This window comes from Silurus aristotelis (genome assembly GCF_946808225.1).
Source record: "Silurus aristotelis genome assembly, chromosome: 6".
In the NCBI taxonomy this organism is placed as follows: Eukaryota; Metazoa; Chordata; class Actinopteri; order Siluriformes; family Siluridae; genus Silurus; species Silurus aristotelis.
This window is the reverse complement of record NC_139579.1, coordinates 29,585,084-29,657,172: the sequence shown is the minus strand read 5'-3', so window position 1 is coordinate 29,657,172 and position 72,089 is coordinate 29,585,084. Positions and strand designations below refer to the sequence as shown.

At 37.6% G+C, this 72,089-nt stretch overlaps 1 protein-coding gene and 1 long non-coding RNA gene across 3 annotated transcripts; one reads left to right on the top strand and one right to left on the bottom strand.

Annotated features, from left to right (window-relative positions):
- The first annotated feature begins 28,575 nt into the window (after positions 1-28,575).
- b3gnt2b (UDP-GlcNAc:betaGal beta-1,3-N-acetylglucosaminyltransferase 2b) lies at positions 28,576-58,351 on the top strand. Of its 2 annotated transcripts, XM_083544811.1 has the most exons (4): positions 28,576-28,692; positions 37,505-37,582; positions 52,747-52,865; positions 55,173-58,351. In XM_083544811.1, the coding sequence occupies exon 4, from the start codon at positions 55,191-55,193 to the stop codon at positions 56,382-56,384; it is 1,194 nt and encodes a 397-aa protein (XP_083400937.1). In that variant the 5' UTR covers positions 28,576-28,692; positions 37,505-37,582; positions 52,747-52,865; positions 55,173-55,190; the 3' UTR covers positions 56,385-58,351. The 2 variants fall into 2 exon arrangements, with proteins under 2 accessions (XP_083400937.1, XP_083400936.1); XM_083544810.1 differs by lacking the exon at positions 37,505-37,582 and having other exon boundaries at positions 28,585-28,692.
- On the bottom strand, positions 53,490-56,972 carry LOC310727966. Its single transcript, XR_014534140.1, has 2 exons — positions 54,083-56,972; positions 53,490-54,037 (listed from the first exon to the last, which is right to left on the bottom strand). It is a non-coding gene; the product is annotated as an uncharacterized lncRNA (long non-coding RNA).
- Positions 58,352-72,089: the final 13,738 nt, after the last annotated feature.

The window sequence follows — 72,089 nt, the reverse complement described above, 5'->3', positions numbered from 1 at the left end:
CAGAGTTCAACAGCTGTCTCCTGAAGTATACAGTACAAGATAAACATTTATACAGCTACTGATTGCTGTTGCCTTTGTCCCTGTCATTTCTTACTATCTTATTCAATTATTTATCCATGTGGAAGCTACTGACTAATTTCCTCCCATTTGCAACTCCTAGGAAATACTAAAGGGAATACAATCTTAGCTCTGTCAGCACACACAGCAGGATCATGAGGAGATAGCAGGCGGAAAATGATGGCAGTTTGGCCAGTGGAACAAAGTGGACAATTTTAGACAAACGGTCCACCATGGTAAGATTGCCGGTACATCCGGCAGAGGAAGGAAGTAATCCCAAAGGGCAGCCTTTCGGGTTCTTATGTTTTATGAGTCCAGGAAAAGCAAAAGTCTGAAAAAACTAAGAATCAAAAGATGAAAGTAAAGAATTCCTGAGGGGAAAAAGGGATGAAAGGTCTCTAACAATTGTAGAGCCGAAGAGACCATCTGGCAAGGGACTAAAAAAGCTGGCGTACATTTATACTTTAGCAAGATGGCCGCCATGCCGATAGCTGACAACATCATTATCTTGTGGCTGAATGGATTTTCACAAATCTCCACTACAGAATCTAGTACAACATCTTCTCAGGAGAGTGGAGGTTATTATAACAGGGGGATGTTCAATAGATGGGATGTTCAAAAAAGCAGTTACTAGTCTTATGGACAGGTGTCACATTTTGTACACGTGTACATTTTGTCCATATAACGTATTTTCCCTTCAAGACGCAGACATGTTGGTTTCCATGTTAGAAGCCATGGGAACCGAGATCTGTGTATATATGGTGTGTTTGAGTGTGTTTGTTTGTAGAGCTCATGTCAGCTGTGCTGTGGTTACGAGATTCACTCGTAATAAGCATTCCTAATGTCCTATTATCGGTTTTATATTACATTAGACAATGTTTCCTCTATCTGCTGTGTGTGTGTGTGTGTGTGTGTGTGTGTGTGTGTGTGTGTGTGTGTGTGTGTGTGTGTGTGTGAGAGAGAGGGAAAGAGAGAGCAAGAGTTATAAAGCTTTCCACCAGAAAGGCTTTTTTTTTTTACCTCCCGAGTGTCTGTTTATCTGCTTGTTTGTCATTTTCCTGTATTTATTTTTTGCATGACTGGACTGGAGTGATTTCCCAAGAGCTTTTGGAATAACTGAGTCTGCCAAATTGTTTATATTATTTTTCCACAGTATAAGCAGTATATTCAATTTCAAAAATAAAACAACTGGTCTTTGTTTGGAACTAGGGGAATATTTGGGCGTAACCATGGATCACAAAGCATCGTACACACATATAAAATGGATGATAAAATGAACTTCAAAAGTTATATGAAAGCAGAGCATGTAGAGGCAGAGAACAAACTTTCAAAGCAAACACATGGATCCACTTTTAACATTAACAGCATCAAACAGCTTTAGTTATCCAGAATGGCTTACAGAGGAATTGCTTTTTAATTATTCATCAAAAAAACTTTGCTTTATGCTGTAATAGAGCTAAATCAAAACCAAAACTTTGTATTGTTAAAGTAATTTCAAATATGTGCTTATTCTAGTGGTGTACAACTACATACTATATGAACAAAAGTATTAAAACAATTCACTTCACTCCAGCAATGTGAGGTTCTTTCCCAAACCACAACGTTGGAGGCACACAATTGCATAGGAGGCCGTTGGATTAGATCCCTTCACTTCACAACTAAGAAACCCAAACCAGTTTTAGCATGACAATGGCCCTGTGCACAAAGCCAGCTAAGTGAGAAGCAAATTTCCTTGTTTTTAGCTTTCCCCTTAAGCATTGCAGCAAAAATAAATTAATAAATATTGGAACAGGAGAGTCGCATAAATGTTTTTTTGTAACTCAAATTAATATCATAACCAGTTATTTGTGGTTAATACCATTTAATGCTTTATATTTTGCCATTTTGGACTGTTTTTTATTACTTTTTTTCTATGAGTGGGGATAAATATCATTAATTTCGTTTAAATTTTTTTGACATATAAAAAAAAAATACATTAATAAAATTTTTTATTCAAGACAAGTGTTTATTATCATATGTGCAGGAAACACATTTTGGTCTGGGGGAAAAGACATAAAAAGGCATAAGTAACAAACATACACAATTGTAATAGTGAAAATGCAAGAAAAGAGAAAAATGTATGTGCATTTATAAAGTATGCATTGTGACTAAAGTCTGGGCTAAAAACTGCTGAAAACATTTAGAACATCATGAAATGAAAAATAGAACAAAGAAGACCCTGGACTGTTGAGCAGCTTAAATCCTGTTTAAGAAATAAATGGGACAACATTCCTCTCACAAATTTACAGTAAATGGTTTTCTCAGTTTCCTGAAGCATTATGTTATTATAATATAAAGAAGGGATGCTACACTGTGATGAACATGATCCCAGCCCTGTTGCAGCCATCAATTTCAAATTACCTTTAAGTGGTACTTTTCCCCAGTTTAAACATTTGATATTTTTTCTGTTTTATTGTCAATAAAATATGGATTTATGAGATTGCAATTTTTTGCATTCTGTTTTTATATACATTTTACACAGTGTCCCAACATTTTTGGAATTGGGGTTGGATATAAAGTGTTCAGCATGTGATGTAAAGATGTAAGTCATACATGTGCAAAGTCTTAGATTTGGTTGTTGTTGGCATGTTGTTATTTACATTGTTAATGGGTGTACATGTGTATCCAGAGGTAGCCTCAATAATCCATAATATTATTTGCTTGTATTTGTGTGTATTTGTATATGTATACAGTATCTCACAAATGTAAATACACTGCTCACATTTTAGCAAACATTTTAGTATCTTCTCAAGGGACAATACTATAGAAATGAAACTTGGAAATATTTCAGTGTAGTCAGTGTGCAGTTTGTATAGCACTCCGAAAATAACTCAACATACAGCCATTATTGTCTAAATAGCTGGCAACAAAAGTGACTACCCCTAATAAATAACAGCTGTACATTATGTAACCATGCAAGCCACATGTTTTATTCATCATGTTCATGTTTTGTCTGCTTGACAGGACCATACAAATTTGTGCATCTTGTATTAGAGTAGTTATAATATTTTACTTTGAGTACAATTCTCTCATACTGACCACTGTTTAACATGGCACCTCATGGCAAAAAACTCTCAGAGGATTTGAGAATGGTTGCTCTCCACAAAGATGCCTAGGCTGTAAAAAGTTCAGAAACACCCTGAAACTGATTTACAGTACTGTGGCCAGGGTCATACAGAGCTTTTCTAAGACGAGTTTCCTTCAGAACAGTATACACAAGGGTCGATCAAAGTTGAGTCCTCGTGCTGTGCGTCAGGTGCAGAGGCTGCTTCAAAAAACAGACGCATGAGGGTTGCAGCATTGCTTTAGAGGTTACAGAAGCAGAAGGTCCACTTGTCAATGCTCAGATGGTACGCCACACTGCAACAAGTCGGTCTGCATGGCCGTCATCCCAGAAGGAAGACTCTTGTGAAGCTGGCTCACAAATAAAGCCTGCAAAAAGTTTGCTGAAGACGACCTTATCCAAGATCATGAATTACTGGAACCATGTTCAGTGGTCTGTTGTGACTAAGCTAAACTTGTTTTACTCAGATGGTGTCCAGCATGTGTGGTGACACCCTGGTAAGGAGATTTGTGATGTCATTATGGAGGACTGGAAGATGATCCCAGCAACAATCTGTGCAGCTCTGGTGGATTCCATGCCCAGGAAGATTAAGGCAGTGTTAGATAGCAATGGTGCTCACACAAAGCTGCTATATAAGCTTCACATTGACTACTTTAAAATATATCCAAGTTTCCTTTCTATAGTACTGTCCATTGAGATAATATAATAAATAGGTTGCTGAAATGTAAGATACTGTATGTGTGTGTGTGTGTGTGTGTGTGTGTGTGTGTGTGTGTGTGTGTGTGTGTGTGTGTGTGTGAATGGTATAGTACAGTATAGTACAGTATAGTATAGTATAGTATAGTATCATATAGTATAGTATAGTATGGTATTGTATGTTATAGTGTAGAATAGTATAGTGTGGTAGGGTATGGTGTAGTATGGTATAGTATAGTATAGTATAGTATAGTATCGTATAGTATAGTATAGTATCGTATAGTATAGTATCGTATAGTATCGTATAGTATAGTATAGTATAGTATAGTATAGTATAGTATGGTATGGTATGGTCAAGTTTTTTTGTATAGCGCTTTTCACAACAGACATTGTCTCAAAGCAGCTTTACAGAAAACAACAGTGAAGGTGAATGGTGTGCGTTTGTCCCTGATGAGCAGCCGTGGCGACAGTGGCAAGGAAAAACTCCCTTAGATGATATGAGGAAGAAACCTTGAGAGGAACCAGACTCAAAGGGGAACCCATCCTCATATGGGTGACATCAAAAGTTTGGTCATAAATCTTTCAACAATACAGAACAATTTGTGATCATCATAGATCCAGCATCAGCTTCTCCATGCCAGGGCCTTTAAACACTCGGCATCTACTTCTCCATGATCATCCATAGGTCCATAATCTTCACGAGGTGGGACGTGACTGGAGCTGGCCAAACCTCAGGATGCCTCGGGATAGGGAGAGAAAGAGAAGCAGTGGAGAGGAATTAGCGTAGCTGCTGTTCATGATATTAACAGCACAAGTTGATAATGTGCATGTGATCAGATGTTCTGGAGCACAAGGTTGTGATGTGATGTGTGTGATGTGTGTTATGTGTAGGCTTTGCTAAAAAGATATGTTTTTAATCTGCACTTAAACTGGGAGAGTGTATCTGAACCCCGAACACTGTCAGGAAGACTATTCCAGAGTTTAGGAGCTAAATGTGAAAATGCTCTACCGCCTTTAGTGGACTTTGCTATTCTAGGAACTACTAGAAGCCCAGAGTTTTGAGATCTCAGGGAGCGTGACGGATTGTAGCGTGTTAAGAGACTGGATAGATACATGGGAGCCAAACCATTTAGTGCTTTATAAGTGAGTAGCAGTAGTTTGTAGTCTATTCGAAACTTAATAGGAAGCCAATGTAGGGACGATAAGATTGGGGTTATATGATCGTATTTTCTTGACCTAGTAAGAACTCTTGCTGCTGCATTCTGAACTAACTGAAGCTTGTTTATTAATGATGCAGGACATCCACCTAGTAATGCATTACAGTAGTCTATTCTAGAGGTCATAAACGCATGGACGAGCTTCTCTGCATCAGATATAGATAACTATAATGGTATGGTATAGTATGGTACGGTATGGTATGGTATGGTATGGTATAGTATATTATAGTATGATATGGTATAGTATAGTATAGTATAGTATAGTATAGTATAGTATAGTATAGTATAGTATAGTATAGTATGGTAAAGTATGGTATAGTATAGTATAGTATAGTATAGTATGGTATTGTATAGTATAGTATAGTATAGTATAGTATAGTATAGTATAGTATAGTATGGTATGGTATAGTATAGTATAGTATAGTATAGTATAGTATAGTATAGTATAGTATAGTATAGTATAGAATTGTATGGTATAGTATTGTTTTATATAGTATAGTATGGTATGGTATGGTATAGTATAGTATGGTATGGTATGGTATGGTATAGTACAGTATAGTACAGTATAGTATAGTATTGTATAGTATAGTATAGTATGGTATTGTATGGTATAGTGTAGTATAGTATAGTGTGGTAGGGTATGGTGTGGTATGGTGTGGTATGGTATAGTATAGTATAGTATAGTATGGTATAGTATAGTATAGTATAGTATGGTATAGTATAGTATAGTATAGTATAGTATGGTATAGTATAGTATAGTATAGTATAGTATAGTATAGTATAGTATAGTATAGTATCGTATCGTATCGTATCGTATCGTATGGTATGGTATAGTATAGTATAGTATAGTATAGTATAGTATAGTATAGTATCGTATGGTATGGTATAGTATAGTATCGTATCGTATCGTATCGTATCGTTTGGTATAGTATAGTATAGTATAGTATAGTATAGTATAGTATAGTATCGTATCGTATCGTATGGTATAGTATAGTATAGTATAGTATAGTATAGTATAGTATAGTATAGTATTTTATGGTATGGTATAGTATGGTACGGTATGGTATGGTATGGTATGGTATGGTATGGTATGGTATAGTATATTATAGTATGATATGGTATGGTATGGTATGGTATAGTATAGTATAGTATAGTATGGTATGGTATGATATAGTATAGTATAGTATAGTATAGTATAGTATAGTATAGTATAGTATAGTATAGTATAGTATAGTATGGTATGGTATAGTATGGTATGGTATTGTATAGTATTGTATGGTATAGTATAGTATAGTATAGTATAGTATGGTATGGTATGGTATGGTATGGTATGGTATGGTATAGTATAGTATAGTATAGTATAGTATAGTATAGTATAGTATAGTATAGTATGGTATGGTATAGTATAGTATAGTATAGTATAGTATAGTATAGTATAGTATAGTATAGTGTAGTATAGTATGGTATAGTATGGTATGATATAGTATAGTATAGTATAGTATAGTATGGTATAGTATAGTATGGTATAGTATAGTATAGTATAGTATAGTATAGTGTAGTATAGTATGGTATAGTATGGTATGATATAGTATAGTATAGTATAGTATAGTATGGTATAGTATAGTATGGTATGATATAGTATAGTATAGTATAGTATAGTATAGTATAGTATAGTATAGTATAGTATAGTATAGTATAGTATAGTATGTATGGTATGGTATGGTATGGTATGGTATGGTATGGTATAGTATAGTATATTATAGTATAGTATAGTATAGTATAGTATAGTATAGTATGGTATGGTATGGTATGGTATAGTATAGTATAGTATAGTATAGTATAGTATAGTATAGTATAGTATGTATGGTATAGTATGGTATGGTATAGTATAGTATAGTATAGTATAGTATAGTATAGTATAGTATAGTATAGTATAGTATAGTATAGTATAGAATAGCGTTAACATTTATTACATTTTGAACACAAGAAACTAACCAAATGTGTCTCCTAATAATGTTTCTGTTGTTCTGCCCTTCACCAAATAATTACCCTCTTTTGTTTCTATGGTTACTCACCACATTTAAAATTTTGTTGTATTCAAAGGCTCTCATACACAAAGCACTCTAGTCAAACAGATACAAAGGCTCAATGTTTGCTCTGCAGCAGGGATAGATGATGGACAAACACAGAGCACAATTGATTTTATTTTATATGCCAGTTTGACTGAAATACAGTAATCAGATTCTTTTTTTGCTTCAACACTGTCTTAATCATAGTCTGGTTTCTGTAACATGGAGACAGCGGGAGGTAATTGTGTCTTATTATTCAGGCGGACCTACGAATCATGATCTAAATCACATGCAGATGTAATTATCTTCACAGGAAAATCCATAATCATTTCTGTAATACATTAGTGAGGAAAAACAAAAGCAGTAAACCTTGACATGACTAGAGACCACTGAGAAACTGAGTAAATCTCACAGAACATGTCTCTTTGTCGCATTACTAATAAAAAAAAAAAGTCTATTTATCTCCAATACAGATTTTGCACATTTGTTGTTCTGTATTTCTATTAAAAAGAGATGTGCAGAAGTTTATGAAGGTATACTTCCTCTTTTCTTTCGCCTCTATTCTTTTCTTCTATCCAGCCGCTGATACGTTATCTACTCCTCATACCTGCTCTTTTATTCCTTATTAGTCACTGGGACATCTGGCTTGTGTAACTGGTTCTTGCTCATGAGCAACTTAGGGGGTTGGTGCAACTGCCTTTTCCCCCTGCTTTACTTCCCATTTATATGGCAGAGCCTTAGAATCAAATAGCCTAGATAGTTTTCATTTCAATTTTAGCAGACTAGCTAGCTAATGTTTCTTAATAAATTGCTCTTGTTTTCTTTAATTATGTATTAAAATACTATTTTCGAAGCCGGATCTGCTGCAGGTGGAAAATATACTTAAACTGAATTGAGGGTTTTCTTTTAGCTATGTTAGCTAGCTATGGTGCTTTTTGATTTAGCGCCAGAATGTTTCTCTTTGCTAACATTTAACTTTCATTTTACATAGACAGAGATATGCAGTGGTGGTCAATCACAAAGTAAATGTAATTCGTTACTGTACACAAGAAGCTTTTTCATGTATCTGTACATTACTGGAGTACAGTAATCCCCCGTTTATTGCGGTGGTTACGTTCCAAAACCGCCTGCGCTAAACGAAAAACCGCCGCCACTCCACACTTTATTGTTTAAGCCGTAAATTATCCTCCCACACACTTTAAACACACAGAAAACATTTGCAATAATACGGTTATTCTATTTTCATTAATAAATTTCATTATTTCAACATAAAACTCCATAAAAACAAATCGTTTTTTGGCGAGATTCGAACTCAGGTAAAGCTGGGATTACTGTATTTCTATTTGGGGAGACTTTTCCTTTAACTTTACTACATTTCAAAGTCAAATATCTCACTACACCTTACTACATTTTGTCAAATCAGACTTTTTTAATTTATGAGTGGATGAAAATGTAACTGGTCTAGCACGCAGCACGCCACCAATCAAGATTGAGCATGCACACTGTTTTGAGCTGGTTTTGATTGCCACTTGGTGTATCTACTTATCACCAACATACAGTTCACCATCAGTTCAACAGCAAGCAGAACATTGTGAGAGGAATAAATGATATAATATGATATGAATAAACTCACCACAACACCCATAGTTTTTACTTGTGTTTTTTTTTTTTTTTTAAGTTTAGGTTTTTTGGCTCATAATAATTTTAATAGATATCACTCGTTAATATAATTCTATTAATAGATTAAAAATAACATGAGTCTTGTGACAAAAATGATAATAGGAACAGCCATAATAACAGGAACAGCCATAATAAATCATAGTATTTTGGATACTTAAGTACATTTAAAGGGAAACACTTTTGTACTTTTACTCAAGTGAAAATCTAAAGGGAGCACATTTACTTTTATTTACTTTTAGTAATATTTTACAGAGCGTATCTCTACTTTAACTCAACTACATGTTTTGTGTACCTTTGTCCACCGCTGTAGATATGACACAATGAGATATCAAGAGTATAAGAAAAATGTTTACAGAAGGTTGAGAAAAAGAATGCGGCTAAGCCTTCTCCAATCATTTATCCTACAAGGCTGAGAAAAATCCCTTTAATTCATGTTATATACTGCATAAATTTCGCAATGCACTTGCATATAATATATAACCTGTGAGAACTCTGCTACTGTAAAATGATCTGTGACAGTGTAAAAATAGAGCTGGAATGTAAACAGCATGTATAAATAGAGATATTTCCGACGTCTCACAAAGACAGTTGTGTTTCTGTTAACAGAAAACACGATGTGACTGTTTAGTACTGTTTATGTTCACAAGCATTCATATTTAGTGCTCTGTGTGTCAGTGACAAAAATATCTGACTCTCACATTGTGCATTTAACTGTAGGCTACATTGTCTGGTGTTTATTGTGTTTTCACTGAACAGCTATTGAAAAGTTTAAGGTGAGATAAAGAACAGGTGCAGAAACATTTTTACACATGCCCCCAAATGTTATATTATTTTAGAAAATTGTAAAGTATTTAAAAATATTTTTGAATTAAATATGGTATTAAATAATGTATTCGTATTTATTTTTAAAATTGTGAATTACATTTTAGTTCATTATTGTTATTTTAATTTAGAGTAAAATATATATTTATATATATAAATATTATAAATAAAACGGCACTCATTTTACTAATGCCAGATTAATGCAGCAAACATTTCTGTTTGACTATTTTTATTACAAATATAAATAAATTCATGACGTCCTTTCTTTACTCAGATATAAAAAAAAAAAGATAAACTCCACGAAAAATAATTTTGAATCACTAGACGTTTGTTTAACTGATGTGCCGTGTCCTAAATCAAGCACCAAAATCCGCCATGATGCACACATCCGGCAATTAAAACCATCCGTGTGGAAACATAGCAAAAGATCAGTTTGGATTTCTGATGATTTACGTCATTTAAAACACTTTTAAGTTTCTTAATTTTACAAGAATATTTTGTCTTCATGCTTTATGTGGAGTTTGGTTTTACTAATAATAAACATACATTTGCATAAAACATCTATATTTGTCCCTGCCAATGTCGATTAGAGTATTTAAAACATGAAAAGTATTAATTTAAGGTGCATTAAGAACAGATAAAAATGTGAGATTAAGCTGCAATTAGTTAAATCATGACAATCATGCGATTAATCACAAATAAATATTATAATCGATCGACAGCCCTAGTGTAGATAGATAGATAGATAGATAGATAGATAGATAGATAGATAGATAGATAGATAGATAGATAGATAGATAGATAGATAGATAGATAGATAGATAGATAGATAGCGGGATAGAGAGAGAGAGACAGAGAGAGACAGAGAGAGACAGAGAAAGAGAGAGAGAGAGAGAGAGAGAGAGAGAGAGAGAGAGAGAGAGAGAGAGAGAGAGAGAGAGAGAGAAGAGAGAGAGAGAGAGAGACAGAGAGAGTCACACACAGACTTTCAGCAACATTTTCAACAAGAACCGGTAACTTTCTAGATGTAGACATGTAGACTGATGCCACAAAGTTGAGAACAGTTTAATTTTAGGCAACTATAGACCAACTCCCAATCGGAGTGAAGACAGAAGAGCTCGCGGGATAAACATCCTGATTTTGTGGAATGCTAGTTGCATCATAAACTGAAAAAGAGATGAGCATTTTCATTCTAAACTCTTACGCACTTTATATTTATTATGGGGTGTAGTCATACTCAAAACAAGAAGTTAACTTTAAGCTCTGATGGCACACACACCAAGAAGATAATGATTGTAAATTTCTCCTGGACATTATGATTTCCAGAGAACAGACTAATTTTTTATAAGTGATGACTGGCATGTACCCAAGTGCAGATTGTATTATAGCCACTGATTGGCCTTTTATGATAATTTGACCTTCCTCAGAATGATTTTTTCTGGAGGGATGGCATGGCTACGTGACAGAGCTACATTCCACTTATTATCTTGTAAGACCTCTGTGCCTTTCTGCTTTGGTTCTTATCGAATTTAATACTTACATTATTGAGGGTTTTTTCTTTTTAAACATAGGTGTTCCACTTCATTCTGTGAGTAACAGTGAATTTTATTTTCATTAGCTCCAGCACTTTCCTTTAATGAAATGTTCTTTCAACTTGTAACATTTTGAAGAGAAAAGATAAAATGTTGAGTACTTCCCAAATATATGATACTGATATAAAAGATATTGATATAAAATTAAAAAAAAAAATACAGGCAAAACAATAAGACTAGGAGACATTATTAAAAATATAACAATTTAAATATCAATAGAGGCCCATGACCAGAGATCTTGATGGGACAGAATATAAATTTTGACAAAGCTTTATACAAAATGAAGTTAAGAATACTACACTTGACATGTGAAGCCAAAATCTGGTTATTTGAAGATCTAAATCTAAATTGTAAGTTTTATAACTCACTTTGTCATCCAGTGTGCAATCAGCTATGCAGCTGGGTTTGAGCATTAAGCAGGGTTGCCAGGTCTCAGTCACATTTTGGCATTAATTATCTCATTTATACACTTAGCAGTTGAGTGTTAAGGGCCTTGCTCAAGGGTCCAGCAGTGGCAGCTTGATTGTACTGTAACTTCAACTTATGATCCTCCAATCAAAAGTTCAGTGTTTTAACCCCTGATCTATCTCTTCCCTATCTAGCAACCCAGCATTATGAATAAAGGCAGGTCTTAATGATCTCATATAGAAATATTCAGGCCAACCGCAATAATATTTATTGAGGATCAGAATGCTTCAGCCAGGGTGTGCTCGAGGGCTCTATGTAGAGGTGCTGCATTACTTGTCATTCATCAAATAGAAAGAAAGAAATTGTTCTCTTTAGATTTGTTTACACTTTTTTTTATATCTCCATCTTGTCACTTCAATGATCTAAAAGAAACTGTCACTTTGTGAACATGGTTTTTACGCATAGCTGAAAGTGGAATGTTTCAGGAAGATATGTTCCCAGCCTCTGTGGTGCTGTTCAGGTTTATAAACACTATGTTAAACATTTTCTGACTATGCAGCTTTGCTGATGCCTGGATATTTTGGGCCACTGTTGAGTGAAGCAGTGGCGGCTGACAAACAAAAAAGAACTACATGAGCTACAATCTGTTAATGCAGACCTTCAGTGCAGTGCAACCTATGATACGTGTTAAACTGTAAACGCAAAGCGTTATAGAGAGTGTGTTGTAAATATACTATACTATTTACATATATACATATATACACACACACACACACACACACACACACACACACACACATATATATATATATATATATGTCCATATATATATATATATGTCCATTACACACATATATATATATGTCCATTACTTCATATTTTCTGTTGAGTATGCGTCCAGAAGGAACCAACTTACAGGCATAATGTCTGAATGAATTCATTAGGGTAGCATAGGGGTTGCGGAGCTGAGTCAAAAATTTGCAGATTTTCGGAAATAAATTTTATTTATCACTTAAAATGAATAACACAATGTGTTTTAAAATTTGTAATGAAATTTGTTAGTGAAAACATAGTTTGAAATGTTATTCTTAATGTTCCTGAATATTCTGTCCCATTGTGGATTCCCGCGGATTTTAAGATAATCTTCCCACTGTGTGTGTGTGTATATATATATATATATATATATATATATATATATATATATATATATATATATATATATACACACAGTGGGAAGAAGGGATTCCATCAAAATTGGTCTGGCTCATTGTTATTTACAATAATGGCTTTCATTATCATTAAACACTCACAATATACATGATAATATTAATAAATCGATTATCAAAACAACACTTTCTGCCATTATTTTTTATTGAAAATGTTCTTTCTCTAGCCCTAAATTTGTAAAAATGTATATAAACTTTAAACGTTCACTTAGAAGGAAGTAAATAGGTAAGAAACAAACTACCCAAACTGTGAAACAACAAACGTAACTATAAACACTGAATCTAAAACTGTGAAGAAGGTTGTAGAACTAGAGAAGACACAGACATAAGACAAAAGCTTAGCAACAAAACACACAAAAACAAGAACTTAACTTGAGGTTAATGAATAGTGATAACACAGATGTGTTACAGATGTGACATGCAATGAGACATGCATGGGGATTGAAGTCATTGTGCTGATTTAAGCGTAATCATGACAGAATTGTTGTATGTTGTATTGCGAGGTATATTTTTTTCTAATCAAATAATAGTTTTAATTGATAATTTTTTTATTTTAACTATTCGATTTCGTTTTATATACAATTTTCTCATGATATAGTAAAAAAATTTAATAAAAGATCTAATCCATAAAATGAAACAAATGTGTATAATGATTTACTTAAAATGTCAACCTTCAAGATGATTTAGTTCAAGGAAATATATAATAAAATAAATAATTTACAACCTTTTTATTTACATTTTTATTATTTAAGAACATCTTTAAGAACATCTGACACAAACTATGATTATCATTGTTCCTCACAAGGATCTAAACACACACACACACACACACACACACACACACACACACACACACACACACACACACACACACAAACAAACATGCCACACACACACACACACACCTTTAAAGTTATTTTCAGTGTTAATAATCAAAGCTGTTTGCTAAAAATGCATTAACTGTCTGTCACTTGTTGTGTAACAGAAAACTGTTAAGATGCTCTCCTTTTTTCTGTGACTAAACATTTCATAAAGAGCTGCTGCTGAAACTGAATCTGGTAATGATTTACTGTGATTTAATCAAACAGACAAAAGAGATGTTTTGATAAGATTAGATTAAGCTGCAGCAAGAAAAGCATTTATACGGTTTAATGGATTTACTAAAATGCTTTGGAGAATCTTTCAGGTCCTACTTCAAAATGATTGCTTTGATATTAGTAAAAATGTGTTATATAAGTACTAGCATGTTCAAAAGATCACTTACTGTGGTGTTTTATTATTCAAATATATGTATGGAGCTTCAGCAACAGTAAAGAGATATACATACTGTATATTGGATATATAAAAACAAAATGTTGCTTATTTTACATTTAAAAAATGCAAATTAATTCTTTTTACCTCATACGCTATAGCAACTATAGAAATCATTACCTCAATTTTTCTTGAGAAAAGTGTTGCATTTGATTGAGAAAATTTTACCTCAAAACTTTGACTCTTGGTTACACCTTCTAAAAATGTAAACATCTTATGGAAATTACATTTCTTATATTACAGTATTTGGAGTATCCATTTTACAGTTCCCCACCATACTCAATACCATACTATAGAAACAATAACCAGAATTTGTTTCCAAAGCTATTATTGTAGAACATGTGGTAGTATGAGACCCAAACCGGTACCAACGTGACCATGCCCATGTGCACAAAGACAGCTCCAAGCAGATCTGGTTCACATTGGTTAGAGTGAAAGATCTTGAGAGGCATGCTATAGAGCTCTGACCTTAAACCCTACTGAACACCTTTGGGATGAATTAGAACACTGACTCACCCCAACCTTCTCACCTCAACTACATCACTAGACAAGTCGGCTTATATGTATAAGAATTTTAAGAATAGACTTTGTTAGTGGAAAATGTGGCAAGGAAAAGCTCCCTGAGACTTTATGAGGAAGAAAACCTGAGAGGAACCAGATTCAAAAGGGATCCTCATCCTTATCTGGGATCCCCATCCTCAACTGGGTGGCCCTAAATGACCATTTACTACAGTTCCATCAGTGTTGAGGTGTACTGTTCAATGATGGGCACTTAAATGCAGGACTGTACATGCAAATCTATGCCATTGTAGTAGAGTGTTAATATTAATTACAATCCAAATCCATCCTCAAGTTTAGGAGTTGTTTAGGAACTTAATGGATCTTTAGGCTGTTGATGTGGAGCCGTCCCCAGATGCACAGCTTGGTGTAGAATTGAAAAGAACTCCACCCAGAGGTTGGTTTTTCGGGATAAATCAAATTGAACAATATCTTTAATAACAGTCTTTGTGATTGAATGATCACAAATTTTCACAAACACACTTCAAAATCTAGTGAAACATCTTGAGAGTATTATAACAGCAAAAAGGCGACTAAATGTGGAACAGGATGTTCAAATAGTTAATGCATATAGGAGCTTTATGTAGCTTTTACCAAATGCAACTATTTACTGGAGGTACTAACTCTATCCTTAGATTCATAATTATATGAATAATTAATTGATCATTTGAATTTGAGTCCAGGGTAGGAAAATTGCCCATGCTGTCTGGGAGGACTTCCATTCTCTTTCTGAAGTCACCAGAAGAAGAGGATAGATAGATTGCTCTTCTGAGTGATTGAGTGTGTTTCACTGCCCACTGAAACACATGATCAGCAGTTCAAAAGGATATAGTGGCTTCACATGTCTCAGAGGAAGCAAGAGTTATTGCTTACTCTCCACACTCATGTGATAAAAGAGAAGTAGCTAGTGGGTGGACACCAGTAGAAATGCCCACTGGCACTATGGATTTGCAGATGACCAAATAAAATGATTGGAAAAGCTGCAAGTATACAGAAAGAACAATTGTTACGAAGCAGTTTTACCCCTGTGATGTGCCAATGTGCCCAGTTTAGTGTTAATAATTAATGTGCAATACATAAAGAGTTTTTACAGAAGTTTATCTGTGATTACTGATATTATTGTTATCCTTGCATGGTAACGCTTAAGTACTCAAAAGTAAAGAATAGTCATGTGAAAAAGAATTCAGTTTCTCATAATATTTGGAAAAGAAAAACTCTTCATCTCTTCCTCTTCCTCGACTTTACAATAGAACAAAAAACAGAAGTAGGTCACATTTCCCTTCCATGTGACGCTTTTGTCCTAATAACACAGATATGAAAGGCCTAATTTGTTACATCATGATTATATCTGGATGTTTCTCTTATTAAATGTAACTTTAATCTTTATCCTTTGTTCCAGAACAGTGTACCTCCAAATTAAAGTAGCTCCAAGGCAGGGGATTTAAGCATACAGAGAACAGATAAACTATAAAGACTACAAGACAGAAGATGCTTGATGTTCTGAAAGGGGTTTTTTTTGCAACTTGAAAAATTTGTTACTTAAGAACTATATTTTCTCATCCAGAATGATATACTGTACATATATATATATATATATATATATATATATATATATATATATATATATATATATAAGCAATCAGAGGTGGAAAGTAACAGTTATGGAATTGAGTAGTTTTTCTGTGTACTTCTACTTTTTAAAGTAGTTTTTAAAATCTGTCATTTTACTTTTACTTAAGTAACTATATTTTAAATAATATCCGTTACTGAGTAAAAAAAAAAAAAAAATGTAAAAATATTATTGCACTGATTGATTGATGGGCAGAAAACAAACATGTTAAACTCAAAATAAAGAAAGATGGAACGTTGTTCAATGTGTCCGCTCACTGTATGAATTCGGAATCCGCATTTGCGATTTCTCTTATTACCATAAACAACTTTTTTTTTCTTCTGCAAAAGAACATAACTCACATTAGACTCAAGTCATGGATTGTATTTTTTTTTATTATTTACTTTTTTGTTATTGCCCTTTAATTTGTAAATGTGTTCCTTCTATTAAATGCAACTACTTTGAGATTTATATCCTCTCGTCCTTTTTGAGTAAAAAAAAAGGTATGTAAATTTTACTTTGAATACATTTTAAATGAGCTACTCTTTACTTGAGTAGATTTTTTTTTACTTGTACTTGAGTAAAAGTTCATTGAAGTAACTCCTTTTAGTTGAGTAGAATATTTTAATACTCTTTACACCTCTGTAAGTAATAAAGTGATACAGTAAAACCCAATGTCTAGACAAAAAAAAAATTATTAATCAGTACCCAGTAAAACATAAAAGAATGTTAGCATAATTTGCTTGAACAAAATAAATAAAAAAAACCCCAGCTTTAAACCTTACATCAAAAGATATTTTCCCGGTTTCCTGTATTTCTTTTTCCTTTTAGTTCACTGCCAATTCCCAGCACTGCGATTCCCTAGAAATGAAAAAAATCTTCTGGTATTTCCTGGAATTCTTTTAGCTCCTGTTTAGAGCTGTGCTGCTGGCTGTTGTATGTGATTTGCTAAATGTGGGAATACTCCAGGTGTTGGAAAATGCAGACCAATCAGGGTTTGAGAATGTGAAAAGATAGTGTGGTTTTCTCCACAGCATTATCAGAGAGAAAACCTAGCATGACGGTTGATAAACTTTACTCTCAGCCGTTTCCAAAAAGTACACTAATAATGTCTCGCAATGATCTAAGTATTTAGTTGACTCTACATTTCTAACTGCCTCAGGCGATTTTCTATGAAACTCACTAAAACTCCTTTTTGAATCTGCCTAGGGTGTTTTTTGCCAGAAATCCAGTTGACAATAGACATGTGCATCTGGTTTCCCAAGTATCTAAACAACCAGTCCTGCTTTAACAAGCCCTGCTGGCACCATTAACACAATTTCTCACACATGTCTATCAAACACAACCAAAACTGAGCATGCAATCTCTCAATTCACCAGTGAACATCAGAATTAGAATCATCTTTATTGCCAAGTATCATGGGGTGCATGTACGAGGAATTTGTCATGATGTGCTTATGCTATAAAAATATTAAAAACATAAAAAATAGGCAAATATAATAATAAAATAATAATTAAAAATAAGGACACTAACTATACAGTTTGTGCAAGGGATGTAAAGTGAGGCAGTGCAAATCCAAGTCCAATATAACTACAGTCTCAAATGCGATTATCATGTTCAGCTCTCTTTGTATGTAATGCACATGTTGTATCATTGTGCTTAATCAACCATTTAGATGCCTTTTCTGCAGAGTGTTGTGATGACTTTTGCTTGCTTTGATAGCATTCCATAAATCGCCATGTTTTCAATGTTTTATTTGTGACTGCGGCTTCTCTCCTGCCCTGACTAAATGAGATGGGCTGTGTCTCTCTGCATGTTGTCTTTTACTGTAAATAATCCAGATGGCATCAATTGTAACCATTAGAAACTGGTCATGGTGCCAGCGATAACATCTCTCTCCCAGGGATTTCAAGCAACAGGTTATTTGCTATTTTGTGTTTTGTGTATTTGTCCTACACTGTCTTGTGTTGTCTTTGCACTGTCTGTCTTGCACTGTTTTCTGTTATGTAGCTTTATGTTGTTAAATGTAGCACCAGGGTTCAGCAGGAACGTTGTCTCATTTCGCTGTGTACTGTGTCAACTATGTATGTTTGAAATGACAATAAAAGCTTCTTGACTTGACTTGATTAAGATTAATATATATGGTTATTCAATGTCTAACAAACTGGCAGGAAAGGAATGTAGAAGCCTTGACCCGCTGATGGCTCCAGGGACTATTAAAGGGTCGAGGATAAAGTCCAAAATGAGAGTATATCATTACATATTACATTACATGTGTAGATCAATGAATAAATATGCCATATGTGGTTCTTCTCCAAACTGTCTATAGGATTTTGACTTCACTTGAACTTGGAAACCCAAACCTGTTCCAGCATGGCAATGCCTTTGTGCACAAACCTAACTTCATGAAGATATGCTTTATATAAGTTGGAGTGGAAGATCTTGAGCATCCTGCTATAGAGCTCTGACCTCAATCTTATTAAACACCCTTGGGGTGAATGTGAACGCTGCCTGCATCCCAGGTGCTGACTCACCTCACCTACATCACTACCTCACTTTACTCAACACCGTAGTGGCTGATGAACACAAATTTCCACAAGTACACTCCAAAATGTAATAGAACACCTTCCAAGAAGAGTGGAGGAAATCATAAGAGCAAATTTGGACTAAATGTGAAATGCAATGCTCATACTTATACTTATTACATACGATATTATGACCAGGTGTCCACAATCTTTTTGCAATATTGTGAATCGTGTTTCGTTGTAGGTGGAAATAAACCTTTGGTAAATTGTCCTAGGTGAATAGATGATATCATTTGACATGCAAAGGCCAAACTGATCAGGTCAGATTTCCTTTGCTGTGCTTTAGGTTCAAATGGCTGTAACTCTTTGCAAGATTTCTGCGAGTAATAACCAGACAAACTATAATAATACAAATGCATACTAGTGATGAAAATGAGTAAAAGTGCAGTATTTAGAATGAAGAAATTTACCACTACAAGCTGATGGACAAACATTTGTGGACACTTGACCATAAGAGTCGTATGTGCTTGTTGAACATCCCATTCCACATTTAGTTCCTATTAAATGTTAGAACAACCTTCACTCTCCTGGGAAGGTGTTCCACTAGATTTTGGAATGTATTGGTCAAGACTTAGCAGGGGATTTTCCACTCCAACCCATGTAAAGCATATCTTCATGGTGCAGGCTTTGTGCACAGGGGCGCCGTCATGCTGGAACAGGTTTGGGTGTCCTAGTTTAAGAGAAGGGGAAAGTTTATTGTACTACATCCAAAGACATCCTATACAATTGTGTGCCTCCAACTTTGTGGGAACAGTTAGAAGATTAGCCACATATGGCTGGAAAATTCAGGTGTCCCACTCAAATATGGGAAGTAACGAAGTACAAATACTTCGTTACTGTACTTAAGATAAGATAAGATAAGATAAGATAAGATAAGATAAGATAAGATAAGATAAGATAAGATAAGAAAAGATAAAATAAGATAAGATAAGATAAGATAAGATAAGATAAGATAAGATAAGATAAGATAAGATAAGATAAGATATGCCTTTATTCGTCCCACAGTGGGGAAATTTCTTTGTTACAGCAGCAAAGAAAAAATAAATAAATAAATGCAAATATATAAAAGAATAGACACATACTATAGTATACAAGCATATACACAACACAATGTATAAATGCAAATAAGGAAAAAGTACATATTGCAGGTAATATTGCACATAGATTAAGTAGATTTTTCTGGTATCAGTACATTACTTGACTATTTATTTTTTTAACAACTTATTACTTTTACTTATTACATTTTTGACACAAATATCTGTACTTTCTACTTCTCACATTAGTGATTCAGGCTGGTTACTTTAGTTTTAATCTATTTGGCGATATATTTTTTCTTCTCATTGCGTTTTCCATTTTCCGTTTTCAGCCCATCAACCTTTTTCTTTTCATTGCGCGGCTTTTTTAATCTACCACTGGTGTATCACTTCCTGGCTTCCACACCCCACAGATGTAGACTAGTTCATGAAACCCACAACGAGCAGTGCAAAAGGCAACAAGAAGTCTGGGGTTAACATGGATGATACAGAGAGTCAGAGAACATGACTGAGAACAGAGACTTACCTGATCACCTGATCATCATCATTTCTCTGCTTGTGTTCTACATGGTCGATGTTCAGCCTGGATACATTCATTAGGTAACAAAATTTGAAATGTATTTATATTAATATATTAATATGATGTGAGGTCCAGTTACCAGCATGACACTAAAACAGGTAGTAATAATAATTACGTTTTACTTAAGTACATGTCAGAGCCCAAACTCTTTACTTTAACTTGAGTGAAAAAGTGTAGTCAGAACTTCAAATTTTACCAGAATCTTTCGATCCCCGGTCAGGGAACCATCCCCAGCCACTCTCAGTGCCGGTCCCAAGCCCGGATAAATTGGGGAGGGTTGCGTTAGGAAGGGCATCCAGCGTAAAACATGTGCCAAATCAAACGTGCGGAGGATCAGCTGTGGCGACCCCTAACGGGAGAAGCCGAAAGAAAGTTTTTAAAACATGAGTTTCTGAACTTCTATTCAAGTGAAGGATGTGTGTACGTTTGCCACCCCAGTACCATTTAAGGGGGCCATGTAGTGTACCAAAACAAAAGTGAATCTAAGGAGCACTATATATTGTAGTAGTTTTTTGTACTGTCCACTAAACTGTACATTTTGGTGTCTCTGCAGATTTGCATGGTAAGTAGTTATAACATGAACCGTATTAAATTAGAGACATCACCAATTAGCAGGAATGAGACACAAAAGAGAAAAGCAGCAAGGAGAAACCCACTTTGACTTCATCTAATTAATCTAATCACACAAATGATCCTCTTCCACAACGACTAATTAATCTAATCACAGTAACGAGCTGCTCATCATACTGCTGCCTGTTATTGTTTCAGCCATCAGTCACTAAATATCTACACCTTCTTACTTCTTCTCTCTTGGTGAAAACACAGAATGTTGCAGTTCTGCAACATGATAAGATAAACCTTTATTCGTCCCACAGTGGGGAAATTTCTAAACACATGTATGTAATTACATGGCTTTTTTTTAACAAAGAATGACAAATAAATTATTCTAATGTTTTTTATTACTTCTTTCGGCTGCTTCCTTTAGGGGGCGCCACAGTGGATCATCCGTCTTCATACCCTCCTGTCCTCTACATCTGCCTCTTTCAAACCAACTACCTGCATGTCTTCCCTCACCACATCCATAAACCTCCTCCTTGGTCTTCCGCTTTTCCTCCTTCCTGGTGGCTTCATCCTCAGCATTCTCCTACTGATATACCCCATGTCCCTCCTGTGCACATGTCCAAACCATCTCAATCTCACCTCCCTCACTTTGTCCCTTAAATGTCCTACATGCGCTGTCCCTCTAATAAACTCATTTCTGATCCTGTCCATCGTCGTCACTCCCAACAGAAACCTCAACATCTTCAGCTCTGCTACCTCCAGCTCCACCTCCTGTCTTTTACTCAATGCCACAGTCTCTAAACCATACAACATCTCAGGTCTCACCACTGTCCAATAAACTTTCCCTTTCACTCTCACAGATACTCTTCTATCACAAATCACTCCTGCTATCACTCTTCTCCACCCACTCCACCCTGCCTGCACACTTTTCTTCACTTCTCTAACACACTCTCCATTACTTTACACTGTTGACCCCATGTACCTGAACTAATCCACCTTCTCCACCTCTTTTCCAGCTGCTCAAAATACTTCTCAACACACTCTCCTCACTAGTCAACACATTTCCATCTCCATCCTTTATTGCTCTAATTTACTTGCAGCACATCCTTCCCAGCTCGGTCCCTCTGCCTGGCCAATCGGTACAAATCCTTTTCTCCTTCCTTAGTGTCCAACTCCTCATACAGCTCCTCATATGCCTTTTCCTTAGCTTTTGCCTTATCCCTCTTGACCTGCTGCCACATCTCCTTGTACTTCTGTCTACTTTTCTCATCACTCTGTCGATCCCATATATATATATATATATATATATATATATATATATATATATATATATATATATATATATATATATATATATATATATATATATATATGATGGCATCAAATAAAAATATTCCCTTTTATGTGATAGGGTCATAGTGGCATATCCCTTGCAATAATTTTGTCCAAACCGGTTCTTACCGGTCACACTCGTTTTGTCTCTGTATATGTATTTGGTAAATAGTACATATAAACAGGGCCACTGTGTCTATGTGTCCTAGTGATAACCTTGACTGAGAGCAGTTTGAGCTTTTGGTGTTTACTGTTTGCTTTTTACTTCAGCTGTTACATTGACACACATGATTGTTATTTCTTCGCATATCCCAGGGATGTTAGTAAGCTAGCATTAGAGCACAGAGTCGGCCATGTTACAGCGCCCCTGTAGCACAGTGGGGTTAAGAATCTTGTTTAAAAGCTCACGAGTGGCAGCCTGAAGATACAAGGGCTTGAACCCCCAACCTTCTGATCAGTAACCCAGAGCCTTTAATTTTGTCTCAGATCTGTCTGCCAGTTCATTTTCAATAAATAGTCGCAGAAAGGCTGCATTTCACTTTGCTTAAATCCTTACGCTTTCCATTCTTCCTGCTTCTAACACGTCAACTTTGAGGAAAAAATTTTTCACTTGCTCCTAATAAATCCCACCTCACCAACAGGTACCATGATGAAGAAATAATCAGTGTTAATCACTTTACTGGTCATAATGTTATCATGACAATGTTATGCCTGATCGGTGTATATTACTGAATTAATAATATATTACTGTACTGTGTATTTGTGCTTTATAAAGGTTTAATTTCCATTTATTTCCAAATTTATAAGCATTCATACAATTCATTTATCTTCAGAATACACCCTGGATGAGGTATACATGTTGACACTTTCATTTACACCTAGGAGAATCTCTCATAGTTAATCCACATGTTGTAGGAAACCAGAGAACTGAGAGAAACCCCTTAGAAACAGAAAGGAAGAGAGGCGGGGGTTGGGTTTAGGTTGGGTTGGGGGTTCACGTTTAACTCGACAAAGACAGTAAGCCGAGCTCAGTGTGAAAAGGAGCCATCATGCAGCACATTTTCCTCATAATTCGGCTTTTTCATTTTCCTGCTCTGAAAGTGTAAATCCATTGCCTAGAAACAGCTTACACAGTAAATGTGCCATGGATCTCAATGTTTATCGACTGCTTTGGTTAATAATTATCTCAGGTGCTTTATTAACCCTATGTTTGATTGAGAACAATTATTATTTGGATAGCGCATTAGCTAATGTTCCATATAGTCTCCTGGTGTCATGCTACTGATTTTTCAGTGTAGCAGTGCAATATATTAAATACGGTTTATTTCCGATTGAGTAACACTGGGACAGGTGTAATAAACCATACACATACTATTTGCTATTTGAATTTAGCTCCAAAATGCCTTCGCGGAGGTTTTCTTCAGCTCTTTACACAGTTTTTGTTTTTAATAATTACATTTGTCACAGAGTTTGTGGAAACATGGTTCTGACTCCAGTGGATCATGGCTGAATAATAATTGGGTGTTCTTTCCGATCCTTGCCTAAAGCAATGTGTACATTCGGTGTATTTCCATTGTGTTGTGTTTCCCGCCATTATAAAGATGTAGATTCTCTGTTGTTTCCGTGAAATGCTGAGGCTGTGATAATGAAAGGTGTGGCAGACCAGTGAGCACAAAAGATTCGTTTGATAATGTTCTTCTACTAAGCTTTTTATAAATTATAATTGGACTGGTGGAGATAAAGGATTTTGTTTAGGAAGTGGCAGAATTTCTAAAAAAACGCAAGCCCTAGAGAGAGTGAGAGAAAGAATGTGGGTTGGTTTCTTCTCACCTGCACAGTGTGAAAAGGAGAAGCAAAAGAGCAGGTGTGTGTGTGTGTGTGTGTGTGTGTGTGTGTGTGTGTGTGTGTGTGTGAGTGTGTGTGTGTGTGTGTGTGTGTGTGTGTTTGTCTTATTCACACTTCATCAGTCTATATAGGAATACATCCTCCATATACACATCATTCTTTATTTGTGTCTGTATATTATTGCATGAGGTTCTGTTTCAAAGTATAGCCTGATATTTTTACCAGATCAACAAGTTGGAAAAACGTTCGTAATTACTGTCTCTACAAAACCATCAGTGAGCCCAGTGGGGGTTTCCATCTACTCGAGTATCATCTACTCAAGTGTTTTAGCCAAACAAAAACTACGTGTGTGTTGGGTTTCTCTCTGAAAGACTGCTAAATCACAACCCCTGTGATACGGTGTTTACTCTTTGAGATACAACAAAGCACCCAAACAAGTCTCATCTGACCCTGCCTGAGTGATACCCTATAATCTAAAGCACATCAGGGCTTTTTTAAACAAACTTTATGTACACATTTACAATAAGCAGTGTAAAATTATTTTCTTCACATATCCCAGCTTGGTAGGAAGTTTGTGTCAGAGCATAGGGTCAGTCACATTACTGCACCCCGGAAACACAGAGGGTTAAAGGGCCTTGCTTAAGGGCTATACAGTGGCAGAGTGGAGGTGCAGGGGCTGGAACCTTCATCCTTCTGATCTGTAACCCAGAGCATTAGCTGTTGATCTACCACTGCTATATATAATGTGAAAAAGCGACGATCAACATTCAAGTGATTAACAAACAAAATGGTTTAGGGGAAGAAAAAACATAGGCATCTACCAAATTGAATCAATAAAATGAAAAGCATATTTATAATGAGCCGTTAACAAATTGCTTTACGATTAAAAAGTACAAATTGAAACAAAATAGAGCATTTACAACCACGTATCAGTCAGGAAACACAAAAGAAAACAACTGAAACACAACATCCTTCAGGAATTAAAAGCCAAAGGGGAAAAAAATGAGTTTTTAATAAAGATTTATAAGTAGCACATTTGAGGCTGACCTTATATTGTATATATATATATATATATATATATATATATATATATATATATATATATATATATATATATATATATATATATATATATATATATACTTATTTTTATTTTTACTTTAATCTGCAACCAAACAATTTCCCAAAGGGATCAATAAAGCATTCTGATTGTGATTCTGATTAAATTGTTCCACAGATTACGAGCAGCCACAGCGAATGCTTGATCACCTCTGATTTTGTACTTATTCCTTGGTACATGTAAAAGTAGCTGATAGGAGGATCTACGTGAGTGTGATGAAGAATGGAGCTTTAAAATCAACTCTGAAACAAACTGGAAATGAATTATATATATACAGTGAGGAAAATAAGTATTTGAACACCCTGCTATTTTGCAAGTTCTCCCACTTAGAAATCATGGAGGGTCTGAAATTGTCATCGTAGGTGCATGTCCACTGTGAGAGACATAATCTAAAAAAAAAATCCAGAAATCACAATATATGATTTTTTTAACTATTTATTTGTATGATACAGCTGCAAATAAGTATTTGAACACCTGAGAAAGTCAATGTTAATATTCGGTACAGTAGCCTTTGTTTGCAATTACAGAGGTCAAACGTTTCCTGTAGTTTTTCACCAGGTTTGCACACATTGCAGGAGGGATTTTGGCCCACTCCTCCACACAGATCTTCTCTAGATCAGTCAGGTTTCTGGCCTGTCGCTGAGAAACACGGAGTTTGAGCTCACTCCAAAGATTCTCTATTGGGTTTAGGTCTGGAGACTGGCTAGGCCACGCCAGAACCTTGATATGCTTCTTACAGAGCCATTCCTTGGTTATCCTGGCTGTGTGCTTCAGGTCATTGTCATGTTGGAAGACCCAGCCTCGACCCATCTTCAATGCTCTAACTGAGGGAAGGAGGTTGTTCCCCAAAATCTCGCAATACATGGCCGTCATCCTCTCCTTAATACAGTGCAGTTGAACCCTGCAGAAAAACACCCCCAAAGCATGATGCTACCACCCCCATGCTTCACAGTAGGGATGGTGTTCTTGGGATGGTACTCATCATTCTTCTTCCTCCAAACACGTTTAGTGGAATAATGACCCAAAAGTTCTATTTTGGTCTCATCTGACCACATGACTTTCTCCCATGACTCCTCTGGATCATCCAAATGGTCATTGGCAAACTTAAGACGTGCCTGGACATGTGCTGGTTTAAGCCGGGGAACCTTTCGTGCCATGCATGATTTCAAACCATGATGTCTTAGTGTATTACCAACAGTAACCTTGGAAACGGTGGTCCCAGCTCTTTTCAGGTCATTGACCAGCTCCTCCCTTGTAGTTCTGGGCTGATTTCTCACCTTCCTTAGGATCATTGAGACCCCACGAGGTGAGATCTTGCATGGAGCCCCAGTCTGAGGGAGATTGACAGTCATGTTTAGCTTCTTCCATTTTCTAATGATTGCTCCAACAGTGGACCTTTTTTCACCAAGCTGCTTGGCAATTTCCCCGTAGCCCTTTCCAGCCTTGTGGAGGTATACAATTTTGTCTCTAGTGTCTTTGGACAGCTCTTTGGTCTTGGCCATGTTAGTAGTTGGATTCTTACTGATTGTATGGGGTGGACAGGTGTCTTCATGCAGCTAACGACCTCAAACAGGTGCATCTAATTTAGGATAATAAATGTAGTGGAGGTGGACATTTTAAAGGCAGACTAACAGGTCTTTGAGGGTCAGAACACACAACCCAGTTGATCTAGTTTTGCTACTTACTACAAGGGTAAGAATGATAATTGTTGACAGTGTCAGGGTTCATCAGTAGGTAAACCCGGAAAACCCGTTTTTTTTCCCAGTGTGTTGCGTTATGTAGTATTGAATGCTTAAATGTTTTCAGCTTCACAGTTCTTTCCTTATGGTCTGATAAAATCACTTTGATCACCTCCACTTTGAAAAATGTTTATGATCATATATTTTTGACTGTGATTTCTAATCATATTTGGTTCTGATGTGTTGCTTGGAGAAAACCTTTCGCTCCAAAACCTGTGAAAGTTGTATTAATAAAAAAACATAAGTAGGGTAAGGTATAAATAGAAGTAGGATTAATTTAGACAGCAATCGTTGGATTGAAGATACAGAAAAAAACAAGGGGTTGGGATGCTGGATTTCTGTTCAGAAGGCCATGAGTTCAAAACACAGCACCACCAAGCTGTTCTAGAGCGAGGCTCTTTTGTGTAATTGACATGCAAATTGCTCTGGGTAGGGGGTGTCTACCAAATACTGTAAATTATATATAGTGTCAAAAATGACATGTTGAGGAAAGGTTGGCAAAAACAGTTCAAAAAGTTGTTCATCTTTTTCTAAAAACTATTTCTTCCTTCGAGTTTTCTTCCGTGCAGAATTTGCACAAAAACACACACTTTGCCTTCATTTCAAACATACAGCAAAACTGTAACGCACCAAAAAATGCAGAAAAACCCGAGGTCATTTTATGAGTTTAATATTGATGCTTCTGTTAGAGATTATGTGTGCATGTGAGCGGTGAAGCTGTGGCTGCAGTGAAAGGAGACTTTTTTTGTATGTTCATTGGGTTTCTTGCTTTAATAATACCATCATTCTTGCTACAGAAGATTCCTGTCTGCTTTGGTATAATGCATTTTGGTGTAGTATTGGGATTAGTATTAAAAGTATTGCCACCTGACTTTGTGGTTCTTCGCCAAACTGTTACCACAAAGCTGGAGGCACACGTGTGTATAGGGTGTCTTTGGATACGGTATAATAAAATTTTGTCTTTACTTGAACTTGGAAACCCAAACGTGTTCCTGTATGGCATTGCCCCTGTGCATAACACGAGCTCCATGAATATATGTTTTACATGGTTTGAAGAGGACGATCTGAAGTGGCCTGCTATAGAGCTCTGATCTCAACCCCTAGTGAACATCTTCAGGATGAATTGGAACACTGATTCAGCCCAGGCCTCCTCGCCTCACCTCACCTACATCAGTACCTGACTCTACTAAAACCTGATGAACAAGATGTATTTTTTGAATTACCGCACGTAGTGAGATGTTTTTAAAAAAATTGTCCCTTATAAAGTCTTTACTTTTATTCTGAGATTATTATGATCACCTCTCAGCCAGGTGAGCTACAGGCTCCGCTCAGTGTAATAGCTTTGTGTATGAAGGGTAGACCGATACATATTATTTCCATTCTGCGTTCTGATTGGAGGACGCTTGGGGACGTAGGATTGAATTTTGTTTCACTTTATCCAGCGTATCATTGAAAGCAACGTTTTTGGCCAGAGCTCAGAGAGGCTGAGACACTTTGTAACAACAACAGGATGTAAGAAGGTGGTTTTCTTATCAGCTCTGTCTCAAGGTAACTTTCTTTCTATATCTTATATCTTTTTCTGTTTTCAATCCAAGTGTAACCTAAAGGGAAATGTGTTTTTTTTAAAATAACAAGACTGTGGGTTTTATTCCGGATTTTTACTCCTGTGTTAACGTTTCCTAGAAGCGAATACACACGTTGTTAGATATGAAACTGCAAGAAGGAGTCAGACATTTATTTCTCATTTACTTCATTTTTTGTGGGTGTGTTAATTTCAGGGTTTTTTTTTTTTCCACGGTTATTTTTGTAAATATCATCTAACCGGCTTGGTTTGTGTTGTCGGGACATTTTCAATCATTTTCACGAGTTAAAAAGTTTCCCCTGTTTGTCGCCAAGGGTTGGGTCGTGTCTCAAATAACCCCCCTTTTTTTATACAAGTGCACTACATTAGAAAGAAACCCAACGCCATTTATAGACCCTAGACAGTGCACTATTGATCCGTTTGGGATTCAGGCTTTTAAAAAAATGACGTGGGACGTTTTTGGGATTGATTTGATTGATTTTGCCTTTTTTCTGGTGAAGCCTTTCAGAAAATCTTGAGAGAATTGCTTTGAATTAAATATTTCCTGTGGAAATAGATTTATTCTTTAATCAACATTTTATTAATCAACATTTATTTGAGTATTTTAACATATCAGTTGTAAGTACAGCGGTGTGCCGATATACCGATAATGAGGTATACCGCGATTTTTTTTTCTTTTGTACCGATAACTGAGAGAATTGAAGAATGGAGCTTTGGGAAAAGCCGAAATTGTTTTCGTGAATGCCAGTGAGGTTTATGTGTACCGCCGGTTATCTATTTGGTTTAGTGTTTACGACCTTGGACTTCTGGTCAGACTTCAACTCAAGAAGTTGCCACTGCTAGGTCCTTGAGCAAGATGCTTAACCCTCGACTTCTCGGTTGTAAATCCCTCTGGAGAAGGACATCAGCCAAATGCCGTAAATATAAACGTCTGTCTACGTATGTGTCTATTTTTAGAAATGTAGCACGTCTCACTTTTTTGCCATCGCAGCAGTTAAATGTGTTTCTGAGCCTCCTCTTTTCAACAAACGGCCGCTGAGTCTTCTGTAACGCTTGATAAGATTTCAGAGCCAGCTATCTGAGACCCTCTTTATTACACAATCTCTTCCCACCCTCCAGGGTCCTCTTTTTAAGACTCCCAGCCCACGGTTCTTATTACGAGATCACAGGACCGGGAGTTGCTTCAACAGCGTGTGGTTATTTAGTCCGCTCTGGTTTTTTTTTTTTTTTGTTTTTTGGGTTTTGAATGGTTTATGGTTGTCGTTCTTGAGTTGTAGCTTCTTGATCGAAGAAGAGAGATTTTCATCATGGGATATTTTGAAATCCCTACAGGGTTTCCAGGGTATTTTGAGGAAAAACAGACCCACACAAAACACTGGGAATCATGTGCTTTTCTTTGACACAAGCTGCCTTTTTTTTTTTTTTTTTTTTTTGACCAGTGTGTTTGTTGCAAAAAAAGTTCAGCTTTTTTTTTTTTCTGAATTGGGAATCCGGGTGGTTTTAATCAAAGTCCCTTTGAATAGTTTTTCGGCATGGAGGTGATGATTTGATTCTTGTCTTTTTTTTTTTTAACATCATCCTCATTGTGCACTATTACAGTTTAGCGTTTCATTAGCCACTTTTCTTCATTTTTGCTCTTACTGTGGATATAATCATTTTCAGGCATATGGTACACTTTTTCTCTTTATCCATTTACCCAGTCCCGATGAATGATTTAAGGGAATTTGTCCTCTGTTTCTCCTCATATTTATACATGTGTGCCTCAGGAAGTCATGGCTAACTGTTTAAAGTTAAGTATAACTGGTATAACTGGTACCTATACTGTACAAAACTCTCACACACACACACACACACACACACACACACACACTGAACTGTGTACAACTACACAAACTGAACTAACACACTCAATTCTCATTTTAATTCTTACACACCCATGTCCTCAGTACCGCCCATATTATATTATTTTTATTATATGAATTATATTGTGCTGTTTTGCACCTCTTGATTGCTGCTATTGCACAACATTGTGTCAATGTTTAAACTCTTGTTTATAGTTTTCTCTTTTGCACATTGTACTGGATAACATTATACAGTAGGTTTATTGGTCGGCGCTACTTTGTGTTTTGTGTAGCCGTCCCACGCTGTGTTGTTTGTTTGTTTGTTTGTTTTTGTCTTGCACTGTTTGCACCAGGTTGCACACGATGCACTTTTATGTGGAGAGGACATTTAGATTAGTCCTTAACTCTGTGTTCTGTTATGTAGCTCGATGATGTGTGTGTGGTGTTTTATGTAGCACCAGGGATCTGGAGGAACGTTTATTTGTGTGTATGTATGTTTGTAGATTTTTTATTTTATTTTTTAGTATAGAAATGACTGTAGTCTTTTTTATTTATTTATTTATTTTATTTAATTTTTTTGTATATATATTTGATTCAACTTCTCAAGCTTTCTCAACATAAAGGTGCAGAGCCAATAAAATTTTGTTAATGTTCAACCTGAAGTGTATAAACCATTATAAAAAGGTGTGTATGTACAGTATATGCGGCTGTGTACATAGAATATTGCCTTCTATAAAAAGTGCATAGAAATGAGGTGAAATCACAGAGTAACTATACAGTTGTTCAAAGAACAAGGGGCAAATGGTATTTCTCCGGCTTTACGAACATCAAGAAGCAACGTATTACTTTGATTGTTTCAGCAGTTCTCTACGGTCCACGTTTACCCGTGTTCCAATCCTCAAGCGAGATCCGTTTCTCATTGGTGGAAACCGATTGGAGGGAAAATGACTTCATTTAATTCACACAAAGCACAATTAATAGTTCAGCGCTTTGTAAAAGACCTCCCAGGACAAAGGTGCATGATGTATTTCTGATGAAGTTTGAATGCTTGTAGGATTTATACAGACTTTATTATTATCAAATGTTGTGTTTTGTCCAAGCTGACTCAAGGTCACAGCAGGTCAAATTTCTTGAATAGCTTCCTTCCTGATTATCCCAGAGATTGTGCTTATGTTTACACACTCCGAGACTCCACACTCTTTTGTCCAATAGTCCATCTGTAGGAAATTCCTGTTAGAGCACCGTCTCTAAAATAAGTGAGTGATTATTGGGTTTGTCAGGATTTGAAGCAGGTTATCATCAGAAGAATGGATTACAGTTTGGCATGAAGACAAACGTGCTCCAAGCCTATTGTGGCATGCAAATGAGTAACTAGTAGGACTGTGCAGATATCGCTGAGAAATTTCCATAAGCAAAGTCAACTGAAAAAAACAGATTTTTTTTTTTTTTTGACAGTTTGGCCCATTTGTTATTGTGGAAATTAAATACAAACTATTTGTATGGGTATTTATCAGACAAACAGGAAAATAATGTTAATAATTTCTTTATGGGGAAAATCAAGTAGGTAATCTAGTAGACCTGTGTAGAAATTTGCTACTATTATTGTTCTTTGCATTTCCAATTATTTTGGCATTCATACTTATTTTATTATTGGGTTGTTGTTTTTAGTCACTTATGAGCAGGAAAGTCCTCTACCGTGATGAGGCCCAGTTGTTTTTTCTCTCTCTCTGTGTATACACGCGTGTACCGGTAGTTTATTAAATAGTCTTTCACACTCATGGAAATGATCTGACAATACGTTGCTCAGTTTATTCTCTGTGTTGAGATTTTGGAGCATTTGAATGGCAGCAGTAAACCAGTTAAAGGCGTTTGGCTTTTTTTTTTTTTTGGCATCAAAGGTTATCACCTGCTGTCTGGGGTAGTGAGTGGGTTATTTGCTGAAAAAAAAAAAAACCCTTGTCTGGAGTGATGATCTTTGAAGAGGGGAAACACCTCTCCAAAGGTGAAAAGGTGAATGTGATTATCATTTATTTCCTTTGGTGCAATACAGGAGTTACTGAATTTTTATTTTATTTATTTTTTTTAAATTTTTTAAATTTATTTCTTTTTAAGTTTAAGTAACCTATAAAGATATTAACCAAGCTTTATATTTATTTCTCTTTTTTTTTTAGTTTGCTAGATACAATCGTGTGCTGCAATATTTATGGTATTAATGCATTAAAATTATAACTTGATATCAATTCTTACCAGTGATTCCACAGTCTTGTGTCTTAAATGGACATTTGGTGCAGCGAAGATGAGGATGAGGTTCCCTCTTGAGTCTGGTTCCTCTAAAGGTTTGTTCCTTATGCCATCTCGGGGAGTTTTTCTTTGCCACAGTCGCCACCGGCTCGCTCATTAGGGAAAAATTTACACTTATAAAAAAACATCTTATTCATTTATCATCACCACATTATCTGTGTAAAGCTGCTTTGAGACAATGTTGATTGTTAAAAGTGCTATACAAATAAAAATTAATTAAATCGAATTAAAATTAAAAAATCAAAATTTTAGGGCTTAAATTTGCTGTTTTAGGTCTTAAATCATTTTTAACGGGTCTTAATTTTCCGATGTCCATGTAACGCTACTTGAAGATGTTAACTGCAATGCCCATGCAGCACTTTAGAATGGGTTTTGTTTCTTTGGTGTTGTAGTTCTTTCTTTTTTAATTCGCTGTATTACAACTGCAAATGAGAGCAACATGCAGCAGCCAATCAGCTTTCTGTTTATTGGCACAAATCTCTCTCGGATTGTAGCACAGACGTTTTTTTAAGTCAAGTGCAAGTTTAGCGATAGTCAGCATGAAAAAAATTAAATTAGGGTTTGTTTAAGGCCAGTTGCTGACTGTATTTGTGCGTGTTTAATGTTGTGATATCGGTCTTAAATTTCATTCTCAATGGTTCCTGAAAAGTATTAAATTTGACTTGCAGAAACCCTGATTGAAACATTTCAATCAGTCTCCCCAACTCTACAAGGCCACCATGAGATCCAAGGTGTCCCTGCCCTAAAGTGTTGGTCTCTTTCTCGATCTCTGAGTTTCCTTATACATATCTGAACCAGCTTTGCGTCAGGGTTCCCTGATGAATTATTGCTTACTCTCTGTAACGCATATGTTGCATCTTGGCGAATGCTTCAGGGAACAGATTTTTATATATGTGGGGTTTTTTTTGTTTGTTTTTACACCGGTTACATTTCACAAGGACGTGCATTTCACTGCATGTTGTACCCTGTATGTATGTGACAAATAAAATTTGATTTGATTTGGAATGGATTATGCAGCATGTTACTGTGATGAGCACTAAAGCGTATCAACCTGGAAAATAGCTGAGTCGGTCATTTTTAAACAGCTTCTACGGTTTCTAGATAAAGTCTGTAGTATGTCTAAGGCAACATTAGACATAGGACAGATTGCTAAGTTTATGTAGGAGAGCTTTGACTTGTAGCTACAATTTATGTTTAAAGATTTGTGGACACCAATCCATAAGATTAGTAAAAGCTTTTTGAACATCCCATTCCACATTTAGTTCTCGTTTGCTGTTCTAGTATCCTCCATTCTTCTGTGAAGATTTTGATCTCGACTTTGTGGAGATTTGTGCTCCGCTACGAAGGTGTTGGTGAAGTCAAGTACTGATGTAGGGTGAGGTGCAAATGCGTTTTGAAGGGTTCAGGTCCGAGCTCCTTTGCGATTGTTGCTTGTCAGACTGTACAGACATGATCCCCATGTCACACTGTAGGATCTCGGCTGTCATAATGTCAGATTGTACTGACGCACACAAGAAAAAGCATCGTCTGAGGCTTTCGTCACGATCCGGGACAGAAATTCATCAGAGGAAATCAAAAGAATGCATCGGCCATTATTCGGCTATTGGTGAACATCTCAAACCCTCGATTATAGGAATGTTTTAGGGTTTTCAAAATTTGTCCCGACAACTAAATAGTGTCCAAAATCGCTGTATGTACCTGCCTCAAGTCTCCTTATTCATGGGAATGGAAAATCTTAATGCTCCCACATCCAAAGACATTCTCTACAATTGTAAGTTTCCAACTCTTTGGTAACAGTTCGGGGAAGAACCACATCTGGCTGGAAAAAATTAGTTGTCGATTTTAGTGCAAATTCCAAGCAACGTTTCAGCGCACCCTGACCAGGAAATGTTTGTGTGTCTTCGCTCACTAAACATTGATTAAAGGGGTTGTGCATTTATTTATTTATTTATAAATGTGTTTTAACTAAACTGTGGGGATAATGAGCAACCAGTGTCTCTCACAGCTACAGAAAAACCAGGGTGTGTTTTCAGCAGGATGGCGTTGCGTTTTTGAAGGATCACTTCAAAGGCTTAGACCCAGAAGGTTGCGACTTCCCGCCAAGCTGTCACCTAGTCTAAAAATATCATGGAAGCACTGCAGTAGTCGAGCATTTCACATGATTACATCGTGTCTATGAGTCTTTGATAATATTCCACAAGGTTGGGGATAAAAAAAAAATAAGACTAAGACCACAAGCAAGCAAATAGAGCAGGTTCCCAGATTGTTGTTGTTTTTCCTTTTTTTTTTTTTCTTCTTTTAAATAAACTTTTAGCCTCATTTAAAGAGAGAATTTTTTTTCTTAATAATGTAGCATGTAAATGTTTGCGAAAAGCCCTGATTTTCTTTGATCCCCAGTAACATAAAGAGAACGTTCCAGACCCTCCCAGTCATCTGCATATATGCTGCCCACAAAACTCCATAATAAGGAGTTTTGACTAATTTCGTGTAAATTAATATTTCATAATATATTTCACAACCAAAAAATTTCTTCACTCAGCTGAGATATTTATTTGCATAGACTAACCCATCTCCTATTACAGTAATCCCCCCGTTTATCGCGGTGGTTACGTTCCAAAACCGCCCCCGATAAACCGCAATAAACGGACACCACCCCAAAAATGCTATTTTACATATACAGTACTGTACTGTGTTAACATTTTACTTCATTTTATAATTAATAATTATATTAATAAATGTCATTTCTTTTAACATAAAACTCCATAAAAACAATTCCCTATAAGTGTTTTGGTCTATCGTGCTCTCCGCGAGAGGCCGGGAAAATCAGCCAAACTAATTAGTTACGTGGCAAACGCAATTCCGTGATAAACCAGGGGGGGCGCCAGATTTCAACCGCGGTAAAACGGCGGCTTAATGTATTTTGTCTTTATTGAACTTATTTATTGTTTTGTTTTTTTCTCTTTCTCTTCGCCATTTTAATCATATTCTTTCATTAATGCCCTTCGCTTTTCACCAACTGGATTGTGACTAAATGGATTAGCATGAGAATGTGTTTTGTGATGAGAGTCGACTTTTATTGTCGTCGTACAGAGTACAAGCACAAAACCAATGAAACGCAGTTCGCATCTAACCACAAGTGCAAATAGCAATATGTTTACATGCATGTATACATAGAATATGGTGTTGTTTTAAAAAGTGCAGGTATGAGCGCAGTGCAAATGACACGGTCCATTATCAACTTTTTTTTTAATAGAAGCTACAAAGCAATAACCACAAGCAGTTTACACTTCACAGTATATTCCAGATCTTAAACTACAGTAATCTATATGAAATAAAAGTCGAAATGATATGTTTAGGTGAAGATCAAGTCGAGGTTTACATTAGGTAGCCTTATTATTCATAACTTCACACACACTCAGAAGCCAATACGATTAGAGCGTGTTTTTTTTTTTTTTAGAGAGTGAACGAATGAACCTGTCTGTATCTGCAAATTCAGCTTGATGTGAAGATGCCTGTGTCTTTCTTTATCATCGTATAAGCTGAAGATAAAGGTGGAAGTGGTTGTGGGCGAAGGCGGTATGCTAATGTGCTGTGTAGAAAAGCAGAGTTCGCTGAGTCTTGAGGGAGGACGTTGGAATTTTCAGTTCGATTCCTTTCTATTTGTATAGCACTTTCAGCAAAGCAGCTTTACAGAGATTATAAAGTCGAATGTATACGTTTAGTGCCTGTAAATTTGTTACTTAACAAGAAAGATTTAGAGGAACCAGAGGAACCTTATTTGGGTTGCACAGACTGTCCATTCATTACAGTTCCTTTATTGTTGAGGTGCACTGTTCTGTTTAAATGTTCAATGTATTCCAGTTCATTCGAACTGTAGTCCTGAGCCATTGTAGGAAATCCATCCTCAAAGTTCTTGAGTTGCTCAGGAACCTCAGGCTGTTGATGTGGAACCCTCCTCAGCTGTACAGAGTGGTCTGCGATTGAAGAGACCATCGTGATGAATCCAGCAGATCCAAAGAGAAGAAAGGGACCAGAAAACTGGTCAGGGGAGAGAAGGAATGTAGATGGATGACAGTAAAAGGAAATCTTAACATTGCTTCTCTACAAAAGTACTGTTAAGCAGAACCAAACCTGTGGGTTTATTTGATGTTCAGGTGTATTTTAATGATTTGATTATTTTTTTTATTTAATAAATTTTTTTGGTACCATGTGACTTGGGAAGATGTGAAATTCCACCGAGTGCTGCTGCAGGGGAGTCCTGTGACCTCGCACTCGCAGCTACCAAATTCCACACAGAGGCCTCGGGGGGCTGCTCTCATTTTTCCACCAGCATGGAAAATAACTCTGAGGCTTTTTAGAGCCTGAAAAATACACTTGCACATATACACTTTTATACTGTAGATTCTCTCTCTCTCTCTCTCTCTCTCTCTCTCTCTCTCTCTCTCTCTCTCTCTCCATATGGAGCACTGTGTGTGTGCATTGCTTTGCCGTGTAGCTTCAGACTGGCTTGCTGAAATTTCTCAGAGACCAGACTTGTTCGAATCGCTTTTCATTTTGCTTTCGTTTCAGAAAACTCATTAAAAAGGTTAGTGACCAGAATTCGCAGTAATTTCTTGTGAAACGGTTTGTGTTACAGGATGATATTGCGTGTAAGTCTCCGCCGTAATCATGTCTACGCCAGTTTCCTAACTGAACTGCTGTTCTTCCCCTACAGGTTTGTCCCTATTTGGTTTTGATGCTAATGTAACAGTACTGATCACCCTGCTGGTGGAGTTTAATAGGAAGTTGGTTTTGTAATCAGTTGTAAGCTGAAGTGACTCAAAGTTTTTCCATTCTTCTTCTGAGGAACTGCATCTGCTGCTACACTGGGTGAGATTTACATCTCTGACACGGTGGTGCTGAAATAGTCATGTGGATGTGTAATGTGTGGGTGTATGCTTATGGGAGTGTGTGAGGGATGTGTACAGTGGGTACGGAAAGTATTCAGACCCCCTTAAATTTTTCACTTTTTGTTATATTGCAGCCATTTGCTAAAATCATTTAGGTTCATTCTTCTTCCTCATGAATGTACACATAGCTCCCCATACTGACAGAAAAACACAGAATTGTTGACATTGTTGCAGATTTATTAAAAAAGAAAAACTGAACTATCACATGGTCCTAAGTATTCAGACCCTTTTCAGTATTTAGTAGAAGCCCCCTTTGATCTAATACAGCCAGTAGTCTTTTTGGGAAAGATGCAACAAGTCTTTCACACCTGGATTTGGGGATCCTCTGCCATTCCTCCTTGCAGATCCTCTCCAGTTCTGTCAGGTTGGATGGTAAACGTTGGTGGACAGCCATTTTTAGGTCTCTCCAGAGATGCTCAATTGGGTTTAAGTCAGGGCTCTGGCTGGGCCATTCAAGAACAGTCACGGAGTTGTTGTGAAGCCACTCCTTGGTTATTGTAGCTGTGTGCTTATGGTCATTGTCTTGTTGGAAGGTAAACCTTCGGCCCAGTCTGAGGTCCAGAGCACTCTGGAGAAGGTTTTTGTCCAGGATATCCCTGTACTTGGCCGCATTCATCTTTCCCTCGATTGCAACCAGTCGTCCTGTCCCTGCAGCTGAAAAACACCCCCACAGCATGATGCTGCCACCACCATGCTTCACTGTTGGGACTGCATTGGACAGGTGATGAGCAGTGCCTGGTTTTCTCCACACATACCGCTTAGAATTAAGGCCAAAAAGTTCTATTTTGGTCTCATCAGACCAGAGAATCTTATTTCTCACCATCTTGGAGTCCTTCAGGTGTTTTTTAGCAAACTCCATGCGGGCTTTCATGTGTCTTACACTGAGGAGAGGCTTCCGTCGGGCCACTCTGCCATGAAGCCCCGACTGGTGGAGGGCTGCAGTGATGGTTGACTTTCTTCAACTTTCTCCCATCTCCTGACTGCATCTCTGGAGCTCAGCCACAGTGATCTTTGGGTTCTTCTTTACCTCTCTCACCAAGGCTCTTCTCCCCCGATAGCTCAGTTTGGCCGGACGGCCAGCTCTAGGAAGGGTTCTGGTCGTCCCAAACGTCTTTCATTTGAGGATTATGGAGGCCACTGTGCTCTTAGGAATCTCAAGTGCAGCAGAAATCTTTTTGTAACCTTGGCCAGATCTGTGCTTTGCCACAATTCTGTCTCTGAGCTCTTCAGGCAGTTCCTTTGACCTCATGATTCTCATTTGCTCTGACATGCATTGTGATCTGGAAGGTCTTATATAGACAGGTGTGTGGCTTTCCTAATCAAGTCCAATCAGTATAATCAAACACAGCTGGACTCAAATGAAGGTGTAGAACCATCTCAAGGATGATCAGAAGAAATGGAAAGCACCTGAGTTAAATATATGAGTGTCACAGCAAAGGGTCTGAATACTTAGGACCATGTGATTTTTTCTTTTTTAATAAATCTGCAACAATGTCAACAATTCTGTGTTTTTCTGTCAGTATGGGGAGCTGTGTGTACATTCATGAGGAAGAAGAATGAACTTAAATGATTTTAGCAAATGGCTGCAATATAACATAGAGTGAAAAATGTAAGGGGGTCTGAATACTTTCCGTACCCACTGTATATGGAGTGTAATGAGTAGGAGAGTGTGAGGGATGTGTATATGGGTGTGTGAGGGATGTGTACATGGAGTGTGATGAGTAGGAGAGTGTGAGGGATGTGTACATGGAGTGTGATGAGTAGGAGAGTGTGAGGGATGTGTACATGGAGTGTGATGAGTAGGAGAGTGTGAGGGATGTGTACATGGAGTGTGATGAGTAGGAGAGTGTGAGGGATGTGTACATGGAGTGTGATGAGTAGGAGAGTGTGAGGGATGTGTACATGGAGTGTGATGAGGAGGGATGTGTGTTTATGGTAGTGTAATGAGTAGGAGTGTGTGAGGGATGTGTATATGGAGTGTGTGAGGGATGTGTATATGGAGTGTGTGAGGGATGTGTATATGGAGTGTGTGAGGGATGTGTATATGGAGTGTGTGAGGGATGTGTATATGGAGTGTGATGAGGAGGGATGTGTGTTTATGGTAGTGTAATGAGTAGGAGTGTGTGAGGGATGTGTATATGGAGTGTGATGAGTTGGAGAATGTGAGGGATGTGTATATGGAGTGTGATGAGGAGGGATGTGTGTTTATGGTAGTGTAATGAGTAGGAGTGTGTGAGGGATGTGTGTTTATGGTAGTGTAATGAGTAGGAGTGTGTGAGGGATGTGTATATGGAGTGTGTGAGGGATGTGTTTATGGAGTGTGTGAGGGATGTGTATATGAAGTGTGTGAGGGATGTGTATATGGAGTGTGTGAGGGATGTGTATATGGAGTGTGTGAGGGATGTGTATATGGAGTGTGTGAGGGATGTGTATATGGAGTGTGTGAGGGATGTGTATATGGAGTGTGTGAGGGATGTGTATATGGAGTGTGATGAGGAGGGATGTGTGTTTATGGTAGTGTAATGAGTAGGAGTGTGTGAGGGATGTGTATATGGAGTGTGATGAGTTGGAGAATGTGAGGGATGTGTATATGGAGTGTGATGAGGAGGGATGTGTGTTTATGGTAGTGTAATGAGTAGGAGTGTGTGAGGGATGTGTGTTTATGGTAGTGTAATGAGTAGGAGTGTGTGAGGGATGTGTATATGGAGTGTGTGAGGGATGTGTTTATGGAGTGTGTGAGGGATGTGTATATGAAGTGTGTGAGGGATGTGTATATGGAGTGTGTGAGGGATGTGTATATGGAGTGTGTGAGGGATGTGTTTATGGTAGTGTAATGAGTAGGAGTGTGTGAGGGATGTGTATATGAAGTGTGTGAGGGATGTGTATATGAAGTGTGTGAGGGATGTGTATATGAAGTGTGTGAGGGATGTGTATATGGAGTGTGTGAGGGATGTGTATATGGAGTGTGTGAGGGATGTGTATATGGAGTGTGTGAGGGATGTGTTTATGGTAGTGTAATGAGTAGGAGTGTGTGAGGGATGTGTATATGAAGTGTGTGAGGGATGTGTATATGAAGTGTGTGAGGGATGTGTATATGAAGTGTGTGAGGGATGTGTATATGAAGTGTGTGAGGGATGTGTATATGGAGTGTGTGAGGGATGTGTATATGGAGTGTGATGAGGAGGGATGTGTGTTTATGGTAGTGTAATGAGGAGGGATGTGTGTTTATGGTAGTGTAATGAGGAGGGATGTGTGTTTATGGTAGTGTAATGAGTAGGAGTGTGTGAGGGATGTGTGTTTATGGTAGTGTAATGAGTAGGAGTGTGTGAGGGATGTGTGTTTATGGTAGTGTAATGAGTAGGAGTGTGTGAGGGATGTGTATATGGAGTGTGTGAGGGATGTGTATATGGAGTGTGTGAGGGATGTGTATATGGAGTGTGTGAGGGATGTGTATATGGAGTGTGTAAGGGATGTTTATATGGAGTGTGTGAGGGATGTGTATATGGAGTGTGATGAGGAGGGATGTGTGTTTATGGTAGTGTAATGAGTAGGAGTGTGTGAGGGATGTGTGTTTATGGTAGTGTAATGAGTAGGAGTGTGTGAGGGATGTGTATATGGAGTGTGTGAGGGATGTGTATATGAAGTGTGTGAGGGATGTGTATATGGAGTGTGTGAGGGATGTGTTTATGGTAGTGTAATGAGTAGGAGTGTGTGAGGGATGTGTATATGAAGTGTGTGAGGGATGTGTATATGAAGTGTGTGAGGGATGTGTATATGAAGTGTGTGAGGGATGTGTATATGAAGTGTGTGAGGGATGTGTATATGAAGTGTGTGAGGGATGTGTATATGGAGTGTGATGAGGAGGGATGTGTGTTTATGGTAGTGTAATGAGTAGGAGTGTGTGAGGGATGTGTGTTTATGGTAGTGTAATGAGTAGGAGTGTGTGAGGGATGTGTATATGGAGTGTGTGAGGGATGTGTATATGGAGTGTGTGAGGGATGTGTATATGGAGTGTGTGAGGGATGTGTATATGGAGTGTGTGAGGGATGTGTATATGGAGTGTGTGAGGGATGTGTATGTGGAGTGTGTGAGGGATGTGTATATGGAGTGTGTGAGGGATGTGTATATGGAGTGTGATGAGGAGGGATGTGTATATGGAGTGTGATGAGGAGGGATGTGTATATGGAGTGTGATGAGGAGGGATGTGTATATGGAGTGTGATGAGGAGGGATGTGTATATGGAGTGTGATGAGTAGGAGTGTGTGAGGGATGTGTGTTTATGGTAGTGTAATGAGTAGGAGTGTGTGAGGGATGTGTATATGGAGTGTGTGAGGGATGTGTATATGGAGTGTGTGAGGGATGTGTATATGGAGTGTGTGAGGGATGTGTATATGGAGTGTGTGAGGGATGTGTATATGGAGTGTGTGAGGGATGTGTATATGGAGTGTGTGAGGGATGTGTATATGGAGTGTGTGAGGGATGTGTATATGGAGTGTGTGAGGGATGTGTATATGGAGTGTGATGAGGAGGGATGCGTGTTTATGGTAGTGTAATGAGTAGGAGTGTGTGAGGGATGTGTGTTTATGGTAGTGTAATGAGTAGGAGTGTGTGAGGGATGTGTGTTTATGGTAGTGTAATGAGTAGGAGTGTGTGAGGGATGTGTATACGGTAGTGTTAAGTTCTTCCTGATGACGCCTTCTTTCACTCGTTATCCTTCGTTTTCAGTCTGTTGCACATCCAGTGGCTTTGCATTGCTGCTGGTACTGCAGGTTGGGTTTTCTTACCCTTATATCAGACTCCTGTCCTTTTGGAGGCACTTGACTGTAGAAAACCAGGATAGCTGTGCTGGTCACAACGTAGCTCAGATATTAGTCTTCAGTTCAATTAAATAAAATTCTATTTGTTTACTAACCAGCCAAAACATTATTATCCTATAACATTATGAGCGGTGAAGTGAATAACACTGATTATCTCTTCATCCTGGCATCTGTTAGTGGGTGGGATTTATTAGGCAGCAAGCAAACATTTTGTCCTCAAAGTTAAGGTGTCAGAAGCAGAAAAAATGGGCAAGTGTAAGGATTTAAGTGAGTTTGACAAGGTCCAAATTGTGATGTCTGGACGAGTGGGTCAGAGCATCTCCAAAACTGCAGCTCTTGTGGGATGTTCCTGGGCTGCAGAGGTCTGTATAAAAATAAAAGTGCTCTAGAGAGGGAACAGTGGTGAACCGGCGAGAGGATCACAGGCAACCGAGGTTCATTGATGCACGTGGGCAGCGAAGGCTGGCCCGTGTGCTCCGATTCTTCAGACGAGCTCCTGTAGCCCAAACTGCTGAAGAAGTTCATGCTGTTGATGCTCGAAGGGGCACGACTGTTTTGTCAGTAGAATGGGGACCAACGCAATATTAGGCAGGTGGTCATAATGTTATGCCTGATTGGTGTATGAAGATGATCTGTGGCCATTCATTTATACCTGGTCAGTGTGTAATGCTTTTAACAAGGACATTGTCCCAAAGTACCTTCACACTGAGAAACACTTTAGGAATATAACTTTTGAATGTATAACTTAGAAGTTTATTTTAAATGAACAAGCCAGTGGTGATGGTAGCAAGGACAAGCTCCATGAGATGTAAAAATCCCATGTGTTTTTTTTTTTTTTTTTTTTTTTTTTTTATCAAAATAAAAAAATATTTTGCATCAGTCTATTGCTCTGGTTTCGAGCTGCTCGGTATGGATTACTTTGGCCTGTCAGTCCTAAACAGGGAGCTTTTCATTATTTTCTCATTGTCCATGAAGACATCATTAATGACACAATGTTTCTTCAATCATTTTACCTTTATTAAGTAATAGTAAGAGTAAATTGCATTTTGGAGCAGATACTGTCCTATGCTCTTCTGAGGACCATCGTTATTCACTTCTTGCCAAGTCTTCATGCCAAGTTCCTAACAACATCTTCAATGAGATGGACTGCGACTGCGAGGAATTATTCACTGTTTCCACTACTATTATGGCCTCCTGTTGGTCATGTTGACATTTCCCTGGGCATTTGTCCGTACCAAGAATTGTCGTGCAAATTGAAGTACAGATGTTGAATCCAGTCATGTTTTCAAAACAAGAACAATAAAGTCTGCATGGTTTCAGATTACTCATATGTACCATATGTTCCTGAGAGAAGCTCGGACACTCCCGTATTTACTAGCTAGTTTGGTAACCACTCAAATAAACGCTAAATAAAGCACTCCACAAAAATGGCTATAATGTAAACGGCTATGAACCCGAGTTCACATCTGTTCTTAGACTTCTATTCTGCTGGTCACTTTGCAGTTTAACACTTTGATGAACAAATGTACAGGGATATTTGACATTTGCAGCTATGTGTGGTTCTTTCCCGAATTATGAGGTCTACAATTTTGTTTCTGGTGTCCTTTGACAGCTCTTTGGTCTTGGCCATAGTGGAATTTGGAGTCTGAATGTTTGAGGTTGTGGACAGGCATCTTTTATACTGATAACGAGTTCAAACAGGTGCCATTAATACAGGTAACAAGTAGAGGACAGAGGAGCCTCTTAAACAAGTTCTTCTTAAAAAATCAGACAGTGATTTTTCGGTATTTTTTTTTTTTTCATTTTGTCTCTCATAGTTGAAGTGTACCTATGATTAAAATTACAGGCTTCTCTCATCTTTTTAAGTGGGAGAACTTGCACAATTGGTGGCTGACTAAATACTTTTTTGCCCCACTGTGTGTGTGTGTGTGTGTGTGTGTGTGTGTGTGTGTGTGTGTGTGTGTGTGTGTGTGTGTGTGTGTGTGTGTGTGTGTGATTTCCAGTATCCGCTCAGTAAAACGAGGTATAAGATAGAGCTGATTAACCTGCATCTTGTGATGACGTACTGCATGTAAAAAGCTGCAGTGTAAAAAATGGAAATATAAAAAAACAAAAAAAAAACCCTACAAACTGCAATGAGGTTATAAGATCAGCAGAGAAAGTAATGGAAGCAGTTCAATCATTTGAGGTCTTTGCCTCCAGGTAGTGGCTGTTGGTTCGAGATATTGCAAGAACGAGTTTGTAAGATTGGTGTGCAGTTCTGATTGTAACCTACAGATGAACAAATTTACATTTTGGAATTGATCCAAAAAGCACCAAGGTCACTTGCCAGTAACTTGCCCTTTTTTTTTTTTTCCTCCTCTGTGAAGGACATTTGTATTTTAGATATACAGTTATAGCAAGAAGGTCTCGACTGATCTTTCTACACGAGTGCGTTCAGGTTCCTCATAATGTACAATTTTTGTTCAAATGAGCGTGGTCGTACAAGCTCTTCGGAGATCATGTCACTTCTGAGCGCTTGAATTCCCGAGCTGTGAAAGGTCTAATGCTTGTAGAAAGCAACGGCAAAAATCAAATTCAGATTTTTTTTTTTTTTTACACGAAGGAGCACGAGACTTTTAAACAGGTCAAAAGCAAATAAATCGTATTTCTCCATATATTTTGCCCAGATCAAATTTTGCTTGGCTGCCCGACCCTATCGAAGATCCTCTGGGATGCGTGCACATGGGCGTTTGTATCAAAGTGTAACCTTTCGGCTCAAACTGCTAGTTCTTGATGCACTGTAATCCAACACACCCATGTTCTTACATGCGTATTTCATTACAGGCGTATGTTATTGCTGAAACTGTGAGAAAAAGGAAACTGAAACTGCAGCATCCTGCTCAGATTTTGCACGATAACGTTCTGAGAAAACGTCTTTCTCAGCCAGAAAGTTTATAGCAATATTTATGATATTTATTTAAATGTAACTGATCGGGGAAGCTCGCTCCATGCTTTCTCTCATTCGTGTGGGTGAGTGGATGCTTGATTTAGACTCTCAGATTTTCAGATCTCCAAAGTTTGAGTTTCATTTTCTATTAGAGGTTTAATGGTGCACCAGAACATGAAAAAGTGGTGATGTGCATTATGACTATGTACGTTTCACTTCAGCATTAAGAATCTGAACTAAGAGCGAGAGGTCTTGATCTGTGCAATCCATAGTACTAAAGTTTATTGAATGGACAGTCTGAACAGTATTTTTGCATAACCTTTTTACACACAACCTTCATATTATATATGGACAATCCTTCTTGCAGAACCTACTGTAGTGGTCGGCGCTACTGTGTTACTGGTTTCCATGGCTCTTGTCAATATTTTTTTTTTTTCTCCACTAGCTTGTTTTTGTTTAAACTGACACCTCTGATGCATTTTTTTGTTTATTCAATCGCTTTTTGAGGAAATTTCTACATCTATTTCTTTAAGATCCAGTTATCTACCTGTCTGTCTATATATCTCTCTTTACATTATTTTGTAAAGTGAAAGATTTGTGATAGGGGCAAAACTGACCGTTTCTGTAAAGCTACAATAAAACCAACTACCTGCATGTCTTCCCTCACCACATCCATGAACCTCCTCCTTGATATTCCTCTTTTCCTCCTTCCTGGTGGCTCCATCCTCATCATTCTCCTACCGATATACCCCATGTCCCTCCTCCGCACATGTCCAAACCATCTCAATCTCGCCTTCCTCACCTTGTCATGGAATTTATGGAGTAATAGTTGTATATTGACACGACACACACGTGGATTATTGTTTATGATTCAGGAATAAAAAATAGGGGCCTTTTCAATTATATTTCCTTATTTTGTGCAAAACTTTTGAGAAACCAAGTGAAATGAATCACGACGTCATCATTGTGAATGAAATCACAAGTACACGTGGGGGTCCGATAGTTAATCTAGTAGTATATTAGAGGCTTCTCTTATTCAAACCCACTATATATTTCCTGTGTAGCATCGCAACATCATCCATCACACTTTCTACCCAACATTTGGTTAAAAATATCATGGAGGTTTCCATTTTGAGCAGATTTTTGCTCAAAAAATGTCTCTGGCCATCCTGAAAAAATTGTAAGCAAAATTCCAAGTACTGAAAAGTACTAAATTATCAGGAATTTATTTACCAACCACAGGTTTCACAACAGCAGCCCCTTTAATCTTACTCATAATGACCAGTCATTCCAAATGACTCATTCTGCAGTGATTGGTCATGAGCTTTCTCCACGATGTCTTCAGTATAACTACTCAGTCCAGTATTATGTAGAGTTGAGATGTATGTCTAAATTGTCTGGAACAACCACTATTTTGTGATTTAACACTTGTTCAGTTCTTTTGGTGATACCAAGAATGTGCGCATTTAAATGTAAACAAAACATGGAGCTTCAGGAGACTGAAATTTCCCTTGTAAATACCTGATGTGCCGTGTCTGCACGAGATGATGCACAGAGATGTCGTCAGAGGTGGGAGGAAGCTACCGATAATAGCCAAGCCAAGATTAGACTGCACATGAACCAGATTCTTATTTTAAATAACTATGTGGTTGTAGATTTGACTTTCGAGGTCATTTCTGAACAGTAAATTAATCCGGCTTACTTCCTGTACACTTTTGAAATCTTTAAAGGGGGGACAATTTTTGGCAATCACACATCAATCTTAAGTACCTATCGAGTAGCATTGCATCCTGCATATCTCAAAAGAGTCTTATCAGGTTTATAAAAGAAAAATCCGGCTCCTCTATCAGTCGAGCTCCTGGAGGTGTGGTGTGGGTGGAGCAAAAGAGTCATGAGCACGCTCAGCTTGTGGGTAGCGATCGTCTGCAAGCTGTGTCATCGCTAGAAATAAAACAGGAACAAAAACTTTAGGCTAACAATCAGACGTATATATTTGATCCAGAATCGGATCCCGAGTCTGACTACAGCGGGACATGTCTATATGGTAACTAATGAACAAGGTGGTTCTTACCTCACATCCGATTACACACTTGTTGGAGACGTTCTTCTCGAGCAATTCTTGTGCAGCAACGCCTTCTGTTACCGAATGAAGCACGGTGATGGGTGTGCTCTTTCTTTTCGCTCTATTTGCTGTGTGTGTGTGCGTGTGCACTCTTTCAGGAGAAGTGCCCAAACAAGGAATTCTGCCCTTCATGATGTCATAAAGGGCTTATACTAAAGAAAATTTTTTTTTCTGAAACTTATACGAAACCGAAAGGAGTGTATTTGGAACAGTAAAATTAATATTCGTTTGATTTTATTCCTGTTCTTTATGGATATTTGCCAGTTTACATCCAAGGTTTGGAAAGCTGTGTCGACTAAGAAGGCTGTACAAATGACTGCAGTCATCTGACTCACAAAAATACAGTTTGGGATGTGTAACTGTACGATAATCTCATAGTATTGTTGTTTGTTCAGACTTTCCACTGCAGCATAAACGCTCATTCAGACTGAATGAAAGATGCTGTGAGGGTACACGCGATGCTGACGATGTAGTCGTGTAAAGAGGCGGCTGTGCAAGTTGACAAGCCCACCTATTGTCTTTGGTGCGAACGTGCAGCTTGTTCAACATCTTCATCATGCCTGTCAATCTTTCTCTTTACCTTTTTTGGTCATATGCTTCGTTGTTATTGCTCCGTGATCTGTGTTTAATCCAGCCATAGTGCAGTCTGTCAAAACAAGGTGACTAATGAGAGCGAACGTTGCAGTCTTCGTCCTGTTCAATGGTTAAAACCCTCATTAATAGTTCTCCAACAGATCTCACACTGATCGACTGTTTATTCCTACACTTGTCTTTTAAATAAAACCTTGGCACCGGATAAAGGAAGAACAAGTTGGAGGAAAAGCCGAAATAAATAAATGCTGACAGATCACTCTAAAAAAAAAAAAAAATAGCCTATTGGAATTACAATGAAAAATGTGAGAAAAAATTGAATGTTAACAGTCAGATTTTTGTAGCTCTTACGCAAGCAACATTAATGCATGTGAGCGAGAGGAAATTTTACTTCACTAGCGAAGGTTTAATGTCAAACATCCCGATTAGTTTTTAACTCTCGTTCGGTATAATGGCCTCATGCACAGGAAGGTATTTGGGAGCAATCCGAAAAGCGTTTTCCACTTTGCCTCGGTACCTTTTGAATGAGTTTTGGCCCAGAGAGGAGAGCGGCGTTTCTGCGTCATGTTCACGCATGACTACTTCTTTGCATGTATGATGCAATATCTTTTTTTTTTTTTTTATTATTATTATTATTCTCATTTGTCAGCTTATGGTCTTGTGTACTTTCTTATCTTTTTAACAAAGAAACTTCTATCTTTTTATTTTGTGCAGTTTGTATAGTATAGAGTTTAGTGTTGGCGTGTTGGTTTTTCCACCATTAGAAATTATTTATTTATTTATTTATTTATTTATTTTTGGGTGTGTTAAAAACACGAGTGGCAAAAGGAGATTCTTGTGACAGAAGGTGCATATATAAGTAAAATGTAATATATAAAATGTTTAACAGAAGCATTAATTGTAGCTATAAATGGATAAAAGGCATAGTGTGTCATTTAGGAGTAAACTAGAAATTGTAATGATTGACAAACAGTAAAATCCCGTTGTACGAGCATAATTCGTTCTGGAAAATTGCTCGTAGGTCCATTTGCTCGTACGTTCGAACTGATTTTCCCCATATGAATGAATGTAAAAGCGATTGAATCCGTTCAGAAACCTCATTCGATCGCTTATTTCTGCACTTAAAAAGTATTCGTAGCCTATTTTAACAAACAAATACACCGCAAATTACCATAATGTAAACATAATTTAACACCTACCCATGTGGTAGTGGTTGATTGCGAGTGTGAGAAGCGCACCACGCTCGTAAACTTCTTGGTTTCCATGGTAATTCTATTTACTTTCTATTTACTACTATTAGTTGCTCGTACAACAGGGTTTTACTGTATTGCTATGGTATAAGAGAAATAAACCACTTCAAATGGTAAACGTAATCCTTTAACATGAATTATTACATGGTAACGTTTTAATTCAGGCCACAATCTTACATTATTGTGGTAATAAATGCGAACTGAACTTCATTTTCTTTTTGTCCCAGAGAATAACATTTTTTTTGGTTGATCATTTAGCCCGGGTTTGAATACAACATTTTTGTAGAACAGTGCTTTATTTGGACACGTGTGGACTTGCGTGTGTGTGTGGGCCATGTAAAATCAGCTATACATCACACCATCTGCACAGCATGCCTACACTGGCCGTTTTTTTAGAAAATGCTGATGGTGGAAAAAGCTCTGATTTCACAGGAGACAAATTTCACAGGCATTGTGTTTCGTGTTATCATCCTACTCTATATTTCATCATAAGCCGTTTTGTCCAGATTTTCAATGGTGCTAGTTTTTCTTCCATGTCAATCACAGCAACACTGAGAGTCTCTCCTGGGTGTCTGAGTTCATGTATGTAGAAGAGGGGCAGATGACACTTTCTTCAGAATGTGTTGCGCTGCCCTGTGCACATTGCGACTCTTTGAAAAGATTTGGAAGATGTGTTTCAGAGACTATTTATTAATAAAGCAAGGCAGTTTCGGGTATTGACAAAATGTATAATGTGTTAGCGGCCAGAGCAGCCCCTTTAAGAAGGTAGCGGATGGAGGTAAGACATGTGACCGAGGCATCATGACATGCATCAAGAGTGAGTCATAGACAGATGTGGAGGAGAAAATCCGGCAATTTTCCAAAATAAAACATCGTTCAGAATCAGATAATAAATAAAACGGAAATAATGTAAGTTATGTATTCTTTCTGTGCAGCCCGGTACCAATTGACCCCGGGGGTTGAGGACTACTGCTTTACATTGTATAGAGTGGAAGATCTCGAGTGGTCTACTATAGAGCTCTAGAACCCTACTGACTCTCTTTTGAGATGAATGTGAACGCTGACTGCAGCCCAGACCTCCTCACCTCACCTACATCACTACCTCACTTTACTAACACCCTCGTGTCTGAACGAGCGCAAATCTCCACGAAATTCAGTGGAACATCTTACCAGAAGAGTGGAGGTTATTCTAATAGCAAATGGGGATTAAATGTGGAATGGGAAGTTCAAAAAGTGCCAATCTTACGGTCATGTGTCCACAAACCTTTTTTCTATTAAGTGTATTTGCACTTTCTATTTACTTACAATTTAGAAAGCACAGAAAGTAAGCTTCAGGGCTTTATTCAATAACTTAATAACTTAATTACACAATATGTAAATGTGAACCTAATTCAAGCGTCAGATTGAGAAAAATGGTTGCCTTGGTGCATAGATTAGAATTTACATATATTTTTTGGAATTGTATTTAATAGAACAAATAGATGGAAATGCTCGTGTTATCTGTTCTCTCAATTTCTCTCTTGCACTGAATTTTTCACAATTTTCACACACACACACACACACACACACACACACACACACACACACACACACACACACACACACACACACACACTCTCTCTCTCTCTCTCTCTCGCTCTCTCGCTCTTTCGCTCTCTCTCTGTGTCTGTGTCTTTCTCTTTGTCTTTCACACACTTATGCTGTAAGTAGTCAGGATATGCAGTTGAACTTGCCATTCCGTGTGTGTGTGTGTGACGATTGGCACCGAATAAAAGTTTTCCACAGCCTAAATATTTAGCTGAAGCTTCAGGCGCTGCAGTCGTCAGAGTTGCGAACAGGGTGTTTATAAAGGAAAATAAAGGACATGCAGTCAAACTAAAACAAAAAGTAACACCACAATAAATAAATAAAAATAAATACATAAAGACCGTTACACCCAGAACAAATGAAAGACGCTTCAAATAAACAACACGTGGCATCAGTGATCTGCCTCTAGAGGCCGCTCTCGTGCTGTATAACCTGCTGTGCCACCCGGAAAAACTTATCAGTATAGATTTTTGCTAATAGTTCCACCAATCAAATATCGATAAAGATTAATCTGCAAAACCGATGAATCAGTTGACTTCTAAACAGGTTCGTTAATTAGCTAAGTAGGTGCAAATTAAAATTTAAGACTGTTTAAGAGCACTTCTGTGCATTTTCTTTTTTTTTTTTTTTTTATTATTTTCTTTTTTTTCTTCTTCTTTTCCCTCATATGTATTATTTCAGAAAAAAATCCCATGAAAGCAGGTCTATATGAGGTTATATAACTCTGGCACTTTTGAGACAAGTGGAACGTTTGTGTAAATTCAGTTTTTGCCCAAACGGCTGGGTTTGGAAAACTGATGCCTGCGTTCCACATTAAGCATCTGGAGTTTTCGGAGCGCCGTAATAAGTCGAGCTTTACTTTCCTCTTTCCTCTATTTTATATTATCCAGATTGCATAGCCCTGCTCTGAGTTTCCTCTGTTCCCTCTGACACACACCAACATTTGATGGTGGATTGAGTACAAATAGGCCACTTTAAGCTGTATAAACCTGTGCCAAAGTGATTTCTATATCAACAACATGCTTGATATTAGTTCGAGGTTGAAATCATATTCAGATGTGGAAATACACAGAGCCTGTTTTTGTTTTTTTGTGGTTTTTTTACAGCATTTTGTAAAAGAAAACAAACTATTGAATAGAGTGTAGATTTTGGAACTAGCAGATTGTTTTTGACTTTCAATGCGACTCGGACGGAGAAATAAAGAACAGTCATAATGAAAGAGTGTCGCAAATGAGGCAGATGGTTTATTTAGGGAGAAAAAATTGGATGAGACGGAGAAAGTAGCTGATTATGTTTGAGTGTAATTGACTGAGCATGTTCCACCAGCTGTTTCCACGTCCACAAGCAAACAGTGTTGCTGCTCCGAGAGTTTGCAAGCGAGGCGCCGAACAAAAAGGGACTTCTTTTTTTTTTTTTTCCATCTACGTTTCCTGACGCCGTGTGTGAATAATTATTCCTGCGCTTCCTCGATTAGTTTGCACGAATACACCTTTTAGTTTGTGTGTGAAACCGAACTGGATGCCTTACCCGCCCTGATTGATTATTCTGGCTGCGGTTCCGCCTCCAAGTCCCTAAACGAAATGAGTGTTAATGCATGGTTGTTGTTTTTGTTTTTTTCCTCTCCCCCCTACAGATTACTTCCTCGCTCCAGTTTTCATCTATCAAAGTATCACGATGGGGTAAAGATCAAGGTGGACGCCTTTGCCGTATAAACCTGTAGCATTAGCTGCCTGCCATCTTCTTTGACATCAGGTAACGCTTCCTAACAAATCCGAACAAAATGAAATGTAAAACCCTCATTTTTCTTCGGGTGTTGCTTAAAAGAGATTAGTAGGAGCGTCCCCCACAGGATGTGATTTGTAAAATGCATACCTCAAAATAACAATTTAACCAGCAGTTATGCGACACCGTAATCCAGATGGCTTTTCGTGGTGAAATTGTGGGGTGTGGTTGAATCACCGGGTTTGTAATGAAAAATAAATTAGCTTTGCATTTAGAACAGAGATGATCAACAGCGAGTGTGTGCAGACACTGTTTCCTTTTGTGAATAGCTGCTTTGGGTAGGGTTCACCAGGTTGTTCGACATTTTGGCTAAGAAGGAAAAAGGGAATTTTGTTTATCTTTTGTTAATCCACAGCTTGGTGCTGCTGGGATTTTAACTCGTGACCTTCCATTCCAGAGTCCAATGCCTTAACCACTAATCAGGTTTATTCAGGAGAGTTTAATTTATTGTTCTTTTTTTTTTTATTGTTGGTCAAATTTAAATTTTATATCACACGCACATTCATACAGAGTACGACGTTTAGTTAAATGCTTTTTACAACTGTCCAACATGTAAATAGAATATATATATAAAAAAAAAAGCGTATGTGTGTGTATATACATGTATAATATATTATGGCATGCCATTAAGGAAATTATCTATGAGAGATTTGAATTGAAAATATTTTGAAAGGATTCCGAATATATTGAATGAAACGAGAGAATATTGAATGGATTCTGAAGATATAGAATGAAAACCGATGTTATCAAGGCGCAGCGGCCATCCTGTACTTTAGGAATAATAATAAGAAAATATATACTTTAGGCAGAATGAGTGAGTCAGCGAACTTGGTAGCTGCAATTTTGAGAAAAAAAAGAGCTGGTTAACACATTGGTGATTGCGTGCAAAATCAGAATTGCGAGAAAAACAAGTCATAAGTATATATATTTTTTTCTTATTCTGCCAAAAGTACAAGATGGCAGCTTAACGTCGGTTTTCATTCAATATATTCAGTGTTTTCATTTAATATTTTTACAGTTCATTCAATATATTCAGAATCCAATATTTTCGAAGTTTTCATAATATTTTCTCATGAATAATTTTCCAAATAGCATGCAATATCTATCTATCTATCTACCTATCTACCTATCTACCTATCTACCTATCTACCTACCTACCTACCTACCTACCTAACTAACTAACTAACTATGCTGTAAAAGTTTTGGGTCTCCTATTTCAAGTGAAGGGAAAATCTCATGCTACCACATCAGGAAACATTTAATACAATTGTGTGCTTTGAAATGTGTGTTTACAGTTTGCGAAAGAGCCACATATGGCTGGAAAAGTCAGGTATCCCAGAACCTTTAAACGTATTTTACTTTCTGAAGATGCAGGGACAGGGCTAAATATTTCTGATGTTTTATTTTTAACGAGGAAGGACCTTACGTGGTCCACACCTTTTTCCTGGCTCTTTGAACTAGGCTTTATTTGGTAAATAGTTACAAAAACAATGGCTGTCCCAGTTTTAGAAGAGTAAATTCAGCCCCTCATTTAGTTTATGTATGTTGTATGTATGTGTATAGTATATAAGCTTTGTTCATGTTATACACATGTATTAAAACGAGAAAAGTGCTTTAAAAAGTGTCATATTAGTGATGTATACAGTAGATTTACAGAGACAATTTATTTGCTGTTTTCCTCTAATCGTGTTCAGCTGTTCTAGTCTGTTTGTGGTCAAATGGGATTTGCTGTGGGTCTCGAAAGTACTTCTCATGTCATGAGGGATTAGAAATACAGAGCACATGATGGTTAAGAAATATGTTGATTTAGATGAAGTGGAACAGCACAAGGAGTCATAAGACTGAAATGTAGGGACCGTGAAAATGAGCACAATCAAGAAAAAAATGAAAGGGTTGAAAAAGAAAATAGGGTTGGTTTAGTTGTGTGTGAGGAAGAAGAAGCCAGCACACACAATATGGAGATTGAGATCATAAATGCAACCACGCTGTAGACCAACCTGTCTGGTTGCTAAGACAAGGTTGCCTTAGGTCATAAAAGAGTGAGCATGTGTGTGTGAGAGAGAGAGAGAGACTTTCAGGGTGTTCAGCTTCAACCCAAGCTTCATGTGGAGCAACCCTTGGCCAAGCTTTGTTTATTGAAATACTCAAATTTATAAGAAAATATTTTTGACGGTATTTAAATGCATGATTTTCCCCGGGTATCTTCCTCAGTGTTTAACGATTTATCTTTGTGTTGATTTGTCATCTAACATGTCTCTCTGCATCTCGTTTGCACAGGTGGTGAACGCTGGCACAATGCACGGACCTCGGAGAAAGCTAAAGCTCATTGTGATGACTATAATGACCGCGTTCATCTTCATCATAGTGGAAATTTCGAGAAGCGCCAACCAGCATAAAAATGATCAGAAAGTTCGAATCCCCACCAAACCGTTTTGGGCCAAACTGGCCCCCAACAACGCTTTCTGGAACAGGCAGCAGCAGAAACTGGACCATTTGAACAATCCGATCCTGAAAGATCCAAACGCCACACTCGGAGTTCTTCCGGATTGGCTGAACGACACGGTCACTGAAGACCTCTGCAAGCCGGACCTCCAAGTCATGACACAAGTGAAGAATTTCAGCTTGCTCCCGGATCGTTTTAAACACTTTTTGTTGTATATGCGGTGCAGGACGTATCGCATGGTTGTGGACCAGCCTCAACTTTGCAAAGAGGAGCCATTTCTGCTGCTAGCCATCAAATCATTGGCGTCGCATTTTGACCGACGGCAGGCGATACGAGAGTCTTGGGGGCGAGGCGGTCGCTTGGCAAACAAGACCATCCTGACTATATTCCTCCTCGGCAACACCACCGCGGAAGACCATTTCCCGGACTTATCGCCAATGTTAGCGTACGAGAGCTCCGTGTATGGAGACATCCTCCAGTGGGACTACAGGGACTCCTTTTTTAACTTGACCATCAAAGAGGTCCTTTTCCTTGAGTGGTTCAGCACTCGCTGTCCGAATGCGAGCTTCATATTCAAGGGTGACGACGATGTCTTTGTCAACACTTTTCTTATCCTAGACTTCCTCAAGGGTCTGTCCCCTGCCAAGGCCCGTGACCTGTTTGTCGGGGATGTAATAACTAATGCTGGACCTCACCGGGACAAGAAGGTTAAGTACTACATCCCGGAGAGCATTTACGTAGGGGGTTACCCACCATACGCCGGTGGTGGTGGGTACCTTTACTCCGGAAAAGTGGCCCAGAGGCTTCACGGGATCATGAACAGGGTGCCGTTGTACCCCATTGACGACGTCTACACGGGGATGTGCCTTCGGAAGCTGGGACTTTCCCCGGAGAAGCACAAGGGATTTCGTACTTTCGGCATCGAGGAGAAATATCGGAACAACCCGTGCGCCTATAAAAGCCTGATGCTGGTTCACCCAAGAAATCCACAGGACATGATAAAAATATGGGCGTGGCTTAGCGAGCCCAGTTTAAATTGTCATTAAATCTTCACATGTGGCCTTTCAACAACTTCAACTAGTCTGTATTTGGCAGCTATGATGATTATTGTTATTATTATTATTATTATTATTGATCATGTGTGAGAGCCGATCCAAGCCTGTTTATGATCAAAGCTAATGGAGAACTTTTCAATAGTGTTACAGGTTTTTACACACTGATCCGTCACAGCGATTTATATCCCGGTGGAGTTTATGCTAAAGACCGTGAGAATCGTGGGAAAGTTCAGCTGGGTTGAACTTTGGCACAGTACACACCATAATCGAGCGTGTTTTGTTCTATCTTCTGGCTGTGTGATCTAGAAAAGCAAGTGCTGCTTTTTTCTTTTCTTGTTCTTGTTTTTTTTTTTGGTTCCTCCCAAAGCTTGAATCATGAAGGTAAAGGTATAGGACCCATGATAATCAGCACCACTTGATTAATATATTGTGAAACTGTTTGCTTATCATTGCGGTGGTGCTGATTCTCACACTTTTTTTTTTTTGTTTGTTTGTTTCCAAGGTTCATTGCGTGTCACTGATGTTTAATTTGTCCCCAAATACTGTTTTTTGTTTAAAAAAAAAAAAAAAAAAAAAAAAGCACACGAAGAAGAATGAAACGGGTTCGCTGCGTTTTCAGTCGGTGTGTAAGTATTGTGGGTGAGAAAAGTGATTTTTCTTGGTTATGTCTGATTACTGATTTTAAATGGAGCTATTGTATTTATCACAGGTTATTTATTCGTTTGCACAGTTTTTTTTGTTAGTTTTTTTAGGTTTTTGAATGTAATCGATGCAACACATTGTCTGTCTAGCCAAAGTGCATCATGCTGCATTCACATGATTCCGTTCACCTCTTCCAATGGAAGCTGTGCGACAACAAAAAACACTTGTGCCTTTCAATGAGAAACTAGCTTTCTTATTTCAGTATTTTCCCGAATGGACCAGGATATGGAATGAGAAAAGATTGGGCCATTCCATTTGTTTATCATTTGCTCTGTGGGTTTGTTTATCAGAGACCCATGTGCTTATCTTTATTCCCGTCCCATGACTCCATATCGGCTGCTCTCGCTGTTCTGTAACCACCGGGGCATGTCCAAGGTCTTATCTATTTTACAGTTACACCTGCTGGCTAGGTGTTGCAAGCACACCCTGCTCACATTTATCTTTTTTTTTTTTTTTTTTTCCTCAAATCAAGACACTGGATTCCTCTTATTCCGAAATCTGAGTGCAGTGTTGAGTGGATAGACTGTCTAGCTTGTTCTGACCATGTTTTCCTCTGCTGAACCAAAATAGAGCATTGTACCTGCTTGCAGTTTCCTCTGAAGTAATGTTTACACATCAGGATAGAGAAATAAACGGTAAACACCCATATTTATAGATTATTTAGATTGTACGGCTACCAGTCTTTCCAGCTGGAGTTCTGGCTTTGGAATCTTGCAGTTCGTGAAGCAGGACCATGCGGATTTGCCGTAGTGATCAATTTGAACGATCGTGACCTATGGGTTTATATTTTTCATATCGCATTAGAGTTCAGCAGGTCACTTTTATACCTGTTTCTGTTTGAACCCTGAAATATCTTTGGGAACTATAATAAAAATAATAACCCTGGAACTTCCTGACCAAAAGATACATTTATTCGATTAAATGCGTGACGAAGTGAACAGAACATTTTATTTGTGATTTACGTATAATTAGGAGAAAGTACCCAACAAATAGACGTGACCTGATTATGCTGAAAGGTTTTTTTTGCGACTAAAACGCATCGAGCAGTCGTACGAGGCTGCAACGAAAAAAACCAAACTCATAATTTTATAATAACGAGAAAGAAACAGCCTTTTTTTTTTTTACGCAGTTCTGCCTGTATTTCTCCTACTGTTCTTCTTTATTGCTGACTTTTTGTCTATTTGTAACTTGACACGCACATGCACATTGTTTGTTTTTCTGTATGATTTAAATAAAAGACAATTGAAATGTTTGTATTTACAGGTTTCCTCTGCGTGTTCCGCACAGTTACTCCTTGTTCAGCCCGTTATCCAAATGTCTGTTTTGTTCAATGAGTCTGCCGTGACCGGGTCAGTGATGAGGTCTAGAAGAGATTAGTCTTCTGGAGGAAAATATAAAGTCAAAAGTGACTCTTTCAGCGTAATGCTGCTACCACCACCATGCTTCACTTCCGCAGCATGTCTTTCAGGAAAAACTCCTTGCCTGTGTGTGCCGAAGCTACAGTTCTTCCTAAAGCTTCTACAGCTTATCTCTTCAGACTTAACCGTTGTTTCTTTTGTTTGGAAAAGAACCCAAACATTTACCCAAAATTAGCCACTGAATGTTGGGTGGTGGATAAATAATAGATGAAATGTTGCTCTACTGGATGTTTATTATAACAAAACGCTGAATGATTCAGTTCTCGAACTTGGTCCCTGGTCTAGTTTTGCTTGCTCCTCAGCATTTATGATGCTGTTTGTTTAAGAATGTTTTTGAGCAGACTATGAGGCCTTGCTGGAATAGGTATATTTGATAGACATGTGCTAAATGCTGTATAGGGAAACACTGAGATCTTGGAAGATTTCACTTGTACAAAGTACAATGATATATTATGGCTATAATGTTTCTATTGTTATTTTCATCACAAGACTCTTTGCTTAATCAAAGTTTCATCCATCCTCATATCGATGATATGGCACCGGTTCGTGGGCGAGATTTATTGGGCTTGGCATTGGGAAGAAGCTGTACTTTGCTCGGTTCGTGTGACCTGATGGCCCTGTACAACTTTCCAGATGGTAATGGAACACACATTCTTTGCCTTTGGTAAAAGAAGCCTTTGATACTATCGTTATGTCGAGATCACAAGAAAATGAACTCGTGATCACGAGGAAACGGGAAAGAAAAACTCATTTAAATACATGGCCTCTTAGGACTTCCGTACATTTAAACCTGTTTTTAGTGTAATATTTGTTACTAGCTGCACACTTGTGACCTCTACAGTGATGCATGCAAGTTAAACAGACCAAACCAAAAATAAAATCCCAGACTTTCGTCTAAATCTGACATGAACACAGGATCACCACTAGAGGGAAGCACTGTTCTTATAGTATGTAAGATACAGTGAGATTCAGACCCTCAGCCTGTGCTAGTTTTATTTTTTACTTTTCTAACTGATCAAAATTGAACATTTGTATGGAAGATTAAATGAATCAAAACTCCATATTGCCTTTTAGGTATAAAACCTGTTGAAGCTTTTAAAACTTTCAATCTAAATAGAATTACCAATCTAAATGTATCTCTATTATTCCTGTCTTTTTACTAATGCCTCCACTTTTCATTCTCTGCTCCATTTCATTTCTACACATACACAGTGCCTGTCAAAAGTGCAGAAAGACCTAGTTTTATGGTTTTTCAGAGATGCATGCTCCTTTATATGTACAGATATTAAACTTTATCTCTTAGCATGAAGAACAGCTTTACACACGGACTTGCCAAAGACGTTCTTCACTAGTTGAAAATGTCTTTCTGACTTTGTGATCCAGTTCATCTCAGAGCAGTTCAGTAGGATTTCAGTGCGGTGACTGAGTAGCTCACTCCATGATGGATATTTCCCCTCTAAATAACGCTTACAGAGCTAGAGGTACGCTGAGGGTCATTGTCTTGTATGGTGAAGTTGGTTCCAATGAGCCGCAATTCAGATGGAATTGCATGGTGTACGAAATGGTAGCCATTTTGGCTCAGTATTTCTTTCAACTACATGTATATAATGAGATGGCTCCCTGGTGGGCTAGTTCGATTCCCGGTCAGGGAACCAACCCCAAACCAGTGCACTCCTAGCGCCGGTCCCAAGCCTGGATAAATGGGGAGGGTTGCGTTAGGAAGGGCTTCCAGCGTAAAAACATGTGCCAATTCGAACATGTGGATCACAAATATGGATTATCCGCTGTGGCGACCCCTAATGGGAGAAGCCGAAAGAAAGTTATATAATGCGTGAACATGTGCTCCAAATATTAACAGAAACTTTAAAGTGACAGAGCTGCCTGCATTTTATCCAAAACCTCCCTGAGTCTGCAAGCTTATGTTTCAAAATTCCAGACTGACTTTCTCAAGCCAAGAAAGTTTGCTGCGACTAACATATCCAGTTGTTATTAAATACTGTGTAATAATACAATTATATAAACACTGCTGTCCAACAGCGCCCTCTGCTGGTTCAAGTGTCACACAATCACTTAGTTACTAAAAGATTTTGCTGCATGTTCATATTGAGGATTTTTACATATTGAACTTTTTACCTTTATAGACTCTTTACCTTTATAGACTCTTTATTGTTAGTGTCCCCATTGCAGAAATAAAGAAGCCAGTATCAGACCAACCTGCTGCCTTACTCACTGCAAGAGGCTTGTTTTAACATCCCTTGAATCAGTAACGAGTGCTTTAAAGAAGATTGTGGTTTATTCGCGGTTTCTAAAATAATCCACTTCCTATTCCACATTTAATTCCCATTTGCTGTTAACAAACTCCTCTGTTCTGGGAAGATGTTCACTGTTTTGGAGTGTGCTTGTGGAGCGTTGTGCTCATTCAGCCACAAGGGGGCGGTGGTAATTTCATGAAAAGTATAGCGCACCTACTAATTTTAATATATCATTTAAAGTTCTCCCCCCCCCCCCCCCTTTCCATTTCTTATGGGTTTAACTGTCCAAACATCTACTAATGAGCATAAAGTTCCACACATGTGATGTACAGTGTATAAATCAGACACACTGCTGTGCTGGTTTTCCAGCCTCGGTACAGATCTGCAGAAAGGAAATGATGTCCATCTACAAGCACCAAGTAATAGAGGTTCTCTCACACGCCTCGATTACTTCCTCCCATTCTCCTTCCCATGTGCATGAGTTGGCTCCAGTTTGAGGTTTATTCTGAATTCATTCCTCTTTTTGTCCGAGTTCTCAATGTTCCTTGTTTGCGCTGCAAAAAGGTTTAAATCAGGACCAGGTTAATGGATATGATCATCATTTTTAAACTGATTTCAAGCTTATCTTTTTTTATTTGAAGATACTGCTGCTTGAGATATGTGTCTTGCCTACAGTCAATCATGGTGGTGGTAGCATCGTGGTCTGGGGCTGCATGAGTGCTGCTGGTACTGGGGAGCTGCGTTTCATTGAGGAAAACATGAACAACATGTACTGTGACATTCTGAAGCAAAGCATAATGAGAACCGGAGAAAAGATGTTGGCAGACTGTTGCCCCCTACAGTCATGGAGGTAAAAGCATAAAGGTTTGGGGTTGTTTTGGAGCAGGGAAAGTGGGGGACTTATTCCAGGTGAAAGGAATAATAAACCAACATGACTTCCATACTTCAACACCATGCAGTTTCGTATGGACTTCACCAATCAACAAGACTCAAAAATGACCTGAAGTGTACGTCCGAGCTCTGTGAGAGTTATTTGAAGAGAAAACAGTGGTCTGAAGATTTATCTATGAAATGACCTGCCCAGTCACTGCACCTACATCCTGTTGAACTGCTCTGGGAGAAACTGGATCTCAAAATCAAAAAGAGATCTCCAACTAGTAAAGAACTTCTTTGGCAAGAGAGAGAGGCACAGCAAAGTATTTTATCTTAATGTTTGGAGAAATGAACTGCTCCGATGCTGAGAATGTGTAAAACTGTTCTTCATGCTGAGGGAGAATTTTCAGTTGGAATAAAGTGGAACATCTGGACATTTATATATTTGTTTGGTCAAATTAAATCTTCGTACTGTTACCTTTTGACAGGGACTATTTATTTTGTCATTTTCTCTCTCTCTCACTTTCTCTCTCTCTCTCTCTCTCTCTCTCTCTCTCTCTCTCACACACAGTCTATTTAATCATCTCTCGTTTTCTCCCTCTCTTTCTGTTGATCACTGTCTAAACATGGACTGTCTATTGCCTTTGCTCTCTCTCTTTCTCTTTCTCTTTCTCTCTCTCTCTCTCTCTCTCTCTCTCTTTATCTCTCTTGTGCATGTGCGGAGCGAGTGGGCGGAGCTTAATTCAATGGTCATGCTTTTCTTTAACTTTTTGTACGTCTGTTGTATATGTTTTTTTGTGTATTTTATAAATGGCAAATAGTTTAGAGTTTGGTAGGTGTGTAGACTCTGTTGGAAACGCGATAGGATTGTGTAGGATGAGTTGTGAAAGCTTAACCCGGCGTCATGCAGTGAGGGTGTGGTGTGTAAAGTGAGTGTAGAGGAGTAGAGGAGTGTGCTCTAGCAGTAGGAGAAGTTGTGGGTCATAGTAACATAGTTATGGCTTCTAGGATGAACACCACCATTGTGCTCTTTTTAAGCACGATTGAAAAGGCTAATGAAGTGATCCAAACAAGAATTAAAATTGATGACTGCCTAGAACCCGTGTTTTCCCGCTCAGCAGCCCCTCAAATAAAAATATTATCTCAAACGTCCCTCCTTTTGATAAAGATGAAAGTCTAGCAAAGATCTTTTTTTTTAGCAAGCTGGTCTCACCTATCAGGAAAATTGCTCTCTTGTGTAAATCACCAATACTAAGACAGATTGTGTCTTTCCAAAGACAAGTTTACATTGTTCTGAAAAACAATGCAGACACGCACTTAATATGTCCTTTGGCATCAGAATTGACGGATTTGGTAACTCTGTTTATGCAACATCTGAAACCGGTAATGAAATGCTTTAGCTGTGGAAAAATTGGCCGCCTTGTGTGTGCCCTGAATAAAAACACTGGTACTGGAAATCCTTAACAGGCGAGGGACGAGTCTGACACCGAGGGACGGGTCTAACGCCACTTTTTTTTATGACTCCTTACAACAACGGTGGTATTGTGGCAAAATATACAGGTGCATCTTAATAAATTAGAATATCATTAAAAAGTTAATTTTATTTTAGTAATTTAATACAAAATGTGAATCTTGTATATTGTATAGATTCATCACACACAGACTGATATATTTCAAGTGTTTGTTTATTTAAATTTTGATGATTCTGACTTACAGCTAATGAAAACCCAAAGTTCAGTATCTCAGAAAATTACTACTTTAGACCAATAAAAAAAATCAGCATCTCCATAAAGCTGGTCAGCAGAGGGAAGCATGAAGTGCTCTAAAACGTCCTGGTAGACGGTTGTGCTGACCGTGGACTTGATAAAACACCGTGGACCATCACCAGCAGATGACACGACTCCTCAAACCACCACTTACTGTGCAAACTTTACACTGGTCTTTAAGCAGCTTGGATTCTGTCCCTTTCTTCTCTTCTTCCAGACTCTGGGACTGATTTTCAAATGAAATGCAAACTTTTCTTTTATCTAAAAAGATGCCCATTGAGCAACAGTCCAGTCCTTTTGTCCTTTGTTCAGGTAAGACACCTCTGATGATATCTCTGGTTCAGGAGTGGCTCGACACAAGGAATGCGACAGTTGTAGCCCATGAAGACGTCTGTGTGTGGAGGCTCTTGAAGCACTGACTCCAGCTTCAGTCCACTCTTTGTGAATTTCCACATATTCTTAAATGGTCTTTGTTTCACCTTTTTTACCAAATTTTTTTCTTCCATTCAACTTTCCATTAATGTGCTTTGATACAGCACTCTGTGAACAGCAGCTTCTTTAGCGATGACCTTTTGTGTTTTACCCTCCATGTGCAGGGCGTCAATGATCGTCTTCTGAACAACTGTCAAATCAGCAGCTAAATGACATCGTAAACAAAGCAGGACTTGAAGATGCAAAAACTGTTTCATCACACTTGGGGATCAGATCACTACAATACACACAAAAATCCCAAAACAAACTGACTGGAGCTTTAAACCCAAAAGAGCCTACTGTAGGTGCTACAGTCCCTGATGCTAGTGACTCCTTCCCAGACATTACAATGATGTCTTTGTGTAAAGGCACTTAAACAATCAAGCCTCAGTAGCCCACTGTTAAACATTGAACAACACTCTAAATCTTTGCACGATTAATGGCAAAGTCATCTACAGAAACATTGTAAAAGTGATCAACAAAAGGCCGAGCAGACACAGTGTGGCGTGACAAATTAACGAGTCCTGAAAACGTTAAACCTGTGTGGAGAGTATTATACAAACCACCAATGACTAAAAGGGCTGGTGATCTCCAGTGGAGAATTTTACATGGTGCTATAGCTGTGAATTATTTGCAACTAAGATAAATAAACAGTGATTTATGTCCTTTTCCGTTTAGAGAGAGAAACAATTTATCATTGTTTTATTTTTAGATATTTTATTTTATTGTTTAGTTTATTACGTACGCGCCTAGGAGTAATTTTTACAAAGCAACTTTTTGTTTTAAGTACATTGTGAAACAGAAATATACTTGTCAACCAATTCATTTTATTGTAGGCAAAGCAAAACACGCTGTGTAACAGGAAAAAAAGAACACTGGACAGAAAGCTGGACAGGAAATTGTACCGATAATGAAGAACGTGATAAAAGCTAGAATACTTGTTGATTTTAATTACCACAATCTAATACAGTTGACACTTTTGGAATTGAATGGTGCTGTAATGATGGTCTGTGTTCTGTAACTAATGGTGAACTAACTTTCACACCAGTGCTGGAGTAACCATAAACCCACATTAAAAAATTAGCTTTTTATGGTGTTTTTTTTACTGAGTTTTTTTATAAATAATATTTTTAAAAATCAAACTCAATCTCTCTTTCTTTCTCTCCCTCCCTCCCTCTCATTGCCTTGGCTACATGCACTTATTCCTCTTGTTAGATCAATAATATCTTATTACAGCCTAAAGTATACATTACCGTACTTGAGCAAATCAAATATCTGCCCAGCAGTGTAAGGTGAGTCACGTTGCTCTTTTACTGTCTAATCGATAAACAGTTGAAGGAACCGTGATGGTCTCACTGACCCCACTGACCCCACTGACCCTATACCTTCTGAACTGAACTGAAATGCTCTATAATATCTAGAATGTTTCTAAAAATAATGTACTATTAAACAAAGGACTGACTTAGATACACACTATACTATATCAAAAGTTTGTGGACACCTGACCATAAGATTCGTATGTACTTTTTGAGCATCACATTACACATTTAGTCCCCATTTTGCTGTTTAAAATAAGTTTTTACTCTTCTGGGAAGATGTTCCTGTATATGCTGGAGTGTGCTTGTAGAGATTTCTGCTTCTTCAGCTAAAGTGGTAATTTTGGTGGATTATGTAATCAATGAATGTACTTTAATTGCCTGACCTGCATTTAGAGCTATGGCCAATGCTTAGATTGTGTGTGTGTGTGTGTGTGTGTGTGTGTGTGTGTGTGTGTGTGTGTGTGTGTGTGTGTGTGTGTGTGTGTGTGTGTGTGTGTTACAGGTTTTGCCTGAGGTGATAAATTCTCCTCAAAGGAAAGAGAAGGCAAGTCTCTGCATCGCCTCATGGCAACATTCTTATCATACTTCTGTGTACTTCAGTGAATCTGACGCACACAAATACCAGAACACAGTGTTCACATGTGCAGTGTCGCCTTTATTGTACTGTCTTTGGCTAATTTTTCTCCCACTCTCTCTCTTCCTCTCTCTCTCTCTCTCTCTCTCTCTCTCTCTCTCTCTCTCTCTCTCTCTCTCTCTCTCTCTCTCTCAGTCCCTTGCAAACTGACTTTCTGTGTAAGTGTGTGTGTGTGTGTGTGAGTGTGTGTGAGTGTGTTTTCAAAACCAACAGTTTTATTTCAAATAATTTCCTGGGCATAACAATTTTATTGTTATTCTTAGTTTGCTAGCAGCTTAATTTTTTAAAAACATTTTGTATATATAGAATATTTCATTTATATTTCATTTATATATTTTTTTTCTCGTCATCTTAAGGAGTCTGGCAATATATATATATTTTTTGGAGATGGATAAAATTCTATCTTATCTCAGGGAATTTTGGTGTCTGGATCAATAAGAGTTTTCTGCATGTATGAAGATTATACTGTATATGTCGTGGTATCAAAAGGTTTTGGGTCTATCTCTGTTTACATAAAAGTGTTTACACACTATCACCATCTAAATAGTCCCCTTGCACAGCGATACAGCGCTCCCAGCGTTCCTGCCGCTTCTGGAATGTGTCCTGGAAGTCTTCTTTACAGAGAGTGTCAAGCACCTTGGATATTCTTAATGGTGTCAAAATGGCGAACTTTAAACTGATTCTTCATCTTCAGGAAAGAGCGCAAAGTCCTCAGGGGCCAAATTTGAGTAGATTGGGTGCAGTAGTGGCGTCATGTTTCCAGCAAGTGTGAGAAGAATGCAGTGACAGGGTATGCTTGTGGTCAGAATAGCACCAGTCGCACAGCTTGCGATGTACACAGGATGATGTCTTTTGGCACACTGACTTGTGAAAGTCGGTGCTCCCTGTGACTGTGTGTGCAGCCTTGTCCTGTCATCTGTTGATGTTATAAAACTAACTTTTTGATATCGCCTCATTTCATATATATATATATACCGATCCCCGGTCAGGGAACCAACCCCAGCCATTAGGGTTGCACAAGCCTTAGTGCCGGTCCCAACCCCGGATAAATGGGGAGGGTTGCATTAGGAAGGGCATCCAGCGTATAAACGTGCCAAATTAAACATGCGGATGGTCCGCTGTGGCGACCCCTAATGGGAGAAGCCGAAAGAAAGTAGGTAAATAAATGTGTTGCGTTGGAGATTTTAATTTTAGTTCTTTTATATTTATTGATTTATCTTTTTTATTAAAATGCATTAATCGTTAATGAAAGATTGTGCCCTTAAATACAAAGAGTAAACAAGATTAAGGGCCAGACTAAGGACCCCAAATCTTAGCCAGGGGTGTGGTCTTTGATTTTTATTTATTTATTTATTTATTTATTTATTTATTTTGGTTACAATAGTTAAACATCACATGCAACCATCTTTTTACTTTCAATTCAATTCAATTCATTCATTTTTATTCGGAGATTGAACATGTTTTCGAAGCAGCTTTACAGAGATAAAGAGATGTATATGTATGTATATGAGTGCATATGTTTGTTTCTAATAATTTAGGGTTTATCCCTAATGTTTGAGCCAGTTGTGACTCTGTGCATATGGGGATTTCAAGGGTGTTGAGATAAGGGGGCCTGGGGTGCAGTCAGCATTTACATTCATCCCCCCCAAAAAATGGGTTGAGGTCCGAGGTCTATAGCAGGAGATTTTCCACTCCAACCCATGTAAAGCATATCTTCATGGAGCTGGTGTTGCGCAAGAGCATTGGTATAAAAAACAGGTCTGGGTCTCCTAGTTCAAGTGAAGAAGAAATGTAATGCTACTATGTAAATGCCATGCCATTTGATCTTTGTGGTAACAGTTTGGGTAAAAACCACATATATCTGGTCATACAGTGTATTTCTTACTTTAAGACTTGTTAATATATGTAGACAAAAACATCACATTTTTCTGTGAGGCGAGTGCCGAATCGCCAAATTTCTTTTTTTCTTTAAAAATGTAGCTTGGCTTCTTTTGAATTCCTTCTGTTTTTAATAGATTCTTAATGTTTTTTTTGGCACAATTAAGTAATGTTCCTAAACCCGAAGCTGTGCTAGAAGAGTCTAAATGTCCATTAAAGGAGAACAGTGTGTTACTGTTTGCATCTTTTATTTCAGCTAAGCTTGGACATGTGTTCTTCATCAGCAAGTGCCAGAGGAGAGAAATAAAGCAAAACCTCCCACAAGATGTGATGTGCTTCAGGAATCTGTGCAGGTTCCTAAACACACCTGAGTCCAATTGGTACACATTCACAAATATACACACACATAGACAGGAACATACATTGAAGTACTCATGTCTGTATGTAGACCATGAAGAAACATATGCGAGAACACATAACCAACACAACACACAGTTGTTTGTAAGAGCTTTACAGATGTCTTTGATCCATCTTGAGGTCTCAGAGGTGCTCTGATGGATCACAACTCCTGAGGTTCATGAGAACTTGAGGTTTGGGAAGAGTAGATGCTTGACTTAGGCATATATTATAGATGTCTGTGAAATAGACTACAGAAATGTAAAGTTCACAAGCACTGGGTTAAATCATAAACAAGTACAAAATATTTGCAATATTTTTACACACACAAGCAAGACATTTTGGTGTGTGTTTGTGGAGATTTGTGCTCATTCAAGTACTGATGTAGGTGAGGTGAGGAGGTCTTAGGTGCAGGCAGCTTTCGCATTCATTAAAAAAGGGAACATAGATAGATTAAAATATGGATAGATAGATGGATGGAGGGATGGATAGATGGAGGGATGGATCGATAGACAGATAAATTGATCAATTGATTAATAGACAAATTAATAGATTGCTCAATTTATAGATAGATAGATAGATAGATAGATAGATAGATAGATAGATAGATAGATAGATAGATAGATAGATAGATAGATAGATAGATAGATAGATAAATGGATCCATCGATAGACAGATACGTTGATAAGTCGATTGATGGATAAATTGATAGATTGAGTGATAGATCCATATAAATCCATAGATAGATAGATAGATAGATAGATAGATAGATAGATAGATAGATAGATAGATAGATAGATAGATAGATAGATAGATGGATCCATCGATAGACAGATACGTTGATAAGTCGATTGATGGATAAATTGATAGATTGAGTGATAGATCCATATAAATCCATAGATAGATAGATAGATAGATAGATAGATAGATAGATAGATAGATAGATAGATAGATAGATAGATAGATAGATAGATAGATAGATAAATGGATCCATCGATAGACAGATACGTTGATAAGTCGGTTGATGGATAAATTGATAGATTGAGTGATAGATCAGTATAAATCCATAGATAGATAGATAGATAGATAGATAGATAGATAGATAGATAGATAGATAGATAGATAGATAGATAGATAGATAGATGTGTGAAAGTGAAAGCAAAATATATGTGGAGAAATTAGATATATAAACTTACAATATAAGATGTACATTGTATGTAGGAAATCTAATGAATTTACAATTCCAAAGATTTACAATTATATACAGGGTTGAGGTCAGAGCTCTATAACAGGCCACTCAAGATCTTTCACTCCAACCCATGTACACCATATCCTCATGGAGCTGCCTTTTTCCACAAGTGTTTATCACTGTCGGGGTGGATTCATGATGAGTTGGGTGTGACGCAATCACACGTGCAATCGTGTGTATAGTATTTAAACACACACTGAATTTTTCTAAAATAAACAATACTCTGTGAATCATACCAGTTTTGCTGCAGCTCTTGTGAAGTTTTAAAGACTTCCCCTTCAGAAAAGAGATAAAAAAACATGGTTTATTTACATAAAGCTTGCAATGCTAGACTTCAGAAGGCTTCGGTAAAAACATACACACAAACAAGCACTTTGAAAAATGTGGAGAATTATCTCTTCTGTATGTTTTCATCTATGAATCACACTCATGATACAAGATTTATGGTCCAAATGTTTTAAGCCATTTGTTTGCATACTTATCACAAAGTAAGAACCACACAATTACTTATCACAAAGTTACAACCACACAATTGTACAAGATGTCTTTGGATGCAGTAGCATTAAATCTTCCTTTCACTTGATCTAGGAGACCCAAACCTATGTACAAAGCCAGCTCCATGAGGATATGCTTTCCATGAGTTATAGAGCTCTGACCTCAACCCTATTGAACACTTTTGGGATGAATGTGAACACTGACTGCACCCCAGTCCTCCTCACCTCCCTACATCAGTACCTGACTTTACTAACAGTCTTGGGGCTAAATGGGCACAAATCTCCATAAAATTACTTCAAAAATCTAGTGGAACATCTTCCCAGAAGAGTGGATGTTACTCTAACAGAAAATGGGAAGTAAATATGGAATGGAATGCTCAAAAATACATATTTTCCATATAGTGTACTGTAATATAACCAACTTCACTGTGTAATAAAACCAGAAATGACTTGGATACTTACTCTGAAATTCCTGTTAATACGATTATCATTTTATTTTTTTAATTTTAAGTATAAAGAAAGAGAAGAAAAAGGACTTATAATCAGTTAATCAATGACTAATGCTAAAGTTGCTCAATTATTGTATATAATATAAGATAAGATAAGATAAGATATACCTTTATTCGTCCCACAGTGGGGAGATTTCTCTGTTACAGCAGCAAAGAAAATAAATAAATGCAAATATATAAAAGAATAGACACATACTATAGTATACAGTAAATACACAACACAATGTATAAATACAAATAAGAAAAAAAAAGAGAACACTACACATGTATTGCAGGTAATATTGCACACAGGTAATATTGCATGTTTTTTTTTTATCTTATTTGTTATTGCACGTGTTGTTTAAGATACAGGAACTATATTATAATTATATATATATAAAGTTTTAGTATATAATAATCTCTGAACAAAATGGTTTATTTAACTAGAGCACAGCCGTTATGAATTCTCAAATCTGATTAGTCAGAAACTGTTGATTTTCTGAAAATTGTGTCGCTGTAAGATATTATTATTCATTACATTATTAAATGTTGTCATGTGTAAAGAAACACATTCACAGAAAACTGTTTGGCAAACATTACATAGTCAGATAACACCCGTTATTTAATCAAGAAAAAGCATATAATGGTTGATATGGTAAGATGTTTTCAATGATTAGTAACAGGTAAACCTGTGATTAGGAACATGACATTTTTTTTTGTTATTTGCTAGTGAGTTGTATTCTGTTGTTTTTCACTGCTATAATGATATATAACCATAAGTCTAAACGATTAAAGACTATGGAAATAACCTGTTGGAAAACTGTTAAAGGGATAAAACATAGTGAAACACAATTTGACTGGATAATAATGACTTTTTTGGTGGTAACTGTATATATATTTCATGTCGGGACACATCACATCACCCTATAAATGAGTATTTTCTTTCCGTGGCACACGGGTCCTCTGGGTGTCAGCTCCTTCCTTTTCTGTGCCAGAGTACGTTTGTGGCATTGTTTACAGGCAGGATGTTTATCTTCCCACTAAGCCACGCTCTCCTTTTCCCACTGACCAATGGGATTTCACAGGAAGGTGAAAGCGAGAGAGAGACTGAGACTCATCTCATTAAAAACAGAAACATTTCTTGTGTTAAGTTGTTTTTTTTCTTTCGCAAATTTCTTTTGAGTATTTTAGACTTGTGTGAGGTTCTTCACATGATCAGAAGGCTGTGTGCTTACATTATATTACTGTTTCACTCCCTTCTAATTCCAGTTTGAAAGAACGCAATTTGCAAATAAATATTTCAATAAATATAAAAATAAACAAACAAAAAAAAGCAATTTCTTTAGATGGCAAACATGACAATGTTTCGCAGTGTTGTATTACAAAGCAGCAATAATCAAACATTACACTATTATTGAGTCAAAGGTACAGATGTTTGAACAGTATATTAAATAAAACGCATGCCTTTACTTTGTCTGAACCTGTTACAGATGAACAGATGACTCAGGATGGGTATGATGAAAAACTTTGATTAAGCTGTTTAAGTACACACTGTATTGTTACGTCAGACAGTGTGTGATGAACATTGAACTCAAAGCTGTAACAGAAGTGTGTAAACTCTTCCACTGAACGAATTATATACTTTTCACAAGAGATTTGCAATAAAGAAAAGGCAGAAATCTTTTTTTACAATCTCGTATATACCCCCTTACACACACAAAACACAAGAACTCGTACTTTTTCAATCCTACTGCCC

Excerpts from the sequence above, each read along its gene's own strand:
- b3gnt2b (XM_083544811.1), top strand. The coding sequence starts at position 55,191 with ATGCACGGACCTCGGAGAAAGCTAAAGCTCATTGTGATGACTATAATG.